Here is a 65,186-nt window from a genome sequence, read left to right as displayed (position 1 = left end):
TGCTGTGCTGCAAGTGTAGTGAGCTGCAATCCTCTAAATTCTTCTCCACTATTTCACAGGTAGACATTCATTGGCTTCACCACCTTACATAATGAAAACCAGCTCTCAGATTCACTAGTCATTATTAGATCTTACTATCATGTGTAGACTCAGCCTTACAGGCCTTGACTTTATAAGTTTTCCACCCACTTCCATTGGAGTTCCTTCCTCATTCCTCTACAACACCTGCCTGCTCTGCAGTTCCAACATCTTGTGATAATTGTCTAAGGAAGAATCTACTTTCAGTGCTTTCACAATCCTTGAGAGTTACTGGAATGTTGGGCTGCTAACATCACCAATTGCAAGTCCCAAGTGTCTTTTGACACTTGTTTTCAGTCGCCTTCCCTTGATTTGTTATCGGTAGTTCTACAACACACAAAGACACATAATGTTTCCGTTTTGATACACATTAGCTGATCCATAACATCATGACATTGGGCTGAATGTTGGTTCTAGTATTTATTGCAATCTTTCAACAGGCAAAACACAGCTTACCTTCTTCCACCCCAAATCTCACAGGTCATGCTTATAGAATGGTGTACTTCTTGAACATATACTATGGCCATGGCCATATCAGCAACTATGAACTTACAACTGGTGTAACGAGATGCAATTGTCTTTACCTTCACCTTTCTTACAGGCCATCTTATTTTTAATTATAAGGCAGATGAAAGGATACCTTCTTCTCTTCCCTCACAGTTTCAGCTACAGAGGAGGGATTTGCAAGGCAGTCAAAAAAAGATCGCAGGGACATCCACAGGGCATAGGCCACTGGGGAGCAGACCTACCAAATTTACAACTGTAGAAAACCTCAATTCTACCGAACTAAAGTGGACAAGAGGCAAAGGAAAGGCAATTGTATTTGCCAGCACTTTCTTCTATGAGACCCTCCCTATTCTCAAATGACATCACTTTCATTCACCCCTCAAATGACATCCATTGGGGAGATTACATTTTTAATTTGGACTTGCATGAGGAATGGCTTCATGTCCCAACTCACATGGCTTCTAAAAGTTCCTGTGAGTTGCCTAGAAAAGCTACAGACTATAAAACTTCAGGTTAGTTATATTTTGGAGCATGACATGATATCACTTTTTACCCTCCTTCTCATTCTCTGTCTCCTTGTTAGCAAGCACCTAACCATTTTAAGGTTTTGGTCATCGACGTCTGGAACTCAGCATTCAAATAAACAAAGTATTCTCCCTCCAGAACAAGAATTGAATTAGTACCATGGCTGATTCCTTGCCTATATGGAACAATCCACCTGCTAGAGATTTCCTTTGCTTGCTGTGTTTCCTCAATGCTGCAGTGAACATCCTAGTCCTAAATAGCCTTCTTAGACTCCCATTACAATGATTCTGTGGTCCAAATTATTTCATCATTAGACCAACTTTCACATTCTGCACATTATGAAGTTCATTCTTGAAGCCTACAATCAATACAGGATAGTAGTGTATTGTGGCTCCCTCATATTCATTATTTACATATCAACAGTCTCATGGTGAACACTATTCAGAGAGCTTTCATTGGTGGCTGAAGAACATACATGGGAATGGAGTTGTCATTCTGTCCAACAACTCCACTGTGGTGACTTATCTCAAACAGCAAGGAAGAACCAAGTCTAATTGTCCTCCAAGAATTAATACAAATGGAAGGTCTCTTCATTCCTGTTTTCTCTTAGCATGTGCCAATAGGATTGACCTATGGTGGAACTATCGGCTACAAGGTGAAATGCCCAATTCCCAACTGTTGTCTCACCAGTCCCTGATCCAAAGGCTGGATAGTCAATGTCCTTTCTATAGACTGGATTGGTCAAATGTACACACTTCTCTTAGAACACCTCAGGTTCCGGAGGTAATACAGGAAGCAAAAGAATTAGAGTGTCACCTCATCCTGATTACTCCCTCAAATGGGAAATCTTGGATTAATGACCTCATCAATCTCACAACAGAATCACCAGGAATTCTAGATATTCCCTTGTCTGTTCAAGCAACCATGATGGCAGGTGCTCCATCCCAGCCCAGAATTCCTAAACCTGCACATCTCGATTAAATTCAGATATGCTTTCAGGGACAAACAGTTCTCAACCAGTGGTGGAGAAATCCCTCAAGTGAGATGGCCCTTTTCCTTAAAGTCATTTAAAGGGAATGTAATACATTCTCAGAGTGGTGACCACAAGAACAATTCATACCACTGCATGCATCCATACCTCAACAGTCAACTTCCTGTGGCTCTTAAATGAGAAACAGCACCAATCACAATTATAACCCACCATTCCATGGCCACTGGTACACTGTTATCACTGAAGAGAGGTGTAGCGTCCCAACCTTTACTTCTGCACAAGGTCAGCTTTGACTAGATGTCAACTTGGGATTTTAATCACATGACAGGAAAGCTATTTAAGTTTCATCAATTTAATAAACGCTAGTAATGGTAAATACTAACTGTGCCATATGTATGAACGGATCAAGAATGAAATTGTAATGTTTCAGTCAGAACTCTGAAATAGGTCCAAATGAGTCGATAATACCTAAATTTCTTCCATTACATAATAAAACAATCACTGAAAACGATTAATGTATTTCTCAGGGAAGAGTACAACCTAAAACAAATTGAATTATAGAACACATGAAAAACGATGCCACTCGAATGTGTTTCCCAGTGAGTTTAGTCCAGAATGCACTAACACTATGAAATATACATTTAGAATTGTTTTTCTTCTTTATAGCCAACTGTCATTTTAATGTAATATGGAAATAATGAATACTCCCTGTAGGAATATTACAATGAATGCTCCCTTCTATACCTGTTTAGTTATTTACCGTAGCAATGGTACTGATATTTTAATATATTATCTACTTGAATTTCCATATGCAGCAATTATATAACAGTAGAATAGATTATTGTTTTATCACTCAAGTCGGGGGCCCCGAGTGTCCGAGTGGTCTAAAGCGCTCGCCGTTCCAGATCACTGCTATCTCACCTCTGTCTGCGTGGGTTCAAGTCCAAGGCTCGGCTAGCGTGGGTACGTGGGAAGACCTGTGAGTAGCTTCTCGTGGGTTAGTGGTTCTTCCCTGGGTTTTCCAGGGTTCTTCCTCCACCTGTTATACTGGCCGCCATGTATAGCCCATCTTGTGCTGAAAAATGGCATTAAACCCTAGAACAACAATAACAACAATCACTCGAGTCAATATAGATGTAGGCCATCGGTTAAACCAATGTTACTGTTGTATAGCACTGTTAAGTCTATGGGGACATTAATCTTCACCATTGAAGAATATATTGTAGGTTTATTTCATATAATTTGGAACATTATATCATCTGAAATGTGATCTCTATAGTAAGCATACTGCGGTTGTATTAGCTCTCTTATTTCACTGTTCTCTTATTGCATATAAATAGTCTCTGCCAGTCGGTTTGCGTATGCCAGAATATGGCACACGACTGGTATTTATACTCTTGAGACCCATTGGTCTTTCGCAGAGATTGATGGGAAAAATCTTGGTTGTAAGTGTGCAAGGGAAACACGAGTAGTTTGAATGATAATTAACAACACCTTAGAAATGCTCAAAAGTATGATGGTGGATGAATTGCAATTCAAACTTACACAAGTACTTTGGCAGTGGAGTTATTCTATATTTGGACACTTGATATTGAAGATATTCACATCAGAACTTAACTCTTTAACCCAGAAAATGAATATATTATGCTAAATAGTGTTAGAGGATTTAAAAGAGGCAAAAACACAACAACCAAAAAGACTGATTTGGACCAACATTGACAACGGGGTACAAACCCGTACGAAGTAAGTGCCAATCACAATCATCCAAATTAACAATATATTAATAATCCAAAAATCACTAAACGTGATATTAAAACATTTTTACAGTTATTTATTGTGCCTAGCAACCCTACAAGTCCTTTATGTCTTCATGTATGTATTAAAATATATCCCATTTTGTTGACCATGGATATAGACAGGAATCACTGAAATGTAATATTTAATGCTGAGTAGTGTGAAAATTATGTTTAAATGAGCCACACACTACTTATATTTTATAACACCAGAATTTATCAAAATAGGATATTGGACAAACCAAAGACCTATCCAATCCTCTGTCAATTTTTATTATTATTACACATGTCCAATGATGTTCGATCCTTGTCAACTGGAATCTGTTGTGTACTAACCTGGCTGAACAAGATACCCTCTGAAAATTCTCAATATCTTCATTGGCACACCTCTCATATATGACCTGTCCCCTCAATGCATTGGCAAAAGGCAGGCAGAATCAGTGAATACAATCCCATTTGTGCATCTGTCTTCCATGCATTTCAGCATCACTCGTGACAGCCCCTGCTTTCACTGCAAATAATGGGCTACCATTCATGGGAAAGCCAACTTTGGTATTATAACATTAAACTTGTTGCATTATCTTGATGATAAAAGCCTATCTAAATCTATACAAATTCAGATTTAATATAATCACTAAAGCATTCTAAAGCTATGTTAATCAGATGCAAGATGACTTCATTAATATATGCTGAGATGGCTCACAATTCAGGGTTCAATCTTTTCTGAAAAAGTAGGGATCAAGTGGGTCATTTAAAAGACATCTAAAGATTATTGTTTTTTTTTAGTGATAGTGTCTATATTTGATGGCAGATCATCATATTTACAAAGACCATTAAAGATACTAACAATAGTGACAATTTAGGAATTAGTCCCTTCAAAATTTATTACAGGCAAGCTATAAAAATAAACATCCTTTTATGTTGTTCAGAAAAATGGAATATAAATGGGACCACTACTGCAATGAGCAACTAAGGCAGCCCTATTGTAAAGATCAACTTATTATAAAATTCTTTGAAAAGCACGATGTATCAATCACTTGAATAATTAAATTAAAAATTAGAATATAAAATTTAAGCATGTCATATATTTTAAAGTGAATAAGCCACATAGCTTTCACAGATCAACATTTAAGCTATTGACAAAATGGGTCTTATTGCTTTTAAAATGGATTCAAAACTATTTTCATTTCTTCTCCCTGATATGTTGATCTGACTTGACATCTGATCTGATAATTTTAGAATATTACTTTTCTAAGTAATTTTATTTTTCTAAATTGTGATGGTCAGGACAAGATCATTTTCAGAGCCAAGAGACTATCTAAGATTGGTGCCAAGCTATCAGTACAATGCAAAACTATTATGAGATGAGAGAAACAGACAACAGTACCAGGTAGTATATAGTTACAGATTTATTGCAATTATGGTCCATATATCAGGCAGAAATAATGCTTCATAGCATAAACTTCCTATGATTTCTTCACATTAATCATATTCATTATTACTCAACACTGTTGAATTTAAGAATATCTGGTGCAACAAAATAAAACATTTTCAGATAGGATAAATAGGGTAACTAATTCTCTACAGATGGTAAAATGTGTACTTGTAATGATGATAATCCTTGCAAGCCACAATTCTGATCTGACTAACTCTTAAACTGAGCCATGAGAAAATTATGATAGTGAATTCTTAGCTGCCCACAATTATTTGTGATCACAGCATTCTTCACAATGAACATTATTACATCCAACCTGAAAGAAATGTACCATGAAACCATGAATGTTACTGATAAAAGCATTAAGAACCCACTTTGATGAGACATATAAACACAGGTGTAAACTAAGTAGGACTCGTGCTTGCTTTTTTTTGCAAGAAATTTAGTCTTACAGAGTTGACTGTAAAATACATTCTTTTGCAAAAGACAAATCTTACTGCAAACTGTACTTTTCTGTTAAAGCTAGGATCGCATGAATGTGGTAGAAGGTGTCCATGCAGGCAGAGTCATGTACTTTGATTGGTTATTTTGGATAACAATGAGTTTAAAGCATATCGTGTCTAGCATGTAGGCTGAAAATGCATATTTGTTTAAAAGTATTTCACTCTTCAAAGAATGCATGTGACCTACTTTTAGCACAGCAATTACAACACAGTAACATTGCTTACCCTACAAAGTTTCAAAAGCCTAGAACTGACAAGCTGTATATAAGGTCAATCAAGTGTAAAAACTAGTCCATAATTATATCACTCTGGAATATTACAGGAGTACTGAAGAGCACACATATACCAAGTCTGATGATTGTTAAAAAATTTTTTTTTATGAAGTACAGGGATAAAATCATTTTTATAGACAAAGTCACCCCAGCACAAAATGATGGTCATGGGGACCGTTTGTAAAATGCAGGTACTGAGGAGTTTGTGCATGTGTAGAGCTTCTAGTGTCAAAAGATACGATGGAATGTATGACAAATTAACCAAACACAAGAAAGCCAAGGAACTGCATATGGATTCCATGATCATAGTATTGCTGTAAAACAAGTGATCTTAAGTGAAATGCATGGATCTTTCTTATTACTGAATCCACAGAAGATAGTGATAAAATAAAGTCCATATTTCAAGTCTCATCAAAACCAGCCCAGAAATATGACTTCCAGAGGTGTAACAAGCTCAACCAATCAGATGCAAGATCATCTAATTAGTATGCAAGGAACTTGCTTAGTATTAAACTCATCTGAGATGTTACTAATAGCACATGAACTAGATCATGAATGTGACCTCCAGAGTGGCAACAAGGTCACCAAATTAAATGCACGTTCACCTCATCAGTATGCGTAGATCTTGTTCATTATCAAATTTGTTCGAGACCTTAATAAAAGATGTATATTATTCAAAACCAACTATATAAAAAATTGACCGTCATAGTGGCAACAAGGCTAACCAACCAGATGCAAGATCACCTCATTAATATGCATTGCTCTCATTAATTACTGAACACAAAAGATTCTGATGATGTAAACCCATATTCGAGTTTTACTGAAAGTGAATCAGAAATATGGACTCTACAGTGGTAACAAATAATTGCTGATGGAAGGGCACACCATACATGATTGACACATGCCCATACCTGAGGTCAACTTGGTCTTATGGCCATGGAAGCTAATAATGACTGAATATTATTCTAAGTCATGAGCATATATTTTGACAGGACAAGAAAGCTGATATTAGATGGGCACCATCTTTTCTTCACTATCCAGTAATTACAGCCATACTTTTGTAAAACATACAACCTCCCTGTACATGTATGCAATTTCTAATATATACTTTTTTTGTAGTTAAAATGAGATTATATATCATTGTTGGGAAATTAAACTCCTCATCGATGGAACACATTTGATAAATGAGAACCCTTGTCTGCATCAGAGAGATGAGGAAAATGACAAGTGGAATGATGCAAAATTCTTCAAGTGACAATGTGTAGGTCAGAAAATTTAAGTGGTTCCATTTCAAAATCAATACTTCTATTTTATTGAAAAGATATCTTGTAAGTTTTCAAGAAAATGAAACAATTCAGCCATCATCATCTTTAATTATTTCACATAATTAATCATTTGATTTTGTTCTAGTTTAAATACTGGGTATATTGAACATTTCCAAGGTATGCAGAAAAAACTAAACTTTCAGTTTCATAACAAATAGAATGTTTCCTGATTTTATTCTGCTGGACCAGTATTATAGTCTTGAAAACTAATCTTTGGATGCCAATATTTTGTCCATCAAGACAACAGTGCAATCCAAAAACTTCAAGTTGTTTGTTAATTCTTTTTGTTTTCTTAATTGAATTTTCAAAGATCCAAGAACAGAAAAAAGCTATGTCAAATGTTGACTTCATAGTTGTAACACACAAACAACAAAACTGGCATTGTTTTCCAAATACACATGTATGGAAATGATAATTAAGCAAGGCAAGTAAATTTTACAACTTTTATTGGCCTCATCAATATCAAACTGCATATAAAGTTTGACTGGAATCCAATAAAATTTAAGGTAATCATTTTGTGGAAAAGAAAATAGTTGAGCACAACAATCAACAGTTTTAACTCTGCAAAGCACTGCAGAATGCTGGCAACTGAACTTAGCAAATGACATTAAACATTTGGATGAAATTCAATAATATTTAAGGGATTTGTTGTATGTTAATGAGATGGACCTGTCAAACAGGTTACAAATCATAAATATATGGATGACAATTTAACTCATCCAAGGCCTCATCAATATCAAGCTGAATGCTAAATTTAATTGAAATCCAATAATAATTATGAACTTTGCTGTGAGGAAACAAAATTATGTGAGTGTAACAATCAGGAACTATAACTCAGTAAACAATGACACAGAAGACTGATAATCAGGAGCTGTAATTCTGTTAAACAGTGCTGAGAAAACTAACAACACTGCCAAGGTCTACAATAATATTAAGTATCACTGACCTGAAACAAAAGTGTGACCAACATATGTAAAAATAGAGAGCAGGACAGATGGATGGACAGGCCAAATTTAATAGTGTCTACTTGTTTCCAAATTAAGTTTACTGAAGAGACCAGATGGCCACACTTTCTTGTAAAATCGTCCAAGCATCCATTTTTTGGTATGTATTTCTATTATTTCCAAAATTGGGCCGTTGTGAGTATTGTGCAAAGTCTATATGAAGTAGTTTCCCTGGATGCAAGACTTCCTTCACATGTTACATTTAACTATGGTGGATGGGTGATCAAAGATTAGTAGAGTCTGATGGATCTGATGTTACTATGTACATAGTGAAGGCCATCCTCCTACGCCTCTTCATTCAGGGCAGAAATACAATTCTTTAATAACTGCACCTGAGCCTGGAAAAACAAGAATAGGAAAACTGTAATAGGCATCTGAGTGAAAAGCAGGAGTCTATGACCTGCAGTTTTGTGCTGATAATTGTTCATTAAGGCAGTCAATATTTTTTGGTAAGTTATACCAATTTTCAGTAAGGTGTAATGAAATATAAGTAACTCCTATTATCAACCTGGAAGACATGCATTTGAAAAGTTCTTAAGTATAATCTGATGCAATGAAAGTAACACCATGCTCAACTCAGTGTTACTAAATTGCACTTGGACATTAATAACCTTCAGTTCAGTTTCAGCAACTGCAGTTCCGGAGGTCAATGGCTCCTTGCCAGATATATTTGTTCCCATTCCTGTTTTTTCTCCAGGCAAGAATCTAAATATATTCCTCTTGATACTTCAGTACTGACTGTTTGGTCATTTTAAGAAGCTGGATGTCCCTTTAATCTTCGACATACTGTTGTCTGTTGGACAACATCTCTAAATAATGTAGCTGGGGATAATTTCATAAATTGGCCCCTGTCAAATTCCTACACTTTGAGCTATCATGTAACCTTTCTCAACATTAACTGTTTAATAACTTAATATATGGATTTTATCTGTGAACTGGATACTTCAGGCTTGTAATGTTTCTTTCTGAACTGATGTGAGGCATATAAACCTCCCTAGCTATTTCACATTATCTAGGCACTGAATTACCAGAGTCAGAAAACTAAGCAAGCCACCGTAGCAGTCTACACAATAGGTTTAAGTTGCATATCTAAAAAAATGGCAACTATTTTGAATTCCTTAAAGTTGCTTAGCACACAATGCTTTAAAAAATTATCACAGAAGCAAAGGAGTTGTATTTTCCTTGTAAGTATCACTCTGAGTCACAAAAGACCTTCATATATGAAAAATGCACACAAATTTTGTGTTGGGGTACATAAACGTCTGTTGTTATGAGCCTCCATTGACTTAACAGGTTAAATGAATTATATTCTTATGTTCTGATTTATTATTATAGCTATCCAAAAATATGGCATTCGGTATCAATGGTGTACTGTTTATGTTGATACTCCATCAAATTTGTGCATAAAACTGTCCTTGGCACCCAAATGATATAGCTTGATTATGCAGATGATTTGCATGAAAAATGTGAGCATATTAAAATTTCAGATATTCAAGAAAATTTAGTCTTGTTCTCTGAACAACTCCAATGAATCTAAAATGAAAATCTGACCAAACCCAAAGGTGCCAATATTTGGATTGATCAAAAGAATCATATTTTCATAGCTTTTGCTATTATTCCATTATTCCATCATTTAATAGTCTTTTCAAATCATATGGCTTGGCAGGTCTGTTAAGTACTGGATCAGACAAAATGATCATTTGTTGTCAAGTCTTAAAAAGCAGGCATGTTCAACTCTTTAATGTGTGGGCCAGATAAGCAATTTTTAAGGCCACATCCTATGATGTAAATAAGCAAATAAAACCAGGCTGCATGTCAAATATGGCCAGTGTGCCAAAGCCTGCACAAGCCTGTCTAAAAGCAAGTAATTAAAAATGAATGAGCATGAAAAATACTAAGATTTATTTCTGGAATGATGAAATCCCAAGCAACTTTCCATAGAAAGACTAACTGCAGACTACTTTATGAATAAGAATGAATGAACTGGAGCACCACAAGTGGTACATGAAATGCCAGTCTTTAAAAATCTGAGAACATACTGGGTGAAGCAGTGTGTGTGTGTTTTAAGAGATGGCAAAAACTGCTAATCCTAAAAGTGGCTAGGAAAATATACTTTGCACAAAGTCATTCACAACACTTGGGTAAATTAGGAAACCATTGTATGAATGAGAGACAAAACTGGTCAACAAAGAAGCCTTTCATTAGTGAAACCCAATAAATGTCTGTGACCTTGACTTTGAAACAGGCTGTGTGACTGGTATGCAACACACCATTTAAAGATGACTTTTACAGTTCTAAAATTTTACTGAAACATACTCTTTGCTTAAAAACTTATATCAAAACAAGGATGCAAGTCAGTATTTACATTTTCTTTCATCATGACCTTAACATTAAGGCAGGTGTGAGGTTGTGGTGTGTGTCACACCATCTATACATAAAATATACCTAGTTAAAATTGCAATTAAATGCGTGTAGCATTTCAATGTCACAGTCAAGACAAGGATTCAAGTAAACAAGTTTTATTTCCTTATCATGACTAGACCCATTTACCTGGGACCTTAATATGACATGCAACACACAGGCAATCTAAGAACTACAAACTGATGGGGCTAACAAGAGTTTTAACAGACAGATGTGTGTGCACATGGCCAGAAAATGCCATTATGTAATGGACCAAAGCTGAAATATGTAATTAAAAAGTAACAGGAAGATCTCTTATCAAAAATGTTCTTTCATACCTACCCTGGCATGTTTTAACTCTAATTCCACTAAATCTACCAAGTTCTTCTTGAAATATGCTATTCTCCTCTGTTTAAATTCTGTTAGTTCTGCAAAAAGAAAAATAAATGATAAGGAAACATTATTTAAAACAATATTTACACCTGGTACACAAAAATGACACATTATTACTGTGTTTACCTGTTGTCTTTCCTTTCATGTGATCCAGGGCCTTGCATCACAACCACATGACACAAACTAAACAAGAGTACTATCAATCTAACATTACACATCTGTACCAAGTTCAACAGTCCTATATATAGTAAAGCTGTACCAAGTTCAACAGTCCTATATATAGTAAAGCTGTACCAATTAATTGGCCATACTCATAATTGGACCGATTATTGGCTGTTGTTGTTGTTATATGGTTTAATGCCATTTTTTTAGCATAAGATAGGCTATACATGGTGGCCAGTATTAATGATGGAGGAAGAACCTGGGAAAACCCCAGAAAGAACCATTGACCCACGAGAAACTACCGGCAAGCTTTCTCACATACTCACATTAGAAGAGCCTGAGACTCGAACACATGCAGACAGAGGTGAGATGGCAGTGATCCGTAACGGTGAGTGCTTTAGACCACTCGACAACCCTGGGCCCTGGACCGATTATTGGAACAATCAGTATAATTGGTATCGGCAGAAATAATCAGTGCTGATGTAAACAAATTTCCAAAACATAAATTTAATCATAACATTCATCTTGACATGGCTTGAATTTAAATCAGAATTAAATAGTGGAAATTAAGGAATAAATGTTTGATTTGGGGGTTAATTGAAAGATAGTATATTCTTAAAAGTAAAGACTTTTTATCATGCTTGCTGTAAACTACCGCTGATTGTCTGCTCACAACAAATTATCATCCCAATCACAGCAGCCAACCAGGCACTGAGGCCTCATGTGGCCATTGAACTTCCAGCATACACATTACAGGGATGGTCCTGGCTTTTAAAAAGTTGTCGCTCAAAAAACTGCCAATCTCAATATTTTGTTGCCAATTTTCAAAAAATATTGTCAGAATAAGTAGTGAATATTTTTCCAAGACTATTAATGTAATAGGCAATGAAAATTGAAAAAGATGGGATAGCTATTACTTTAGTGACAACAAGCAATACATCCATAATATTACAACACAAATCATTACATGACTGTTTTGCACTACTTCCATGGTCTTTGCATTGTGCATCACCGTTAGTGTATAGGTCTAACTGTTATCACCTAAAATAAATGCATTATCAAATGAAAAATATCTACTTCCTACAGTCTCTCTTTTTTTAATAGAAACATCAGGTATTAAGCAAATCTATATTATGTATATTATTTTCCAAATAGTAGTTTTGTAAGAAACTTTATTTAGATAATGACATTTTAATACTAAAACCCTATGATCATACTTTGCAACGTAAGATAAGTGACATATAATGCGACCGTCAATTTCACGCATTCAGGAATTAAATCCCAACTCCTTCTGGCTAGCTTCACAAACTACATCTCCATCAACCAGGAGTTCAGAAATTTATTTTTGCCGCGCTTTACATGCTTTGCTTGTTAGTGAACTGCTTCTTAAATCCCAGGAATGATCACTGAATGCTACAGATTTTTTCTTGACATGCAAATTATGATCTCCATTCCCACCAATGAAACTTACATGAGTCAACTTGACCTGGCATTACTGTACCTTATATATAAGCATTGATTACCATCATTAAATTAAAAGAAGGAATGAAGAAACATATCACAGAGCATGTACTACCCAAAAACTATGTTGGAATAAATATGTTATTTAGTAAGGAGTTTTATTTGAATATACGAGTTAACAATAAGAAATAAGGTGGGATATAAAATGTGGAAAATAGTTATCACATGTATGGTAGCCTGAGACCACATTTTAACTGTTAACATAAATCAGAACCCATTTTAGGCATTGATAGTTATAACAAAAATAGAGCATGATTTACTTGTCAATCAAATGCTAGTGCTTTCACTAACTGTAGAACAGGCAGTTTCTTGAAATAATCGGTCTCATAATCAGTATCATCAATTTTAATAATTGGCTATATGCGATATCGGCATAATCGGCAAAAAGTAACATTGGTACAGCTTTAGTATATAGGCACTAGTACAGCATGGTTGACTATTATTGAGATCATGGATCAAAGGGTCTCAATGACCATGACCATGACCTTTTGCCAAAGCGTGTAGTCTAGAACCAAACTTACTGGACAGAAATCATTTTCTTTCAGGCCTACCATGACCTTTGGCCAAAGCATGTAGTCTAGAAACAAACTTACTGGACAGAAATCATTTTCTTTCAGGCCTACCATGACCTTTTGCCAAAGCATGTAGTCTAGAACCAAACTTACTGGACAGAAATAATTTTCTTTCAGGCTTACCATGACTTTGAACTTCAACCCCAAAACCTAAAGGTTCATTTCTTACCATAACTGCATACCATCCAAAGTCTGGGCAAGGAGATTATTAAAGAACAAAAGTTTCTGCTCAAAACCCAATATCATGTAAGCATGTCAAACATAAATTGGATTTTGCATGATAACTTTAGATGTAAACCACATACTTTGTCAACTCAACAGACCACTTCCTCATCTTAAATTCATGCCCTCCACAAATATGGTTCAATGTTGTTGTTGCTGGATGATTGTAATGGCACTTTCAGTATTTTACGGGCTTAATTATGCTAAGGAATGGGAATTAAATGCATTTTTCCATGAATACACCAAGGCAGCCAAACTGGGATGTCCTAGGTAAATATTCAAAGATGTCAACACATGAATCTGATAATCAGAAATCCTAGCATCAACCTTTTTCCAGAAGTTGGATAACACATTTATTCAAAGTGATAAACTTCTACACAGTCGTATTGCATCTTTCAAAGAGTCTATTACACAGTCAGTCACAACTAGGATCCAATATCTATTCCCCCAATTCCAGAACCTTTAATTTCTTGAATATATATGACCTAAACAATAATCATAAATACTAGTTTTCTGAGAGAATTATCCATATCTTCACTTTCTCTTCATTTCTGCAGACATTCTTTACCTTTATACCATCTAGTTGACTAGCTTACAGTTTTCTACGTTTTTTCACTGACAAACCAGTTGATCATACTGGCACTAAGGCACTTTACTTTCTAATAGTCCACACATAACAAAATCCATGTCCTGAACATTTTTTTCTTGAATTTCATGAGTATAATTCAGAATGCAGAAGTCTGACTAAACACGAGTAATTCCACAAAATTTGGAATAGTCATATCTGAATATGGAACCCAAATACAATTTTGACAAAGTATGTGGTCTACATCTAAAGTTATCATGCAAAATCCAATTTATGTTTGACAGTTTGCCACAAATCAATAGTCTTCTTCCTTATTCCAAATGCAAGACATCCACACAAATTTAGTCTAGGTCTATGAAATAGTTATTGTAATAAACTATTTTTCTTCTTTCAATAACTGACCTCTGAGTCAACCACTTCACCCTCAAAATCAACAGACTCCGTCCTTACACTAAATGCAAGACATTCAGAAAGTCTGAAGTCTGGGATGGAGAACTTAATCTATCTTGCAGAAACCATTTTTCTTCTTTTTGTAAGTGTGACCTTGACCTCTGACCCCAAAATATCAATAGATTCCTTAATGAAAGTGCAAGCCATCCATAAGTTGGTCATGGTCGATAGGCTTAAAACTAAAGTTAGTGAACAGAAATGAAAAAAGAAACAGATGGACAAATGTATGGATGGAAAGATAAGCATCAAGAGATTAATCAATCCATATCTTAGCAGGCATACAGCAAAAAAAAATGCTGCCCGCAAATACATTACAATGTAAGCACAATTTACTTAATTGTGTCATCAGACCTAAATTGGGTCATTTATAGGCTGAGGACTTCCCATGCCTCATACATGTCATCATTTACTTGTGAGCCAGAAGAAACTGTGTTTTGGCTCAAGCAGAGCAAGAACTGGGGGAATAGTTGTCCATTCCATCACTCTCATGTTAGGTAGAATGCAAAATGGGCAACAGCAAAAACTGCAGCAAAAATGTGATTTGTTGACATGTGCATCTTCAGGTGATGAACATAATATTTAACAAGTATTATGACAATCCACCAAATTTTTAAGATGGTCACCATAATGGGATTTGAAATAGGAATCATTTTTATTTATAATTAAGAAGGGTAGAATAAGAAGTCTTCTGATGAAAATTCCAGGTCACTATGACTTTCCATTTAATAGGAATAGCAATAACAATCAGATTGGCATGATGACCATATGGGACATAAGATCAGCACCATTTTCAACAGATGTAGACTTTATTGGGGAACCTCCACTGGAGGAACTCAACACGAATGAACAAGATCCCCTCAATTTAAACACAGGTCTACTCAAGGGAGAAGACAACCAAGCTTCCCTCACACTGGGAAGATGGTTGTTGCTACTGGGTGTGCACAACTCCACTCCTTCTTTCCTCAAGGTGGCTGACAACTGCCTTCCATGTGTTAGTGAGCCCACACTTGAGGATTCTGTACCCCAGAAAGAGACACCAAATGCTACCTTACAGAAGCTTGTGACTTCCCTAATTATGGAAGTGCCATAGATCCCTAAATGGATTGAAAATGGTGTTCCAGTGACACAGATGAAGAATCAGGTTCGATCTTTCTGACCCTACAGACAAGGGGACTTTCTACTAAGTCCTACATCTCATCAGGCCAAAATCAACAAATGCGAGAACCATCAATGTATTCATAAGCAGTGCTTGCTAATACAGTGGGGGGTGTACCATACAGGCATTTTATGAAAACATTTATCCACCCTTCAAGTATGCTTAATGCTGAAGGTAAATACAAGAAATAAGCAACCTGAACAAGAATTAAAAGGGTAACAGTTACAAAAACACTACTTACTTATAGAGGGATAAAAAACCTAGCACCACTAGCAAACAAAAACAGACATATGTACATGAAAATAATGCAAGGACTGGGATTAAATAACATAACACAAAATGGGGTTATGATTGACAAACATATCAAAAGAGGACTGAGAAAGAGAAAACACTGAACACCCATGAGACCTGAAATCTTCAAAGTCCCAGAAAAAGATCAATGAGATTCCAATTGTATGAAAATTTATCACTGTATCAAACTCTGATTATGCTGCTTTATTATTCTAGACTTTCAATTACTAATTTGAAGAAGGAATCTTTCTTTGGCTGGTGGACTTGTGCCATGGAAAGACAAATAAACACAATAGGAAATTAATATGTTCTGTTAATGTGGGTCACAGTGACCTACTTTTGTGATCAGGATGTGGAACTCATCAAGATGCATCTGTTCACTAACTTTTACGATTCCCGTAATAACACTATATGTACAAGATGCATACAAATGTGCTTTGCTCTGATCTAAACACAAAGACCTGACCAAAGTCAGTAAAATGTGAAATGAGTGCAAGTATTTCTTTGGCTGTAGCAGTGATGCATACTATCATCTTGCCTGAAGATTTCAGCCTGAACAGAGCTTGTGAAATAACTTAAAACAACGAAAATTTACCAAAAGTTAGTGAAGCATCAACAGAAGATAATTAAAACCTAAAAATTATAATTTTAAAACAGCCCCATCCTTACTTACAACATCCTCCCCAAAACAATGTCAAATATAACTTGATGGTTGAAGATGCCATTGTCACGGCCATAAAAATGATCCTAATTTTCATTATGCTTTAGCAGGTGAGACTTAAATTTTGTATATAACAAAGGCTAAGGTCATGCCTTACTATTTAATACCAGGCAACAAAGGATACATAACATGCGCTGGCTTCTATAATCTATTTGAGGTTATCTCACATCTAACTTAACTGTCTTTCTATACAACTTGTGTTTAGTACTATGCATGCTGCCCCCCAAAAGAGCTACTTAAAAGACTAAAATTAAGTATCAATGCATACCTTTTTTTGCTGTCTCGGAAATCTTTTCAAACTTCTCACATGCTGCTTGCTGAACCTTTTCTGCCTGTAAACAGACAATACGAAAACTGTTGGTCTTCCAAGACCAATTGTAAGCAAGAGTCCCTCAAAAGGAACTGGTGCTCTACTGACCAAAAAGAAATATCCAGATCTCCAAGAGAAAACCATTTTTCATCTACTGCTAGATGATGGAAATATCACTAAATAAATATTCCTGAGCAATACAGAGGTTTTCAAGATGTCCACCGTCATGTCTACAATGAACATAACATCAGCATTATTTTCATTTAAGATCAACAAGACATTAGAAGAAATGTTATTTTTGTTCAGAAAACCCAATGCTGATATGACCGTCGAATCAGGAAAAGTAGCATAAATTGATTTTGAAGATGGCCATTATGATTGTTTTAATTTACAACCCACTGGACACCATAATAAATCTTTGTGTGAAAATTCCCATGTTAATGTCACCATCCATTCGTTAGATATAGCTAAAAGAATTTCAAGATGACCACAATTGCATTAACCAGATTATATGTCAGATAGGCATAATTTTCATTTAATAACAACTAGACAATGTAAGATGTTTTTGATGAAAACCCCATGCCAATAAGAGTTTCAAGATGACCATACTGAACATCAGAATGACACTATGTTCGTTTACGCCCAAAATGGACATCACATGCAACCTGTTGGTAAAAAAATAACAAGACTGTCAAGTTGACCACTATAATGGCCATCCTGGATGTCACATTGGCATCATTTTCAAACATGGAAACAAATTCAGCCAATCAGATGACTGATCACCTCATTATTATCATAGCTGCCAACCCTCCAGGCTCGCAATCAGTGAAAATAGGGATACAAATTACTGAATTTTGACATGAGTTCGTGAAGCGATCTTCGAGTCTGGGAATATTTGTCATAACAAATGTTTAGCATGGTCTCCAGCTGATAAAGGTAGATTGAGTTCAACAAGAAAACTCACAAACAATGCTTCAGCATTGGTAGCTTGCATTGCTGAAATCTGCTGTTCTTAAGTTCTTAATTTTCCCAACCTCTATGTGCTTTTTGCTACCAATGTATTTCCTCACATCATCTCTGCCATGATGCCCAATGCTAAAATTTGAGGCACACTGTGTGCAAAAAGCATTATGTATATTGGTGATTGATGGCTGAATGCACGGCCAATTTTTGGTATATTCCAAACTAAACTTCACTTTTTGTGCAATACACTTCTTTTTCCTTGTTAGTGTAGACATTTTCAAGATGTGGTGCCGAAACGTAATTCAAATCAGTGTCTGTGGTGCATGCACAGAGCAAAAATCCGGTTAGGTCCCAGTTTCTTTTAAAAGCATTTGTAAAACTACTCTTATACATACAGAGTAAAATATGCTAAAATGCTTGCTACCAGGCCAACTGTATCAATCAGTATAGTTCCACTTATATAGCAACTAGCAGTAGCAGACGGTTTTGGCAACTGCCGATATCACAACTAGCACTTAACGGGAAATATGTTATTTTATTAAAGATTTAAAATAATTGAGAACTGGGGAATTCTTGATATTTTTGCATGTGGCATGAATTCATGAATCGTTGAAAAAGTAATGAAATTCATGCCAAAATCGTGAGGTTGGCAGCTATGTATTATGTTCATTATCAAACTCATTTGTGACTCTGATGACAAAAGCCAATATTCCAAGTCTGATCAAAATCAGATCAGAAATATTGATTACAGATTGGCAATAATCAATTGCTGCTGGATGGACAATGCATTACAGGCAATGAATAATGTACTCAAGACTATACTACATGCACACTTGACAACTGGGCCAGGTGAAATAAAAACAGAAATGTGCTTATCAAATTGAATGTGTCTACTTAAAGAGCTTTTTCCCTAATCATACTAGCAAAGTTTTTCTCCTTGTCCAAAGAGTTAACAAAATCAATAAGAAAACTGATATAAAAAGGACCTCAAAAACTTAAAAGGTCAACTACATGACATGGGGCTGATGTAGGCCTCAATGCATTCACCCAGCAGTCTGTTGCCCAAAATGCATGAAAAGTTGACCAAGAAATATATTTATATAACCATAAATCCTGGATAAGTGGTGATAAGATTGTCATTATTTTCATTCAGAAACAAGAGACACCATAAGAATTCTCCTCTTGAAAACATGATGTTGATATGACTTTCCATTAGGGAGTACTGACCGAATTTTCAAGATGGCAGTTGTGGCAGCCTTACTGGATATAAGATCAATACAGTTTTGATTTAAGACCAATTATACACCATAAGAAGTCTTCTCGTGAAAACTCCATGCTGATATGATCTTCTGTTCAGGAGCAGCAATAACAGGAATTTCAAGATGGCTGCTACAGTGGACATACCGGCTCTCAGATCAGCACCATCTTCATTTAAGACTAACTTGACATCATAAGAAGTCTTTCAGCAAGAACTCCCCGTTTGAAATAACTATCCATTCATGTTGAGTAGCTATAACAAGGTTTTCAAGATGACCAGTCTGATGACCATACTGGATGTCCAGGCAGCACCATTTTCATTTCAGACCAACTAAACATTCTAAGAGGTCTTCAAATGAAAACCTCATGCTAAGTGACTTTGAGTTCATCCAGAGCAGCTGTAACAAGATTTTGAAGGTGGTTGCCATGACAGCCATTTCAGACATCAGATCAGCACCATTTCATTTAGGAGCAACATCAGAAGAAAAAAATCTTTTGTAGAAAAACCCCATGTTTATATGACTGTCCATTCAGGAGGAGTAGCAATAACAAGATTTTCAAGATGGCCACTGTGGTTATAATAGTGGATGTCCAAGCAGAATCAGTTCTATTCTGAACCAACTAGCCATCACAGGAATTGTTCTAACGAAAAACCTACATCAATATGGCTTTCCATTCAGGAGGAGAAACCATAAGAATATTCCATGATGACTGCCTTGGTGGCCGTACTGGACATCAGATTGACAACATTTTCAAGTAGTACTAACTTTACACTGCAAGAAGTATTTTAGTGAAACCCTTATGTTGATATGACTATCAATTCAGAAGGAATAACAATAAAACGATTTGCAAGATGGTAGCTGTGGTGGTCATATTGGACAACTTAGCGGAACCATTTTCATTTAGGACCAATCAGACATAATATGAAGTCTTTTAGTGAAAACCCATACTGATATAACCATCCATTCAGGAGAAGCAACAATAACAAGATTTCAAGATAAGTGCCACACCAAATGTCTAAGAAACACCATTTTCATTCAGGACCAACAAAATCTTGGGACAAAAATGTATGTTCATTACAACCTTCCAAGTTGTTTGGGGACATATGTGATAACAAACTTGTGCTAACAGATGGACAAATGTCAGATGATGTCAGATAAAAGGCAATTCAGTAAGTTCTTTGGTATATGACCAGCAGGGCTAAAAACTGCAAGACTACTTGCATTCACACGACTGCATGATGGACCTAAGAATGAATGAACATCAGGATTCCTGTAAACTCCTGCCTTGAGGTATATGAAGAATCATTTCTGCTTCCTGCATCTCATTTCACTAACTTACATGTTAACTGCACACAGCTCTAAACCTAGACATGGTCTGATTTCTAAAGCACTTGTCTTCTCAATACTGAAATAAATAAAAATTACCTGAGCTACTTCTTTGTTCTTCGTCCTTGCTTTCTCCAAGGCCTTGTTGGCATTTTCAAAATCTGTAAGGGAACGTACTCTTCTATACAACAAATCTAGGCCTGCAGAAGAATCTCGCATGTAGTATCGCAAGGAATCACTCAATTTCAAGTCTTCATCTGAGGCAACACGCCCTTCCAATTTCTGAAGTAGGAAGGAAACAACTAAAGTTCCATAATGGACAAGGATTTCTCAAAGGTTTTCATGCAGAGGGGGAAATGCCCCTCTATATTTTCATATGTGGTGTGGGGGGAGGAAATTTAATGTGAGCAGTTTTCATACAAGAACATTATCTATGAAAAGGATGTTTATAGCATTCTTCAACAAATGGGTAATAGATAAATTGCAAGTCATAAGATAACATTTACAGTTGTTTATCTGCAACAACTGGAAGGATCATATGCTTTGACAAAGACAGTCATATGCATCAGAACTGCATGTAACAGCAGAGACATTACAGTGAATACCTAAAAGCACTTTTAATAACCAGATAATAATGAAAGCATCTCAGAGCTCAATTGGAAAATGTCACTTAGTAAATGCTTCAATATATAAGTTTACCTAGAAGTCAAGTGCTTATATGATCCAAATAAGCTTTGTTAAAATTAATAAATGTTACAGATTTTGTTAAACTCACAACAAATCAAATGTGAGTTTCACGTGATGACTTGTTTGTTTAAATTTATAGTATAACTCAAGCAATTTTACATTTGTCCACCCATTGCAATGGGGAAGTTAAACTACTCCATGCTCATTCCTTGCTGAAGCAATGTGGTGGAGAGGTAAGTATGTAGCAAATCATAGCTGTGGATTGGCGTGAACATGTTGTGCACATCAAACGTAGAAGGGACTGGGAGGCATTAGGCGACTGACACCTTAACAGCCAATACATGAAGACAACGTATGTAAAGACCAAAAAATCAGAGTGACTAATCAGCAAGTATTGATTAATTGGTTTGGTGCTTTATTGCATGGCAACAAAAGTTGGTTACTGAACAGTGAGACAACTGGAGTTGAGTGCCGTGCCCAAGCACATACCACAGTTGCTGAGCCAGTTCTATGGTAGGATTCAAACCAGCGCCCTTTTGGTATTCAGCCCAGCACAATAACCACAGATCCTAACTATCAGGTATCAAATGAAGAATCATCAATCAATGAAAATCTGTGAAAGTATGGACAATTTGTGTTGCCTGTAGTAAACAATGAACCTACCCTTGCTTTTTCAAGTGCCTCTGCCACCTTTGTGAATGCTCTGAAATGAAAACCAATCAGCTCAGTGTTCAATACATCTTTGTTAATACCTGCATAAAAATACAACATTTATATTCTAAAGATTGCTGATATGTTCCCCTTTTGACAGTAAAAGATAATCTGACAAAAGACTGGCACTAGTAGAACTGAAATAAATCTAAAAATAATCTTAATTTGTAATTATCAGCACTGAGTGTCTAAACATAAGGAGAGGGATGAAGATTTCATCTGTAGATAGGCATAATTTGATTATTTTGACCACTAACATGGCATTTTATTGCCTGAAATTCAGACTTTTTTGGAAAGGAAACAGAACTGTCTTATGTTATGTGTTTAGGCTCAAATAAACAGTAATACAAGAGTGAAAACAACAAGCTTTGAAAAAATATAATTTATTTCCCTGTAAAATTCTGTAAAAATGGAGAAAAAAATATGAACTTACGGTTTTAAGAATCAAATCCAAAAATAATCCAAATTTAATCCACAAATAAAATGTTTGAAGTCCTAATAACAAAATGTTCTACTGATTTCAAGTTCAAATCCCAATGAAGATCGAAGATGGAAGACGATGACCTATGCTGTAATCTGTAGTGTTGAAGTCTACAGTTCCTTGTAGAAACAAGAATTATCACTCCATTTTGGAAACCTGAATAAATGTTTATAAAAACTTTCCTTGTTCAGCAATTTCACATGAGCACACATATTGTCCATGAAAAAAGAATGATTCCTTTTGAATCCAAGTAATTTGAAATAACTCCAATCCAAGTAGCTTTAAATGTCTCCAAACAGCACAACATACAACTTCCACTGTAAAGAAAAAGCCCAGCTTCTACCGAGAATCTCTTCAAAACAAAGATTATATCGTATTCTAAAATGCAGAAAGGGGGTCATGCGATCATGTTCCATAACCTCGTAGAAATTATGTACCTGTTAAAGATCATGTACATCCAGTGTGGCCCTGATGAAAACCAATCATTTTACTCTAAGATTTTTTTAAATTTAAAACTTGTTTACATCTTAAACACGTAGTCCCATCATGACCTTGACAACAACCAATCATTTTAAAATAAAAATAGAACTTATTTACGTGGCTGCCTCTAATTTTGAATCAAGGTCAGGATCTAGATCAACACCTGGTTGTTTACAAAATGAACAGTCAAGGTCAAATTATTTTCTGGAAAAAGTATCATTTCTAGTGAATAAATTTACATTACAATAGCATGTAATGAAAAATTATTTAAAATACAACAACCTGACAAACAATTAAATTGAAATAAATATATATTAAAACAGATATAATTAAATCAAATATACATAACTGTAAGCCTTAGATATCTGAGTCACATTTATATTAACACAAAAACAGTGATCTAAATAAATTCTCAGGCAGTTGAAGATCTGTTTACAAGTGGTCCTTTCTTTACCTGAATGGGAATGTTTAAAATTTTTTACTCGGATCGCTCACCAGACATCTGCCTAAAAGTGAATCAGTTGAACATTACATGTAGGTTAGGAGGAGGTTCTGTTGAAAGTTTTTCTAATTCTGTTGATTAAAAATGTTACGAAAACAACTGCTGCAAAGGTTTCCATGGTTTTTACATTGTCATCCATATTTGATGGCATATCAATATCATTTATTCAATGCTGAAAGGACTCTATTGCAGGATACTTTCTGTCCAAGTTGGACAAATTCTTATGAGCCATATTTTTAAATAAAGTTTTGTAACTAATTTTTTTATCAACAGTGTCCTAATCTAATAGTGAGTCATCATCATTTCAATAAATGCCAATGCTGTTAAATGACCTTTTGCAAGAAGTTTTCAAAAGAATTTTGACTTTCAATAGCAGTAGCCATATTTGATGACAAGTTCTTTATCCCAAGATGCATTGTTTTGAATCAGGTATGTTCTGTTGAGATGTTATTTTTCTTTTACAAGAAAATGTTTAAAGGATTTTGAATTTTTTAAGAAATGTCAGTCATATTCATGGCTAGACAGCATTATCTGAAGGTCTTCCAGTTATGCCAAACTGACCAATTAGATCTCAAAGTGTATCAGATGAACTTGCCTTTCAGGCTGAACAAAAGTTCATTTTGTGGGCACAAACAAAAGTGTAATCTAAATGTGTGCTAGTGCCCTGGATCAGGGACCTAAATATGTAGAGGTACTGATGCAAAACCAAAAGCGAAAACAAGACAATTGAGGGAAACTGAAAATAATAATTATTATTTTCCACAAGAACACAAATTCTCACATTACTGATGTAATTATGAGACCTAAATTTATGCTGGGATGCTTTCTGTTAAATTTGGTCCATTCTGTTGTGTGGTTTCTTGGAAGAGGTTGATTAATGACTTCTAATTTTTGAAACCGAATGATTCCTGTCAAATCTGGTTAAATCTACTGTGTGGTTTCTTGTAGGTTGTTTAAAGACTTCTAATTTTATAAACTGGATGCTTCCTGTCAAATTCTGCTGTGCAGTTTTTGAGAGCAGGTCATAAGGTCTAATTCTGTTGAGCCATTTTCAAGATGAGATTTTTTTTATCTTTAGAAATATACTACAAATTTCACTGCTGATAAGCAACATTTGTAAACAAGAAACCCAAGTGAGATTGATACCACTGACCTGACATGTCAGTTTATGAATGTAAATTCACATACATATTGAACATGTAGACTGTAGAGGGGGAAAAGAAAAGCTTGGCTCATATAGTTGCAACACTGTCTCTTAATACTGGTGTGGATGAGCCTTTCTTCTAGACCATATAATAGGATCGTTTATTTACCTTAAGAAAGAAGTTTTTTATACCAATTTTTACCCCTGAATCTCTCCAGACCCTCAGGATTCACTTTAATATGACAACACTGCAACTGTTAAATTCTATTTAATAAAATTTATCTAGCTAGCCTTCAAGAATTTTAAATGTGGGGAAAAAAAACTGACAATATTTTTCTGCAAATGATTCTGAACATGGCTTTTACAATATTTTTTAAAGCAAAATCTTTTTCTTTCACAAAATCAAAATGTGAAATTCTGCTGCTTATATATACAGTTTTGTTGTAAATCTGAGATGTGTTTAGGTCTTCAGCCAAGATGTGATTTGATGTGATTTTGATTTTTAACGTAGCTTTAACAATTTTTCAGTCATATCGCTACGATGTCTGCAATGTGGCAGTTTATAGTGATGTACCACCCAGTCACATTATCCTGACACCAGGCCGACCAGTCCTAACACTAACCTCTTAATGCTGAACGCCAAGCGAGGTAACTGTTAGTACCATTTTTTAAGTCTGGTATGACTCGGCCGGGGATCGAACCAACGACCTCCCACATCCGAGGCGGGCGCTCTAACCACTAGGCCAACGGAGTGGTTCTTCAGCCAAGAGGCTACAATGCATTATTTGAAAATTCACACAGCTTTTATTCCGAGTAAAATAATTATTGGGAGGCATCATAACGGTAAAATAAATATTTCTGATTTGGTTGGGTTGTTTAGCTTTATGGTGGTTAGCCAAGCAGCTTTAGTTTGGTTTTGTTAGAAAATGAGAATAAATTGTCTTGCCAAAGGACACAAAATTGCAGCCAACCATGCATGGTCTTGAAATAATAAATCATTGGCATACATCAAAGACACGAAAGAAGTTCTGGTTTGGTTGGTCCAAACCTGTAATAAAATCTTTGCCTAGTAGCAAAGTATAGTTTTTATTGGGCAATGGCAGTGAAAGATCTTCCCTAAGGACACAACATAAAAACTGACCCTGCCTAGTCTGGGAATCCAACCCTGGTATGTCTGCTTAGGAATAGTAGGAAATTATGCCAGAGGCAAATCAAAGGTAATTAACTGAAACCAACAATCATCATAAAAACACATAGGTTGCTATTTCCATTCATCAAAAATGGGTCAAATTTAAATTCCTCATATCAAAACCAGAGCATACATGTCTAGTGAGAATTCTGTTTAATGTTGGTACAATTTTTGGTAATTGCAGCCATATTTGATAGTGGATTTGTATTGTCTGAACAATTCCGAAAGATCTTCAAGACAAGATGCTTCTGAAACATTTTGTTAAAAGCCATTCATCAGTTATTGAGAAGCCATTTCAAGTTTTAGTAAAAGTGGCCAAAATTGATGGCAGATTGGTATTATTTCCAAAAACTAAGAAAACCCTCAAGCCAGGATGCAATCTGTCAAATTTGGTCAAAGTTTCAAGAGTGCTTTCTGAGAAGAATTCATTTTAATGTTGTTCTATATTTACTGTTGTTGTTGTTGTGGGGTTTAACGCCATTTTTCAACACACGATAGGCTACGCATGGCGGCCAGTATTAATGGTGGAGGAAGAACCCAGGAAAACCCAGGGAAGAACCAGAGACCCACGAGAAGCTACTGACAAGCTTTCTCACATACCCACATTGGTCAAATCCTAGACTCGAACCCACACAGACAGAGGTGAGATGGCGGTGATCCGTAACAGAGAGCGCTTTAGACCACTCGGTCACTCGGGGCCCCTACTACATTTAGCAATGGTGGCCAAATGTGAAGGTTGATAAGTATCATTTGAACAAATTTGAAAAAGCTTTCATAACTGACTGTTTCCAGTCAAATTTCATCAAATTCTGTTATGTAGTTGTTGAAGAGAAGTTATTTAATGCTTTTTTTCTATTTTGATAATAGTGGCCATATCTGACAGTAGACTGGAATAATCTGAACAAACTGAAAGACCTTCATGCCAAGATACTTTCCATCTGGTCAAATTCTGTCAAGTGTGTTTTTAGGAACTTGTAAACAGTCAATGTTAACAGACAATGCTCAATGCATGATATACTATGAGTGATGAACAAAAAGACCATACCACAAGCTCACTTGATGTTGTGGCCTGGTGAGCTAAAGTTTTAAAGTCCTCTATGCTGAGTTGCATTGTATACAATTAGTATATGATGTATGAACTAGATATGCTATGAGCCTTTACACTTAAATTATGTCAACTGTGTAGTATCCAGCCCAATGTGCAATTAAAAAAAAACCACAAAAAACAACATGTTTCTAAAGCACAGTATATGCATCCAGCCAATGTCAAGAATAACTCACAGACTTATACACACACAAAAAATACAAAGATGTAGAAATATGCAGTAGCCAACAATGACTCCAATGCAGAACCTTGTCAATTTATGCACTATACATATCCCCTGAAGTTAACATAAACTCAGCTAAATACTTTAATTCTTGTGTTAGACTGTCATATTTTTTATTCCTTACTTGTCAAGTTCTGTGTTTTCTATTGTAGCCAACTGCATTAGGCCTGAGGATATCTGAATGTAATTGTCAGCAACATCTGAAAGACAAATGGAATCTTTCATGTAAATATTTATGTTTAATGAAGATCATAGCTGCAGTGGTTGTTACACTGAATGATCCAAAATTTATCATATGCTGACTTAAAACAGAATCCAATCCAATGCTCAGATTTAGCACAAAACTGATCCTGCACTATTTAGAATAAAAGCTATTCAATTATGTACAATGGTCCACCTTAAACTGATTGAATAGACAAACAGCAGATCTTGATACTATGTTGATTGAATAGACAAACAGCAGGTCTTGATACTATGTTGACTGAATAGAAAAACAGCAGATCTTGATACTACTTTGATTGAACAAACAGCAGATCCTGATACTACTTTGATTGAATAGACAAACAGCAGATCTTGATACTACGTTGATTGAATAGACAAACAGCAGATCTTGATACTACTTTGATTGAATAGATCTTGATACTACATTGATTGAATAGACAAACAGCAGATCTTGATACTATGTGATTGAATAGACAAACAGCAGATCTTCATACTACTTTGATTGAATAGACAAACAGCAGATCTTGATACTACTTTGACTGAATAGACAAACAGCAGATCCTGATACTACTTTGATTGAATAGACAAAATGCAGATCTTGATACTACGTTGATTGAATAGACAAACAGCAGATCTTGATACTACTTTGATTGAATAGATCTTGATACTATGTTGATTGAATAGACAAACAGCAGATCTTGATACTACTTTGAATAGATCTTGATACTACGTTGATTGAATAGACAAACAGCAGATCTTGATACTACTTTGACTGAATAGACAAACAGCAGATCTTGATACTATGTTGATTGAATAGACAAACAGCAGATCTTGATACTACTTTGATTGAATAGATCTTGATACTACATTGATTGAATAGACAAACAGCAGATCTTGATACTATGTTGATTGAATAGACAAACAGCAGGTCTTGATACTATGCTGACTGAATAGACAAACAGCAGATCCTGATACTACATTGATTGAATAGACAAACAGCAGATCTTGATACTATGTTGATTGAACAGACAAACAGCAGATCTTGATACTACTTTGAATAGATCTTGATACTACGCTGATTGAATAGACAAACAGCAGATCTTGATACTACTTTGACTGAATAGACAAAATGCAGATCTTGATACTACGTTGATTGAATAGACAAACAGCAGATCTTGATACTACTTTGATTGAATAGATCTTGATACTACATTGATTGAATAGACAAACAGCAGATCTTGATACTATGTTGATTGAATAGACCAACAGCAGATCTTGATACTACTTTGACTGAATAGATCTTGATACTACATTGATTGAATAGACAAACAGCAGATCTTGATACTATGTTGATTGAATAGACCAACAGCAGATCTTGATACTACTTTGAATAGATCTTGATACTACATTGATTGAACAGACAAACAGCAGATCTTGATACTACGTTGATTGAATAGACAAACAGCAGATCTTGATACTATGTTGATTGAATAGACCAACAGCAGATCCTGATACTACTTTGATTGAATAGATCTTGATACTACACTGATTGAATAGACAAAATGCAGATCTTGATACTACTTTGACTGAATAGACAAACAGCAGATCTTGATACTATGTTGATTGAATAGACAAACAGCAGGTCTTGATACTATGTTGATTGAATAGACCAACAGCAGATCTTGATACTACTTTGACTGAATAGATCTTGATACTACATTGATTGAATAGACAAAATGCAGATCTTGATACTACGTTGATCGAATAGACAAACAGCAGATCTTAATACTATGTTGATTGAATAGACCAACAGCAGATCTTGATACTACTTTGATTGAATAGATCTTGATACTACACTGATTGAATAGACAAATGGCAGATCTTGATACTACGTTGATTGAATAGACAAACAGCAGATCTTGATACTATGTTGATTGAATAGACCAACAGCAGATCTTGATACTACTTTGATTGAATGGACCAACAGCAGATCTTGATACTACTTTGATTATCCTTATTATATCCAGAGTTCCATAAGCCTTGAAGCATTTATGTATTTTTCAAATGGATGAGATTTATTTTTCCAAGGCATCACGCTATTTTTCCAACCTGCTGCCTAAGTTACACTATTCCCACTCAAAAAATAGTATGCAGAGAAGGTTAAATTTTTTTAATACTTTTAATATATTAGAATATTGCGGTAGATCTAGTTCAAGTGGAGAGAAATTATATAACACTAGTTACTGATAAAGAAAATATGCCATAATCAAAGATCAATCATCAACCTAAACTAGATAGTCAAGTTATATAGACATGGTCCAACTGCTTTCAAAATTCTTGGACTTCTCAAGGACCACAGACTTGGTATCACATGGACAGCTGTCAAGTACCATAGCAAACAGTGCCAGACAGCACTATCAACACACTTTTACCACCTTACAGAATTGCATACTATCCAGTGTACTGCTCAAAATAATCAAATCATTCAAGATGTATCGAGTAATGGTGCTTTTTCAGTACAGTTGTCAAATGGGCTCTGACTGTATTCGGCACTTACAAAAGCAATGCCATTGTGAAACAATTCATGTTGTGCACAGTTTGCCAATACACAACTGAGATAGTGCCAACTAATTAGAGACATCAGTAAGTTGAAGCATAAAGAATTCTGAAGTCTTCTCACAACAAATGATGCACATGAAGTAAATCTGACCCTAGCTATTTGGATTAGTTCACAAGTTCCTGTTTCTATTGCTAATTTTTCTTTTATGAGAATCAAACAACTGAATAGACTGTGGATTGTACAGTATGGTCCAATAAAATGGTATTGCCATAATGAATTAAAAACACTGTCCACTTAACCTCAACAATTTGTTATCATCAGTATAATGGCAAAGAAAATAAACCTGTAGAAAAGCTGCTATTGTGTTTTTTATGTTATCAGATCACACAAGAAAATAACATGTTAGTGACAAAGGAAATGAACAATGTTGATGGTTTCTGTTGTGCAAGGTTCATTGTTTGCACATGCGCATCTATCTTCAAAAAGTACTTTTGAACATTCACGTAGCTATAATGACTTGTGACCATTTGGTAATTAACACAAAATATGGAAATTCAGGATGAGAGTGAAGTTAACTTCATCATCGTCTATATACTGCTGAACAGTATATGGTCAGTTAGGTTTTAGGAATAATTTTTGTTTAGGTATGTTTATGCAACAATTGCAAGAATTATACTTTCTCACGTTTTAATTACCCCTCTATTAGTCCTGTGATTTGATGTCAGAAGAAATAATACATAATGTTAATGAGAACTCATGCACAGAGTAACTATTGGAACTTGTGAGATATTATTTCTCTTCAATGCAATATGTTAATGAGAACTCATGCACAGAGTAACTATTGGAACTTATGAGATATTATTTCTCTTCAATGCATTATGTTAATGAGAACTCAAGCATGTAATAACTATTGGAACTTATGCAATATTATTTCTCTTCAGTCAGGTGTGAATACGATTTTTTTTGTAAATATTTTTGACATTACTCTTTCATTATTGTTCTTTACATGCAAAGAGTGCAATATCACTGACTTATAATATAAAATAGTACAGTCTGAATTAAATTAAGGATAAAAATTCTTAATAATGCTCTTTCTCTCTCACTCACTCACACATACACACAGCAAATAACATACGTCTATGGACTGAACCTTCCCAAATGTTTTTAAGAAAACGAATTAATGTCAACTCTTGCAACTGGTTACTACTGGAACTTTCTGTGCAATTCTGTTTTACTTTATTCAGGTAGGAATGCAATTTTGTTGTAAAAATTTTGACATTTATCTTTCATTATCATTCTTTTCACTGTTGGGAGTGCAATATCAATGACAGTCATATGATAATAAACAAAGTTTTTTGTGTGAACTGCAACAGAAAGAAGGAAATGAATGTATCTGTACATTTTGAAAACACAGCAAAGAGAGAAAAGGTCATAAGATTCCCTCTGTAAAAGTGGTATTAATACAGTTTGCACGGCACTGTCATCATGCTAATATTATCTGAAATTTGATTTAGTATCATGTCCGTTACTTTTTATCTTCATTAGAACTAGGAAATGTAGATAACCAACTGAATTACAAAGTTTTTTCAATATCAGAAGGTAAGCAAAATGCTCCCAAAAAAGACAATAATGTAGATAAATTCCTGCATCTCTAACACTTACTATGAACTTCTTTAGAGCATGCTTGCAGGGATCATACACTTTAAACCATGCCCATTTTATGAATACCATATTGTGGTCATCTGTAATGATTCCACACAGTCACAGGTACTTCTGAACAAATCCTTGAAACAAAAACATAAATCCTACAAGATTATTATGGTCCCTAGAAATGCAAGCCTTAATACCAAAATAAATACTCTAAAACAAAGAAAGAAATAAGATAATGAATCTCTTAAATACTCTTCAAACTTACTCTTACTTACTCTTATGAGCTTTAGTCATTTTATCTGCCTTAGTTGTGGCATCTTTGATCTTTGCATGATACTCCACTAAAAACTGTTTCTCATCTTCAAAAAAAGAATCTATGTCCTGAAAAAAAAGTTTAAAAAATAAGAAAATTATGAATATAATGAACTCCCTTAAATAAATCAACAAGTTACTAAAGTGGGCCTGATATTGCTCATCTGCATGACATCTGCCTAACAGTCAAATGCAAGATCAGCTGACCAAGATATGTAGGTCAAAAATATGCTGTTAAAATTTCATCAAATACTATTAATAGCATGTATTATAAAAATTGTTACAATGTTTCAAGGTAAGGCACTCTCTCGATAACACTCACAAAATTGTTTAAACAACAATGCACTATAAGCAAGGTTGTGAGTTACCAATGGACCTATACAAAACTAATAAAGGGACTGAAATCGATGGAAGGAGGCAAAAGTATGGGGGTGGGGTGGCAAGTTACATTGTTGAAGATTTGTTTTTCTTGATAAATTACTGTTACTTTCAGTTTAAACTATAATGAAGAGATCATTAAACACATTATTCCACATGGTCTCTGTACACTTAACATACATACCGCTAACACAATGTGTATTATGTCCCAGTTTTCTGTGTTGAACTGGATACATTCTAATTTTATTTTAAAAAGCAGTAGTCAATAATGATTGTGAACAGACAAGGAAAGAAGCATGGTGACAAATGACCATAATACAAGATCACTTGGCCTTACACAGATATACTAAAACTAGATGTACCCCACCCTGTGCAAAACCTTCAGAATTCACTATTATTTTTTATGTACACATTTTTACAGATTTCTGGTTGGTACAAAAAATTTAATGACCCAGTAATTAACTGTCCTTTCATGAAAACAGTTCATCCACCCTTCCTGATGATAGAAATTAAGTGCTGATGAAATTGTTAATTTTGGCAAAAAAAACCCCCAAAAACTGAAAAATAAGAGGACTAGAATTTTGTTGTTGCAGAGACTGAAAATACAACCATTCTTTTTAACTGCTGATTGTTGAAATCCATCTCTATTCAAGATTTTCAAATTAGCTGCTGTGGTGGCTTAACTGGATGCAAGATTGTTAACATTTTCATTTTGGACCAACTAGTCATCAGAAGAAGTTCTGGAGTCAAAACCTCATGTCAATATGATTTTCCAGTCATCAGTGATAACAAGATTTTCAAGATTTGGAAGCCAAAATCGATGACTAAGCTGTGATGAATGTGTGTGTTAATGGCAATCCCTGAAGCAAGTTAGGAGGAGCTCTGATAACAACCTGGTGCTAACAGACAGACAGGCAACAGACAATAAATAGGCTATTCCATTAAGTTTTTCTAGTATCGAAAGCTAAGTGATCCTGTGGCAATAATAACTGACTCATGGAAAGGAAAACCTATCAAATCAAAATAGTTGTAACCATGTGACAAAGAAATTCTTAAAATGTAAAGGCTCCATGACAAGATATTTCCTCACAGCTAAGATTAACTTCTAGGGGAATAAGAAACCACCTTTTTGTTTAGACTCATTAAGAAATGGAGGCTGAAGTGGGCCTATGATCACTAACCTAGCTGACATCTGTCCAACAGCCAAATGCAGGAGTAGTTGGACAAGAAGTCTGGGTCACTATGATTCTTTCTGTAGAAAATTTTTCGAATGTTGTTAATTGCATGTATTAAGAAAATGGTTTCACTAGCTTTTATATCTCATGGCAATCTTGTTTACACAATATGGAAAGTCCTCTATGTGATGATGCATATTGTCAATACTGGTTAAATATTTTGAGTAACTGTGGCCATACCTGATGGCTAATTTGTTAAATATGAAAGGCCTTCAAGCTTGTCTCCTTTCTACCAAATTTTGTTCAGTTCTGCTAGGTGAGCTAAAACCTTTAAGACCGAGATAAATCTAGGGTGCAGATGTATGTGCACATAGACACATTGACGCCAAAGCGACCACTTGTCAAGCTTCTGCCAAGGCTTGACAAAAGTATCCTATGACCTTAAAAATTGGACCATGGTCACTAGAACCTAATCACTGCCGCCTACTGACCACAACAGACATTTTGAAGGAGTTCAAAACTGTTCCAATCATGGACATACAATGAAAGACATAAATGTAACCATTACATCTTGCAGTTATAATTCATTTTTACATATTCACTTCCTTTTAACACAGAAAACAGCAGTAACTCAATGAACAATTTCTGACAAAATTTCAAATCCAACTCACCTTGTGCCCTGATAATAATACTTCATCTGCCGTTTTTGTAAGGGATTTGAAAAATCCACCTAATTTTTCTTTCTTGTTTTTCCCCCTCACACTCATCTGAAATGAAACAATCTCAATATTAAACTAATATATTGTCTAATCTTAAACCTAACACATTCCCCATCAAAGGCTGAATTCACCCAATTCCACACTGACAGACTGTCATTATGACTGACATACATTAAAGTAGAAGTCAGCACAAATTATTTACCTTTCTGAAACTGTTCAAACTGGAATACTGCTGATCACAAAATATTAGCAACTCATTGAATTTTGCAAATTGAGCTGGATAACTTAAAAACTCACTAAAATTTTATTCATGTTCTAAATTATATGACAAAACTAGATATCTGTTCATGGAACATGGCTGCCCCACCACAGTGCATTAAATGACCTAGATGCAAACCTTAACTTGGTGTGACAACTGATGGGCATATAGACTGATTGATTTGGGTAATATTACATACACCTACCAATGGCATAGTGGGACATATAAATCATAATGGACATGACATATATACTGATGCGTACTCAAAGGTTTGTAACCCAAGTAAGATATCAGTAGTTGAAATTATATCAAAATTGTCAAACCAATAAAAGGAGTAGGAGATGGACACATACATTACTCTTTTGTCTGCAATTTACTTAAACAGCTGTTTTTTGACTTCTTTGCAATTTTGTAATCTCTTTGCTGCTAAAGAGACCTCTCTTCATTTCATGTGTTCATAATGTATTCACTTGTAAACTTATGAACAATTATATATGGTATTATATGCAGAAGAAGCAACTCTTACAGGACAACTACCCACCATGTTGTTACCATTTTACCAACATATACCAATTTTTGAGTGAAAACTTAAAGGATACTTGTATTGTGAGGAAGGGTGGGAGGGATTATTTGTAATGTGATTGGGTAAGTATTATGAGAGAAACATAATTTACACACAAAATTATTTGTCTCCTTCAAATACATTACCTAATCAAATTACTCCACGTCCTGAATTGAGACATTATTTTGAAGTTGCCTGCATTTCAAGAACTGAAATCTTCAGTGGTAAACTAATCTTGTGACAGTTCAGAGTACACTAATTTAATAACTCACATTCGCAAAGCAGTGCATTTCTGTCTTCAGGGGCAGGAATAGTGTTTAACTTAACAGCCAATGGAGATATTATCCATAGGTCATAGACTTGACTTGAAAAAGCTGCTCAGTGGAACCGATTAACTGCAGACCAATTCTTAGAATAGTCTTTACTATACTGTAACATGAATATTTTCCTGCTCAGGGTGGGCTTACAATCACTGTCCGACATTGTAAAGTCAAGACACACATAAGTTTATGGAAATACTGCTGATTATAGTTCACAAATAGAAACAAATGTTGTAGAAATCTAATTTTTAAAAAAACAACCAAATAACACATTAATCATAAACAAAACACAATAATGTGAAATGAAGTGTTCTGGATGATGGTTCTAATCTATCATATGACATGAATTACCGGAAATGACTGGGTAGGACTGAAACTGTTGTGAATAATAGCATGTCATATGTCAGAAACTGTGTGTGTACATGTTTTGGATTTTTAACACTGCCTCAACAACTGTAGTCATATTGTTACAATGTCTGCAGTGTGGCAGTTTTTATTGATATCATTCACTGGGGCATCAAGCCGTAGATATGTAGCATCATATCTCACCTAGTCACATTCATTCTGACACCAGGCAGACCATTAACCTCTTAATACTGAGTACTAGGTGAGGCAGCTGCAATTACCATTTTTATAAGTGTCCAAAACTGATCTTACATCACAAATTATCAGAAAATACTGGAAATGACCAAAACTGACTAAAGTTATATGCAGGAGACTGATAATACATTACAATTTATCAGAAAAGATTTGAATACTCTCTTACAGCTTCAAATTCCATAAGTTTCTTCTGAGAGGGAGGGTGGTTTTACAAAAAAGTGTGATTTTTCTTATATGGTAACATGATTCGTGAACAGGCCTGATAATTCAAGACATTCACACCAAATTCAGAACTATGACATTTCTGATTAAAGTGCAGCCACTCCAATCTCACTTGACTGATGATATCTGGCACTAATCCTCTATCCAAGCACAACCCACTCTAGTCTGACTTTACATTGGATAGGGCAATCATTTTTTTAAGCTTCGAACATCATCTAATCAACTCTGTGTTGACTAGATGTACTTGTAATACATTATTGCATAACTTCTCCGAAGAAAGCAAATTTTTAGTAAATTGTGTTTCTCCGAGAATACTTACCCAATCACATTAACGTTAGGGATATAAGCCTGCTACCTCTCGAATCCAGCCCTACTAAAAGACGAAAATTTGTCTTTTCGGTCTATCTCATATAGACCAAAGGGCAATAACTCTTGCCCCTTACCTCCCCTTGCCACCGCCAGGTGTCACTAGTTTTTTAAGCTGAGCAATATATATTATACGAGGATGCTCGCATAGTGGGGTGGTTGGGAGGGTTTTTAAGTAATGTGATCGGGTAAGTATTCTCGGAGAAACACAATTTACTAAAAATTTGCTTTCTCCTTCAAATACGTTCCCCGATCACATTAACGTTAGGAGAATAAGTAATAGGAGGAGGGAATGCTGAGCATCCTACCTCCACCCCGGGTACCTTCTAGGGAATGATGGCTGGATTCCCCATTTGAACGATAAAACGTTCTCCTAATTTCATCAGCAACACAGCCTAGAGTCACGTGATATGTGACCCCTATATACGGTTAAGAAGATAGTTACTGAAATCTTCTTACCTAAGAAATTTCACTGGCGAATCCAGTGAAGCTGATCGGCTGTGCTGATTGTTTTAAATGGGTCTGGTGGTCATCTGGGCTGCTGACACTGGACCTACCAGATTCAAGGTTTGCCTCTGAGAAGCCAAATCTCTGAGATAAAAACTGGAGAAGGTTGACTCTGCATGCCAGCCAACAGCTTCTATTATATCTCGGATCGAAACATTGCGTTTGAATGCCAGGCTCGCCGAGATTGCTCTAATCTCATGAGCCATAATCTTCATGAGGCGACTCTGATCTTGTGAGACCTCAGAGTACGCTAAGCGTATAACCCACTTCAGCCATGAAGCAAGGGCTTGAGGGGTGATATCCCGTTTACCAGCTTTGACCAGAAGAAAGAGGCGCTTACGTGTGTCCCGACATACCTCTGTACGTTTTAAATAGTGCTTGAGTGCACGAACAGGATCTTGCATGACTGTTGCTCTTGACTTATCTATGGAAGAGACCGAGCTAATGACGATTCTTTGATTGCCAATGGATGATAACCTATTTTTGGCTACAAAGCCTGGTTGCGTCAGGAGGACCACCGAACCATCTGATCTGAACTGAAGAAAGTTCGGGTCACTGGAAAGGGCATGTAACTCACTCACCCTGCATGCTGAAGCTAAGGCTATCAAGAAACATGTTTTGTATGATAGCAGCTTTAACGAAGTGTGGGCTAAAGGTTCAAATTTTTGTCTGAATTGAGCCATGTTAAAACCCAGGACAGATTCCATTTTGGAAACAGGGTGAGGGATTTTGGTCGATTGAAATCAAAATTGGCTAAAAGATCTGATAGATCTCTGTTATGCCCAATATCACATCTACCATGATGGCGGAATGTGTCTGATATCATGGAGCGGTAGCCTTTGATAGTAATTTGGGGCCAACTGTTTCTCCTCGAAAAGCCAGGGAAAAAAGTCGGCCAGTTGAGGGATTGAGACAGTTAAGGGACGATGTTATTGATATGGCACGAGTCCCTGAAAACACGCCACTTTCCCTTGTAAGCCTTCAGAGTGGAGGGCCTTCTTGCTCTTGAGATTCTCTCCACAATCGAAGGTTTAAATTGTTTGTCTCGCAAGGCTGCCCAGACAAGAGCCAAGCGTGAAGAAGAAGACGGTCCGGAGAGGGGTGGAACACCTGTGACTGCGGTTGTTTGAGAAGATTTGGGCTGGTTGGAATCTTCCTCGGTAGATCTATCGCTAGATTGAGTAGATCGGTGACCCAGGACTTGTTCCATCTGAGAAGGGCAATCAGAATCATCTGACAGTTCTGACCCCTTAACCTCTGGATTATTTTCGGTACCAAAACCGTGGGAGGGTAGGCGAATGCCCACAACCCCTCCCAGCTGATTGACAGAGCGTCCACGGCCCAAGCCTCTGGGTCTGGAACCGGAGAGACGAAGGTGGGCAACTTGCGATTCCACCTTGTCGCAAAACGATCGATCATCGGACGCCCCCAAAGTGTGCAAATCAGAAGAAAGACTGATTGATGGAGTGACCATTCCGTGTGAATGACTTGACCTTTCCTTGATAGAATGTCGGCCAAGACATTGAGACTGCCGGGAATGTGTCTGATTTGTACGTTGATGTGGAGGTTGTCGCACCAACGTAGAAACTGCCAGATCAGAATGCACAGGTCTGGTAATTTGGTGCCCCCTTGTTTGAGGAGGTAAGTCACCACCACAGAGTTGTCTGACATAATGAGTACAGTTTTTCCTGAGAGTTGATCCTTCCAGAAATGAAAGGCATTGATGACAGCCCTCATTTCTAAAAGGTTGATGTGGAGAGGCCTCTCCCCTGGCTCCCACATGCCGCTGACTGTAGCGAATTCTGGCAACAGGTGGGCACCCCAATTGTAGGTACTGGCGTCGGTACATACCGTTATCTCCGCTTGGGGCATCTCCAGAGGAATCCCTGTGGACAGTCAACCGGGGTTGTGCCACTGACGCAGGAACGATCGTATCTCAGGCATGATCATTATTGTTTGATTGAGGGGACTTGAAAAGAGGCGCCATTGTGCCAGTAACGTCATTTGTAAGGGACGCATAAAAGGACGACCAAGCGGGATCAAGTCCGCCACCGCATTGAATAATCTGAGGAGTTGCAAGAATTCTCTCACTGAAACCCACGTCCTGTTGGAAACGGACTCGACGAGTTCGACGATCCGGATTATGCGAGTGCGAGAAAGCCGTACCAGATTCAGATCGGTGAGAAACTCCATACCCAGATGGACAAAACGCTGGGATGGACAAAGGTCGGACTTTTTCCAGTTCACGAGAAAGCCTAGATGATCTAAAAGCGCTAAAAGATCGTTTCTGCCTTTGAGCAGAACAGAACTTACCATATGTTTCTGGAGGATGTCGTCCAAGTACACTGCCATCCCTGTAGATGAAGTCGAGCGGAACAGGGTGACGACGCAATCCATAACCTTGGTAAAAGCCCAAGGGCCGATGTTGAGGCCAAAGGGTAGGACCTGGAACTGATAAACCGCGTCGCGGTAAGCGAATCGGAGAAATTTCCGTGATGCGGGGTGGATAGGAACATGAAAATATGCGTCGGTCATATCTAGACTGATGGCATACTTGTCCCGCCGGATGGAAAGACGGATTGATCTCACCGTTTCCATCTTGAATTTCGGTGGTAAAATGTATTGGTTCAGGTCGATGATCAGCCTCAACTTGCCGTTTGCCTTCTGGATAAGAAACAGCCTGGAATAAAACCCCGGCGATTGTGGTTTTTTTCACAATCTCCACCGCCCATTTTTCTATGAGTGACCGTATCTCCTGTTGTAGAAAGGTATCCTTCTCCCGATCGGACGGTACGTCCGTGAAGAGGGGAGAGGAGGACAGGGGAGGGGGTTGGATAAATGAAATCCGAAGTCCCTCCGAAATGACCTGGATCACCCAATTGTTCTAAGGAAAAAAGGTGGTTCAGTGGTCCTGTAGGCTGTCCGCGGGTGGTGGAGAGGGTATGTCAATTTTTAGAGTTAGGAGGCTTGAAGACGGAGAAACTTTGTTTCTTACCGCCTCTGTATGGTTGCCTCCTAGCTTGATTAGACTGTTGTCTCCTGGCATTGGGTTGGGATCTATACTGCACATTTGATTGTAAGGATCCCTTGTCCCTGGTCCGCCAATCATCCCTCCGCTGTGGCAGGGGCTGATTTTTTCTGAACGCCTGCGAGGGTTGGGCGGCGAGTTGGAGGTGCAGTTCCTGAGCTGCCTGCTTCCGAACTTCTTCAATTTTTCCTCCAAAGAGTAAAGGTGACCCAAACGGAGTCATCCGTAAAGCCAGAGTATGATGGGGCTTGAGCGACGTGGACCGCAGACATGCGTCACGTCGTATCAGGTCTAAGTTGGCAGAAGCAGTCAACGCATTAGCCATGGAATGGTGAGCTGCCTTGTTAATAACTCTAGCAATCCGGGCCGTCGCTTCCCAAGCATGGTCATTGTCGGATTTTTCTGCGAGTCGGAAAATGGCTAATGAAGCCAAATCTAACATTGAAGACGTAGCGACTACGTTCCGGACTAGCTTTGACGTGGCATGGAACACATTTTTGTCCACTTTGCAAAACAGTGGAGCGGACTTGTCAACTGCTGCCATATTTTTGTCCAGGGCCAGAAGATCCGTCCTGAAGGCGTCTGAATGAGTTTTGTACCAGCGACACGAGAATGTCGCTGGTACTTGGCTTTCTGAAAAGAACGCCTTAGCATTCCCCGGATCACCTATTTGTCCTGATAGACGATCATTGATCTCCTTAATTTTTGTCGACTGGGGAAGGAGCCGGAAGGACGGCGTCTCTTCCTCCCCGTCATGATCTACAGACGCCTTAACTTTGTAGTCTTGAGTGGTGGTAGGAGGTGGAGGGCATTCTGAAGTTGCCAACACCCTATAAATTTCTTCCACTGCCGCCTTGAAGCCAAACTCAGTCCGTTCCATGGTTGGATCTGTGTACGGCTGATTTGCAGGAGTTTCGTCACCCTCACTATGTGCCGAGTCGTGTTCTGTAATAGCTTGCATTTCTGGATAGAGCATACCAGGTGGCATAGATGACGCGATTCCGTCATCATTAACACTGTCACTAACTCTCCCTTGTGGATAAGCCGTGAACATATGGAAGGCCGGTCCTGGTGGCTGGTTTGTCTGGCTTGTGGTCGGTCTGAATGTTGGCGACGGTCCTGCTATCACCAGTGCCGGCTGCTCCAATGGCCTGGCTGGACGGACAGATTTCTCACTAAAATCTCCGCCATAGTAATGGTATGTTGCCGGTGGTACAGCTTGACGGACGGATTTATCACTAAAATCCCCGCAAGTCATGTATGGTCGGACCGTTTTAGCAATAGGGTCCCCATGTTGGGACAGTTGGACGGCCGGTGACATAGAGGTTGTATAAAGATATGGATCCGATAAAAACCCCATGTGTCCTGACTTACAGGCCCGAAGGCCATGCTCGGACATGCGGGGGGACTTACGCCCACTGGGCAGCCTAAAATTGGGGGAACATTCCCACAAAGAGTCAGAAAAAGCAGTGGAAGCGAGCAAGGGAAATAAGGGTAATATCTGGCCTGATGTCAATAGCTGCGTCATCGTTTCCTGGACCAAACGACGCATCTGTTCAAAGTTGGACTGTTGTACCCTGTCAACATTATTTTCCTCCATTGCCGCTGATGTTACTGTGGCTGACGGTTGCAAATGACAAACTTTAGGTGGAGGGGAGACCCCAACGTCCCCCACAAGGCTCGCAATGGAGACTGTCTTCGGATGTATACTGAGGACATCAATGCTATCTTTCTTCGACTTATTCCGTCTATCCCTCCCTTTTGCTGCCTTCTGCACTACATCAGCCCACGTTTGCTCTGTCCAAGTATTACACACGCTGCATGGTATAGATGATGTACACTTGGTACATACAATACAAGAGTCATGGTTGTCTTCTTTTGCTTTGAACTTTTTGCATTTCATGCATTTGGTTGACATTTCTACTGAAACGACACAAGAAAAAAAAACAAAGCACAAATTAGCAATTCAGCATGTTATTAATTCGATACCACAACCGTCACTAACGGAGTAAGCGAAATTAGTCAGTGTCGCGTTAACTCTTAATTGACAACACGAGTTCCGCGATAGCATGTGTAACATGGTCTTCAGTAAACGAAATCCGTAAGGGTGACAAAGTCACTAAATTTTGAAAAAAATTGTTAAAATAATGTATACAACCTGTAGAAGAATGATTGTCCAACGCAATAAATCCAAATTTAACTTCGGATGGTCCAATTTAACGCTAAGATGGCTTGGATTGTTTGGAGGTATAATGTACGTGTTATCCGTACAAGCGAAGCTTAAAAACTAGTGACACCTGGCGGTGGCAAGGGGAGGTAAGGGGCAAGAGTTATTGCCCTTTGGTCTATATAAGATAGACCGAAAAGACGAAAATTTTCGTCTTTTAGTAGGGCTGGATTCGAGAGGTAGCAGGCTTATATCCCTAACGTTAATGTGATCGGGGAACGTATTTGAAGGAGAAATAAAGGAACAGTATAATTGTGAAAACACATTCTTCTTGCTATTCTCAATTTTGCATTAGAATAATACAGACAATGCAGATTTTTGATGCTTTAGTGCAGGTACATAAAATTTTCCATGCATATTTTTGTCCTATACTTCTTAATCTAATGACTGAAAAGGACAAACTGTGACTGAACTTACATCCTGCTCATATTCTAAGAACACTTCAAAGTTCATATCGTGCCGCAAGACGGGGTGAGCTGCCAACCTTTGCAGGAAAACTTCATGCATTGCAACGGTCTTCTTGAAAGTTGCAAGATATTCCCTGGAAATTAAAGTTAGTAATACAAAGTACTTGTAATTCAAATGTAGCACACAGGCTGACATGGCTATCCATGTTTACATAAACAGATCAGTTCTAAAACAACATACTATTTGCAACATTTTTGGGGACATTTTGTTCTGCAGAAATGAAGGTCAAATCAACTCTTAGGAGCAATGAATTTCACTTGCAACTGATAGACTTACAAGTCAAAGCACTCAAAAATATACATTTTCCAAGAGATCCTTCCATTAGAACAATGATGCAGATAGTAATCTCAACCTTCAACATACAGCTTACACACATTAAAATCCCAGCATCCATCTAAAAACACAATTTACATTACAATACAAATGGTGATATGTGGGGTTCTGACCACTCATTCTAAGAGGAAAGATTGATATATATGGTAGATATTCTCAAGTCCATATATTAACTTTCACAGTAAAAGTTGCAAGAATACTTGTATTTAAAAAAATCTGTCAAATACTGCATCCCACTGATGAGTCAAAATGTGCAATATTTGTCACAAAATTCAAGGGTACAATTTTTTTTGGTCAATATGTGCATCTTTAAATCATGACCATACTATGTACCAAGAAACACAACAATCCCAACACAACAAAAAATGAAAGACAAGTTGCATTCACAAGTTATGTTTTACAATGCTTTCAGCTGCTGGACAAAACAAAAACTGTCAAAGCAAAGTCATTTGTCGCTATATGCATCTTCTGGTGATGAATGTAATATTTACCAACTTCCATGGTAGTCCATCAAAAACTGCAGAACTAGTTGTGCTGATGAGATTGCATTCATACATTGCTACAACACAAAATAGGCATTAATACTAACAAAAATTGCAGGAGCTAAGTTGTTGAAATATGCAGCTTCCAGTGATGAGAATAATATTTACCATGTATCATAGCAATATACAAAAAACCATGAGACATTTGCACTAATCAGCTACCATGTTTCTCCTAACTGCACATCAGACAAAAAAAATTCAAGACAAATTAACAGTTTATCCAATACTCATATACTCTGCTTGTAAGTTAAAATTAGAAACTGCTTATGCGAATAAAACAAACTTTACAAGCAGTGCTTGTGGAAAGCTACCTCATACAACTAGGATCACTAACAGCTCTTGCAATAGGTATGTATATCTAGCACTACCTGAAACTTGCCTTGCAAAGAGCAACCCAATCACTTTTCAATATCAAGATTTTTCTTGAAATATAACTAAACTTACGCTTCTAATTCTTGTTTCATTTTACCAAACTCCTCTTTGGTCATTGTTCCCTCCCCTTCTCCCAGCCGCTGCAACTTCTCACGCGAGGCATCAAAATCTGGGCGGGGAGGGGCGGGGGGAATCTACAATTAGTAATAATACTGATTCAATCAAGCATCTACATGAACATAAATGTATCAAAGACTTATTTGTTTACAAATATTACTCAAAATTAATGTCAATTATACAATTTTTCTGTTATTCTTTGAAATTAACCACATTTATTATCAATGATCAAGTTGTGCTAAACAAATGAAACAAGATCTTGTTTTCTTCTTGAAAAAATATGAATATATATTTTGTAAAACTATTGCAAACATCAAAACTGGGTTCCTTTTTTTCTGTTCCATTAGCAGAATATTGGTTCCTTGATTTTACTGCACGTAATAGTGAAACTTCTCATTAGGAAGTTTAAGTTCATTATAAAATCTGGAGCTTTGGAGGTTTTTATATAATGAACCATATTTGTGAAACAAAGATTTTTTTTGACAAGTACTCACATTGCTTGGTTGACTAGCTATCTTTCATCACATTTGCGAATGAATAGGCTATTTAAGGTAGTTTAGGTAACTTACTTACATAAATTATACCACTGTTCGAATGATCAACTAAAATGGTTTGACCTGACAAATGACCATTACCAATAGCTATTATGCAAATGGGAGTTGCATGCCTTTTAGTCTTTCTTTTATTCCACCCCTTTAGCTGACTGGATATATAATACAAACCATGTCTGCTTTTAACTGAGTGCACCTATACAACAAAATATTTCTGCAAGTCAGATCCTTTAGATTATTGGTTTTTTCTCTCTCAACATTAAGCTTGCGTCAAGCACCTGTGAGTCATATATCAAAAGTCTCCACTTAATTAGGTTTTCACAGAAATACTTGTGGACATTGCTGTGATGGTAGATTTACATTTTTCACATCTGAATTCAAGAGGGTACATTGTATTTTATAATGATTACACTGAGCCTAATAAAATAAAATATGAATTTTACTTGATAAAACTAAATTGGTATTTATTTTGTTATGTATATATAATCTGTACTATTTCTTGGTTTTTCTTAATGATTACATGTTATATGCATTTGTATTTTGTGCCGGACCTTCAAAATCATGTTCACCATGTACCTAACCAGGGACATTTACTTTGTAAACAACACAATACATAGCTAATATTTCTCGAAGAGTATGGATTAAATATTCAAATCATTATTAATGTAAACATGCTTATCTGAATTTGAGTTAAAAGATAGTCCTGATTTTGACCTCAGAATCTTCTAGAATGGACAATTCCATTAAGCAACAGAGTACTTTTAGGATTATTTGGAGTTTAATTCACAAAACTATTTAACTTTTCACTTTATATTACAGGGAAATAAAATATTTGTTGAATTTTACAAAACCTGTTGGTTTTAGCTCTTCTCTGTTATTTAATTTATGCAACAGAGTCATATCAATTTATTAAAGTGTTGCCTCCTGTAGGCATTAACAACATTTTCATTTACTAAATGTTTGCATAACAGCGATTCTCAAACTTTTTTTTAGACCACTTGAACAATGGTAAGGCAGACCTCTTAACGACTATAAAAGGTCTTAGTGGACCACTTAATAATATCTCCTAATGTTGATCTTACTGTTACCTAAATACTGTAAAGCACTTTGCATAATAATGCTTAAAGAAAAATACAAATAAAAACACATAGCTTATATTTTAATATTAGTAGTCACTCAACAAAGTTCAAGTTCTTGATTGTTCTGTAACCTTTCCATGTACCATCTAATGCAGCTCACTAACCACCACTGGTTGGTGTACCAAAGTTTGAGAAGCTGTCATTGAATATTGATATTTACAGAGAAAACTTAACAAAATATATGACTTCCTAATAAAAGCTGTTAATTTCATGTTTACAGTTATGGGTATTAACGACCATTTTCAAAGATAAAACAAGCAATATATCACTGTTTCTTTACCAATTTCAACTGTAACTGTTATGTTCAACAAAAGGGGCCAATTCTTTTGGCATTTTCTAGTTTCAAAAAATGGGATCCATGCCTGACCCTACATTTCAAGCAGGTTTGCAAGTTATCTAGGCACGAGTTATTGAGGGTATTGTATATTATCAGGGATCAAAACACTGTGGTAATTAATGTTACTATCAAAGATTAGGATCTGCTAATTCACCTTATTATGAAAGATTAAGATTTCCTAGATCACCTTTATATTATCAACACTCAAGATGATGTGCTAATTAACCACTCTTACTATCAATAATAAATTAATTTCAAAATTGTGTAAAAAGCAAATTATACCTTCTTTTTTGTTCTTTTGATCTGACATCTGGAGCCAATAACTATAATAAATAGGTTCCCATACCAGAACAACAAATTACAATGATACCAAAATGAATATGATAGGGTTGTACTTCAAAATCCTGGCACTTACAATAATACCAGCATAATCTTCATTTTCCACATATCTGTCATGAAGCCAGATAAACTCCTCATGCTGCCGCACAACAGAAAAATCTGACTTCTTAAACTGAGAAAGGGTGGTCTGAAATAAAATAACTCAGACATGAATTTACTGTATTTATCCATATAATGTGCCCAAATGCAACTAGCATAAACCCAGATATCTCATCACACAATACACCAGCAGATCTGCCACAGGGTTAACACAACAGTTTGTTCTAGTACTAATCTGCTGACCTGAACATTAGACCAGATCAAAGCTGGCTGTATGTTATTTGCAGCTAAACATGTGTTATATACAGTAAAAATGGTACTAAAATTAGCATCATGTCATACATAGGTCAATGAAGTAAGACTTGATAATCCTGACTTACTGAAGATAAGAATTATTCATTTTTTATTACTAAAATGTGAGTCTTTTATATAATTCAAAAGTGATCAAAAGCAACAAACGTGTCAGTGTAAATCAACCATAATCTCTAAAAACAAGAATTTTTGAGAAAGTCAGCGAATGTATCATGGGAAATTTCTTCCTAAGGGAGAAGTTTTCTTGATCTGGAAACAAATATGGCACTGGCAATTTGAAAACAGTGTTTCCTCCAGAATAAAAAAAAAAAGGTCATTATAATTATCTGCAAAAAAGGGCAGTGTTACATTGTATCTTAATTTCAAAAGGGCAACTTCTTTCAAAGTGATTTGTTCTTGTCATTATTAAATAAGGAAATTATGAGAGTAATTGACCTACACCATTAAAAATGCAATGTTTCACAAGTATCCCACCCAGAAAGCTGTTGGACAAAATCCTTTATATGTTCTTATACTGTGTCGTTTTCTTCTCTTTTTGATCCATGTTTGATTGACCATAATGCTTTGACAAGAAATTTAATGCATGGCTAAATACATGTACCAATGTCAAATCTTACCAGCGGTAATGTAGCTGACAGGCAAGAATTTGCTTAATTTTACTAGACCTTATACGTCTTCTTTTTGCATCCACACTTCAAATTCCAAAGATGACCAATGACTTAATTTTGAAGGGCAGGATCTGTATATTTACTAGTTCATTAGGCATATGCTATAACTAGTCTGTATATTTACTAGTTCATTAGGCATATGCTATAAATAGTCAGTATATTTACTAGTTCATTAGGCATATGCTATAAATAGTCAGTATATTTACTAGTTCATTAGGCATATGCTATAACTAGTCAGTATATTTACTAGTTCATTAGGCATATGCTATAAATAGTCAGTATATTTACTAGTTCATTAGGCATATGCTATAACTAGTCTGTATATTTACTAGTACATTAGGCATATGCAATAGTCAGTATATTTACTAGTTCATTAGGCATATGCTATAAATAGTCAGTATATTTACTAGTTCATTAGGCATATGCTATAAATAGTCAGTAGTGTACACATTTCTTCTTTCATCCTTTCAAGAACAAAGTCTACAGATAAAATGTCAGTAGGCATTTTCTATTCAACTAATAACTTTAATTTGGAGCAATAATCAGTTAGAAACTTATAAGAAGACAATTCATTCTGGAGAAGATAATCCCCTTTATCATATCTACTCAGCTGTGTGTGAAAACAATATCCCTTGAATGTACATACTACGGTGAGTAGTTCAGTTACAATAAACAAATGCTTTCTTTATGCATCACCACTACAAAGTGTGTACTGCATATTGCTGCTTGTGATCATCAGTATTAAAACTGAAATTAAATCAAGTATATACATGACTTTTTACATTCCCTTCAAGCAAAATGAGGCATTTTGCAACTTCAAAAAGGCACAATGGAAAAAGACATTGCACTATGAAATGAACAACTTCATGACAAAGTAAAGATGTTATATAGGGAATGAATGGCCTAGTTTGGTGCCTTGTAAAAAAACCTTGAGAGAAATGCTTGGTCAGTGACAATACTGTTGTAAGCAGTTCAAATACACAAAACTCCTTTATGCATTACCATTACCTTTGTGCATTATCAGCAGACAAAATTAATAGCCTAAACTTTGGGCACATATGTACTGCTGCTTACGACTCAATAAACTAAATCAAACTATATTGGTTAGCAAAACATGAACTGCAACTCAAAAAAGGGACAGTTGTCAGGGAAAAGGCCTGGCACTTAAAGGAAAACAGCATGGCACAGTAAATATAACAGAATGATGCAACACCATCCTAAAATAGAACAGATCTACACAGACTCATTGTAAAGCATGAAAAAAGCTGATGACAATACCTTTTTAATGCTGTAACACTAAGAAAGCTTTAAACAAGCTAAAGGTTTATGGCTGAACCTGCTATGAGGCAGATATACTATTAGGCCAATAGGATGTACTGTAACAAGTGCTTGGATAACACTGCCAAGTTTCACAATTCTCTTGTTAATGATGGCTGGTCTGATAAAATTTTTTAACACAACCATTTATTTATATCTTAAAATTGCACATCTATTCTATGCCAATTACTAGAACATGTAAGAACACTTTCTTTGCACTAAACATTTGACTAAAATATCATACCACGAAATCCCATCCTGCTAGCCCAGTTCAATTTCACTAGGTTTCTGACTTGAAGACTGAACATGGTACTGATTACACCCAATGATGTAGATCAGAGCAGTATACCTCAAATAAATTTATACCACAGTATTTCAGAACATACCATAATATATACCATGGTATACCTCAATTATATTAGAGATGAAAAATTTCATGTTGTAGGGAAAAGTTCTGACAGGTTTTTCTTAATTTCCATCTATCAATAGCCAAAAATTATTTTGCTCTGATGTATACCAAAATAACACCATATCTTATGTCAATGATATTATTTAAAGAAAACAACAAAAAAAAAGATTATCTCAAATCAGAATAAAATCTGTCAGCTCAAAAAGAAAATTGCAACCCACCCCTCCAAAAATTTTAAATGTTCAGTACCTAAGAATAGATGTATTAGATACGTTAATGTTAAATCTTCCATAAGCTGTAATGTAATTGATAAGCTATACCACTGACATAATAGGCAGGTAAAATTTGAGTGGGATGCCAACACTTGGGCAAGATATTTAATCAGAGAGGACCAGTAAACATAAAACACATACTCAACAAATGAGAGAATACTTACTGTACCTAAGAAATTGTGTACAACTTTGCTAAAAATGTTAGTATAATTCTCTATCCATGCTGGCATTAGTGACACACATCAAACATGTGATTAGAGGATCATAAACAGAATTATATTTGTCATATTTATGATTAATTTGTGAAAAATACAAGTACACCTCTCCCTCGATAACTTGCACACAACGGGGTCCACAAACATAGACCGCACCATAAGCAAGGTGCGAGTTACCGAGGGACCTCCAAAACTTGAAAAAAATTGCTTTGACATCGAGAAAACCGTGGGGTGGGGAGCAGCATTAGGGAACTGGGCTGTTTAATGACTGAATCCTCATTTTACAATAACGTCGATAATAATTTTTAATAATGCGCTTTTTCTAATGAAGCTGTTCATTATTCTGTTTAAATAACATTTATTTCTCTCAAAATATCCAACATATGAAAGATCGTTCCAAATGGTTTGAACAACCATCACATGTATGCGAAAAATCTGTATTATGTCACTGCTTTTTGTTTCCTCGATGAGTCTGGTTCCCGTAGTGGTGTTTAATAGAAACTTGCCAAATTGGTAGTCCATAATTTGGGAACTAGACTAACTGTTGATACACCACCAAACAAGATTCCTTTTTTTTCCTCAAAAACATGCGACATTTATTTTGTGACACATCAAAGTCGAAACTCAATTTTTTATTGTTCAATTAGTACAATGTTAATGTCGTGATTTCAATGGAATTAATAATGAAATTTCTTATCATCCCTGAGGATATCTCTAAATGCCAGTTCAAGAATTCTCTGAAAGTCGCTTGCCCACAATGATCCGTATCTGTGAAATCAAGCTCTATATTTTACAAAGTATTCATTTCACTTGGCTACCTTGTTATCTTTGATCACAGTTATGAAAGAGTCGGTCAATTTAAGGTAATTTCTGTTACATACACAATAAGGTTTATTACAGTGTTCGATTGATCAAATGAAGTGAGTTCATGTGACATACAAACGAGACCACTAGATTTTAAGTTAGTCCAATTTTTGTGTCTTTTAACTTTTCTTTTATTCCACCTCCTTTCTTTATTTAAAAGACATAATTAACATGATAATACAAAGGAGGCCAGCTTTTAATTCAGTGCAACAATACAACCAATACTTCTGCAAGTCAGTTATCAGGTTCTCAGAGAAACGCTCGCGGACATGGCTGTTGCGGTAGATTGACTCATTTTACGTTTAATTACAAGAGGACATACTGCATTTATGACAACTACACTTAAAAGGAACTAACTAGAACACAAATTTCAATTGATAAAAAAATTATTTAATTTGTATTTATTTATTAAAGTACTGCCTCCACTCGGCGTAAGTGACATTTTCATTGATCAAAATTTCCTTACATATACTTAATTGCGGTGTACTAGGAAGGTCCTATCTACCGTTTTAAACTATAAAACGAGTGATACATCAAAGTTTCCGTTACCAATTTTGATCGCGATTTACTTCAAGTTCAACAAACAGGGATACATGTTTGGGGTATTTTCAGGCTTAAAAAATGGGATCCACGCCTGACACCGTGTTACAAGTGGGTTCGCAAGTTATCGAGGGAGTGGTGTAGTCTGTAAATGATAATTTTTTAATTTATTCTGTCCTGAAAAATCAAAACATACAGTTAATATCATTTAATTTGAACAAGATTACATGGCATCTTCAGCATATTCCTTAGTGAAAGAAGTACCAGTACAATGAAAAATTACCATGGTACACAACACCAGAAAATATTATCATGGGAAACAGGTATGCCAGTAAAACCATGCACCTCAAATGCAGATATTTTAAAAATAAGACTTGCTTTCTCCAAGTTGAAAACCTGCATAGTGTTTCAAAAAAGTGTTGGGTTTATATTCCATACAACACACTTTTTGAGAAAGAACTAACACAAATCATCTGGTAGTAACACTGAGACATTATGTATAATGCTCTGCTCTTGGTTTTGCTAATTCTTCAATTCATGAAGGTGAGCAGTTTATAATTGCATGCATGATGCTGATCATTGTTTCAACCTGTTTAAGTGTGTTTTAAAAAATAACCTCACTCGAATTTTCTTGACTCTGATTACAAACACAATGCACTGGAAAAACAATTATCATTAGAAGAGAGAGACAACAAAACATGCCCCAAAAACTTTCACTAAAGAGTACATTATAAAATTATGCCCAAAATTTCAGAACCTCAATGCAACCACACCAGGGTTCCATCAACCAGGTTTCTTCAAAAGATTGTGAAAGTTGCAGTCCAGGACTGCTCCATTTAAAACAAATGTTGCAGTGCCAAACTCTGACAATTGCAGTCCCAATAACAATACCTTTTCCCCCTTTGCAATGAGTGTAATATTGTTCACAAATATGTCACCAGATTGATAAAATGCTCATTGATTGTGAAACAGTATTATAATAATGAAAAATAAAGAAAGTGATTACAGTTTCTTTGGTATATTAATTTTTCAATTACCTTAATTCCATTTCAAATCAATCAATTTTCCAAGACAATGGAATAAGAAACAACTGATCATATGCCATTCATTTTTTTCACTTCATCTTAAAGCAAAACACCACGCTACATTAACTTTTTTCTTAAACAAACCACAACAAAATTTATCCAAAACAGGTCTTGGATCTAAGTCCTTAACTTTGGACAGTCTTCAATTACCCTAATAAAGTTTTTGTCACAAGTTTCCTGTCTGAAACATCAACAGCCCACTGTATTTATTAAATTATGTTGAACTTTACAAGTGTTACTGAAGTTGCCACTGCATTACTGATTTTTACATTTTTACACCATATGCATTAAGTTAATAGTGTTCTATTATTTTATTGTTTTTGGCCCAATAAAACATCATGTTCCAAGAATCTGTTTCTCTGATATTCTGTTTTCTTTGTCAAAACTATATGCATCTACTAATTTCTATCAGCCAGTCTCACAAGAAAAAAACTCATATGCAGTACTGTACTTGCCACAAAAGAAATTAAGAACAGTTGTCATATGATAATCACTTGATTTTATGAAGTGGAATTTTTATTACTCCAACATAAAATAAATCCTAAAATATTGGCTATATCTGTCTAAATACCATATATGATAATTTGCAAGTGTTCCAGAATTTGTGTAATGATTTTTTAATTTGATGGATTAAAACTGAGCATAGAAAAATTTGAGTTCAAAATGTCCAAATACATAAAAATGAATACCCTGGTTGTTGGAAAGGAACCTATCTAAAGCAACCCTTCTGTTGGCCTTGAAGGTAAATCTTGGCAGCAGTGTTGAATAAAAGGACCAACCAGACCGTCTGTAGCATGTGTTGTATATGACACTTCCAATTCACATTGGTGCTAAAGCCCCAAACAAGATTTATTTAACTGTAAGTGGCAGAAATGCACTGTCAGGTGCCTCCTGTTCACAAATTTGTAACATACCAGTATAACATGAAATCTTCCCCACGAAAAAATTACCAAGGAAATATGCCCCCATCCCACAGACGGTGTTGGCATTAACTCGTTTAACCCCAATCCCGCCTGTAGATGTGAAAAGGCTGTACCCTACTTCTGAGCTTTGCAGCATCAAGGTCATTTATGATACACCAAAGCGGGTGGCATTACAAAAAATGTATATAGCTCTACATTGATGCCAAATAATCTGGATGTTCTAGTTGTACTACAAAATACAGAGTGAAAAACCTAATTTTTTTAACCCGTTTTTTTTCCACACAAAATTTGCTTGTGGTCGGAATCTGATTTTGTGTTTGGATTTTAGACCTTTTGGCCTCAGATCTAAGGCAGACTGGTCTGAGCTGCACACAGACAGGTGAACCTTTGCAAAAACTAGGATAAGGTGGGTGTTTGGAATAAATAGTGGTCTCCATACGTAAATGATGGGTCCATTAAGGAAAAAAAAAAGAAAAAGAACTCCAACTTTTACCTTCTGCTCATACGCAAGCAAAATAACCAATGGAAAACAATGTTTCTAATACATCTAGGCATTAGGCTAATGGAAAATCAGTTGAAAGTCAATGTGTTAGGATGTATTTAGAAATAGCTCCCAAAATGTCTTTCCTACTCGCATTTAGGCGAAAACGACAAAAACCTCCAGGGCCGAATGAGTTATTAAAGTTGTTGCAAAACAAAAATCAACAACCTCAACATTTTGTAGCCAATTTTCCATAAATGTCACCATTTTCATAATACAATACTACCTGTTTATCTCGATACCCCTGTTACCAAGGTAATATTGTCAACTTAAGTGTAATTTGTATGATTAATTGAAGACAAAACTAAACTGAAATACACATCTGTTTTGACAACTTACAACTGTGTACCAGAATCCATAATCTGTAAAGTACTGTACATGAAAAATTGAGTAATGATCACATGCTAGAAACTTTATATATCATTCACATTACCTTAGAAAGCACAAATAACTATGTAAAAAAAATGTTAGTCCTCCTTTGATCTATATCCCACTGTCAACAAACATGTGTCATTAAACAATTCAATGAAATATCGTTGCCAGTAGCATGTGGCTTTATAGTTGTTTACATGCCACATGTACATTGCCTAGATTTTGGTCAGCTGGAGACTATCATGTTGCCAAGGCTACCAAGGGGATGAGGCTGTTAATAAGGAAATGAAAACATGTGAACAAAATGAAAGTTTAACAAACACCTTTGCGACCTAATATATATGGTTTCAAAAGATTTGAAATTTAATTTGTGTTTTATGCAGCACAGGTAGTGATTGCAAGCCTAGACATTTTCTTGCAAAGACAAAACTTTCAATACACAATAAATCACTTTGGAAAATGAAACAATCAGTCTGATTCCATTGCTTTAATTTAAGTTTGGTGCTGAATTCCTCTGGTGAAAGGTGCTTTATTTATATCAAAGATTGTAGTCGGCATGCTTTGATGAAGGGCGCATGTATTATTAAAGTCACCGCTAAATGCAAACTTTGCATGACCTAACAAGTGCTGGTTTGTTATTGCAGCAGTAACATCAAATAACTGTAGTAAAGCATTGATTGAGACCTATTTTGTTTCCATTTGCTAAGTATTTATAGAGAACAATCAGTGCTTCAAAGGTAATTAGTTTTCTTTGTAGTTTCAGTCACCAAAAAAGTCACTTGGTCAATTGCAGCTGTTTATATTGTTGCCTTAGGAGGTTAATCGATTGTAGCTAATCCGGAAGCATGACTATCAGAATGTATCAGAGCATACAGTACCCAGGCCAGGTGACTGCATAATCGGAATATGGTGCAAAAACATGCTGTTTAGACACATTTTTCAATATGAACAAAGGATTTTGTTTATGTAACAAAAGATAGCTCCCACGGCATTTTATATCCAATTTTGCAGCTTCCTTTCATGGTGCCTTTGAATTTCAACACCCCAAACCCAAGATTGTATAAACAAGTTTAAACAGCCATAAAGTACATTTTGTTGCCAATAAGAAAAAATCATGATTTATAATATTGGCAAAGGCCATTGACAGCACTGTGATCCTGAAAAGTCAGTCCTCAACCTATACCCAGCCTTTAACTTGTCATTGCAAGTCTTTCAAATAATAATAATAATAATAATGACTTTGTATAGTGCCTAATCTTTAGAAGCTCTAAGCGCTTTACAACATCAGACAACACCTATAAGATAAAAAACATATAATAATATTATTACAAAAAACAAACACCATGAAATTAGAAAAACATAAAAAAATAAAAAAACATGCTGAGAATATTTCAGGAAGGAAACATTATTAGGTCTTTATTCAATACAATAACTGTCATATCTGAAAGGAAAATAGATATGTGACGCAGTCACAAACTCGGGGCCCCGAGTGGCCGAGTGGTCTAAAGCGCTCTCCGTTACGGATCACTGCCATCTCGCCTCTGTCTGCTTGGGTTCGAGTCTAGGGCTCGGCCAGTGTGGATATGTGAGAAAGCTTGCCAGTAGCTTCTCGCGGGTCGGTGGTTCTTTCCAGGGTTTTCCTGGGTTCTTCCTCCACCATTAATATTGGCCGCCATGTATAGCCTATCTTGTGCTGAAAAATGGTGTTAAACCCTATAACAACAACAACAACAAGTCACAAACTCAAACAAAGGGACTAGTTTTGCAAGAAGAAATAATGTGAAGTCAAATAGTGGCAAGATTATACTACATGAATAATCAAAAGTTTACAATATGGTCTTTGCCGACATAATGGACGTTACCTTGGTGTGTACAGTGAATTTTACTTTGTCCCTCTCGCTCAGAGCATCAGAGATATCAACCTGTAGTGAGGTGTCTGTGTTAAGATCTACAGTATCTGATCTGCTCTGCAAAACAGAAAACAAAGATTTTATTATCAAGGCATGTATTATATTAATTTCAGAAGGAATATCAGCCATTTATTTTGTGTGCAAATTCACCTGAAATCCAGAGAAAGCACACCTGACTGGTCAACTAACTGGTGCAACACAAAATTACTGACTACTACTGGTATAAGCAGCATGTGGAGGCTTTTTTGTTAAAATAATCTCAGGTCACCAAGGTGCCAGCTGTTAGCCAATACAGAATCAGGTCACCAAGGTATCAGCTGTTAGCCAATACAGAATTAGATCACCAAGGTGTCAGCTGTTAGCCAATACAGAATCAGGTCACCAAGGTGTCAGCTGTTAACCAATACAGAATTAAAGGAAAAAAAATTAAACACACAAATAGGGTTTATAAGCAGGCATGCATATTTGCAACTCCATGTGATGCCAATCTTGCTTGCATTCAAAAATATCAACAAGAGGCCCACTATGGCCCGAGACCAATCACTTGAATGAATCTGTTTTGTAGAAACAAACAAAATGTTCTCAGCAATAATATAACACCATTAATACAAAGTATGACTGAAAGTTCTCTTCAAATAAGAAATAAAAAGCAAATAAGCAAAATATGATTTTAATGAGTTTTGACCACACTTCTCTACCAATACCGCTAAAGATGCACATCTTGCACAGGGGTTTGTATAGATACTTATAATTTACCTGTATGCATACACTGTGACCCGCTATAACACAGTAGTTGGGAGCCATAGAACCCAACTGTGTTACAAGCGACCAGGTCAGTTAGCTAAAGAAAATTATGCTTGTACGCAAAAAAAATTAAGGGGGTGGGGAAGAGAAATAAATGTGGGCGGTAAAATACATGCTTCATTGGCACAGTTACCATCTTAAATGGGAAATACACCTGTAGTGAAAACAGATAAGGCATATATAATTTACTTCATTTAGAGAACCACAGATTGGTACACATATGTGTATACTGTTTATATATACAAATCTTATTTATAGCATGAATAGAGTATCAACACTGTGTACTCACCTGCGAACTTCATCACATACATTGAATCCACAATACAAGTAATTCCATCCAGAAAATGGGTACATTTAAAAAAAATAATTTGCTCTCGTTTGTAGTTACCAACAAGATTATTTTTTTTACATTTGTGGTAGCAGAGTGATGCTACCTTCCACCGGTGCGTCAAAAATTTAACAAAGAGTCAATGGACGGTACACATGCAAGTGTTCTGGTCTGATGACAAGGATTCATACAAAAACTGTTGTGTGTTCTGAAGGATTTAATTATGAGTAGAAAGAAGAGGAATTTTACATACCATCCATACACAAATGTCAGTCTATGTAAATATATTAATTACTAACAAGCGACCAAATATCTGACAAGAGATAGAATACGAGATAATGCCTTATCTGGTTGATCTCCACTACCAGAAATGTCAACAACAAAAAGCATATATATCACAATATACAGTACTCACGCTCGATGTCAACATAAGCAGATTATGATAAAACAATGCACTGTTAACCCTTTACCTCATAGAGCATAGTGACAAAGTGCAGTGCACTATAAATAAAACACGTTACCTAGCCAACTGCATATGCATAGCCTGCCTGTGAATTGTTAAGCAATGTAGTGTATGTTACGTTTAACAGCAATTGTAACCATTTTACATTTTTGGTACACATTATATGTGGAAAAATTTAAGAGTAAATTCCGACTGTTATAACTGTGTAATTATTTTTCACAGAAGAATTTTGTATGTGCTTTAAGATCTTGAGAGAACTCGTTCACCGTCATGTCAGTGAGGCCGCATGACCAACCGAAGCTGCAATTTCCCATACTCGAAATGTTTTTCGTCTGCGTCTACATCACTAAGTCATCTAAATTTGATAATTTATAAAAATTAATTGCTGTCTACATCAATATCAGAGCCTTTACCTAAGTTATTTAATCTTGCATAGTTGTGATTCTAATCGCGACAACTTCGTAAGTACTGAATGAAATCCGTGACCACAATTTTGGAGAGTGGAGATTACGACCCAGTTACTTTAAATAGAAGATATCTACATGTGCATAAACAGCGACCACATGATCTGATGTAATTGTCATTCGCAGAAATGAATGTAGTATCTAATGGGGGGGGGGTCCCTGAAGGTGGCGCAACGAAAACCAGCTCAAAATGGCTATGTTTACAGCAGGCATCAAAAGGCGCTTCCAAGTGAATGGAGTAGATACGTCCAAAGACGCTTGTATGAGGTAAAGGGTTAAGATGGTTTGTCTATATGGTCAAAGGAATTGTTTATGTAACAGTAGATAAATTTCATTGCATTTTATATCAGGTTTGTCGCTTCCTTTCATGGGGCCTCTGAATTTCTCCACTCCAAAACAATGGCTGTATATACAAGTTTAAACAGACAACAATGTTGCCAATACAAAAAATCACTAGATGTTATATTTTGCCGCCAATAAGGAAAATAAAGTCATTGTTTGCGACACTGGCGAAGCCCTATGCAATCCTATAATAAACATTTTACATTTTATTTTTCGTACTTTAAAGAAGAAAATATTTTTTTGTGTACAAGAAAAATGCATATAAAATTGCAGGAGTCACTCCACAAACGTCTTGTATAATTCATGAGCGATCTCTTCCCCAAAATGATAATAATCTTTTTATGGGTATTTCTGCGTACTTTTCAGAAAGAATTTTTTTTCATGTGTGAGAAAAACACATGTATATAAAATTTTGGGAGCCACACCGTAACCGTGTTATATCTAAATTTGTGTTATAACAGAGTGCGATATAGCAGGGTCACACTTTGTGTGTGTGTATATATATATATATATATATATATATATATATATATATATATATATATATATATACTAACAAGGGGATATACTTCCTCACACAATCTATTTAAGAATCAATGCTGTTATTGAATACCAGAACATTTTCCCATAATAATGATTAACATGTTCATGCCCACTTAATATCCAAGTACAACTGCCTGAATGGAATACTACCCCATTCTCACTGACTGAAAATCAGTTTATCAGTAATCACAACATGTCATTTTTGGTTGACCAATGACAGGGTAGTTTTCTACTGAGCTCATCACACATCGGTATCAAGCAGTCATGATCAAGACCATGTTAACCAGTACTAGTAGTGTGGGAAAATGGTCTGGGGAATATATTTGACATTCGTAACAGTGTGGCAGTAAGTCAAACTTTGTATGGGTATAAAAAGTTGAATGCTTGAGCTAAACAATGGTACCAAATTTATTATACGTGAAGTGAAGCTTGAAATAGCTGTGTTAATTTGTAAATAGGTCGCTCGATAATGTAGAAGTAAAATCCCTTGTTAGTGATACATGTATAGCACATGTGCATAAGCAAATTGCAAGTAATTATAAGAGCCCCAGTGATATTAAACTATCCCACACCACACCCTACCCACTATTCCTACAATGTAAGACGTATTACCTGCTATTTATGTTTTGGTGTAGCACCAAAACAAAAATGTAATACATCTTACGTCGTTGGAACTGCCCACCCCCCACTCCCAACCATCACAAATTATTGCTGGTTCACTGCAAGACAAGCATATGACATCTGAGAAGCTATACAAACCGTTCAAATTTAAACCTACGATGGTTACAAGTAAGCCACTGGAAAGTAGCATTACTGAATTAGACACCAAGTGCTAATGTTCGGTTCCAAGTCTTGGGTACGTAGGACTGCTAATAGTAATACTATAGTCGGTCGAGAGATTTGCAACACCTACCTTGCCCTGCTCCTCCTCCATGAGGTCGGGACTCTCTTCCAATCCGTCCTGCAAAAGAGAACACAAAGCTCGATGTATTACAGAAATATGATACAGAAAAACAAGCTATATGGTTACAGGATATAGGAAGTACACCCACCATCATGGCTGCAACTGTTATCACGTGACTAAGAAGTAAAGCTAGTTAGTCAGCATACGAACTACTGGCCAGACTATCCACTAATCGGAATAATCGGCTATTTTTGCGAGACTATACACCAACACCGTTTTAATTAACGGTTCCCACGTAACCGTTAATGTTGCTGATTTCACATTTAACACGATGAAAAAAATTGTTAAATGCCCTGCTTTTATGTATTCTACTTCCAAGGAGCAAGTTCATGTCGGTGGTGGATGATTTAAAAAAAAAAAAAACCAGGAAAAAGTGGCGAGAATTGGTCTCCAACCAGTACTGTTATTTGTAGTATTCCCAGTTTGGAGGACAATTCTACTGATCATACTTTGAATGTATAAATAGATCTGTCATTGGGACACTTTGGCTATTATTAAACAAGGATTGACAAAGACGGTGCAAATCATCTATAGTCTGATAATACAAATCCGTTTGTTTGTACCCCCCTACCGATTTAAATAACGGAAAATTTAATGTGATAAAAAGTGCAAGGAACTTAGTCAATTCATTCATTGATTTATAGTTTCTAAGCTGACTCTGAGTAGATTGGCCCTAACCCTCATCTTGAATGCATTTCATGCTTAACGGAAGTTTTCAGTGCAATAGACGGACCTGCTCGGATCCATTTCCAGTTTCTGGAAAAGTCCATTTTTAGCAAAGGGGTGTATCATGAGCACAAATGTACATACGTAAGTCGCCTGCTTCCGATATTAACAATGTCGAATCAAGCAAAGGAAAATGACAACTACGCTTTTCGTGTGGATTTAACAAGCGGTTTAATTTCTATGTTCATGTATGCAGACGGATATAATTCCATACTCTCAACGGTATGTAATTTACGCAATTATTCAGCTTTTGCCGAATAGGATGAACTACGTCATTATGTCGTCTGATGGAAATAAACTAGCCTATAGTGTACGCAATATGACGCCGTGTTAGTATGGAAAGTCCGTTAAGCATGAAATGGTGCAGGGATGCCATAATAGTGCCATCTTCGTCAAATTAATTAGAAATTTAAATCAGTGATTCAATTGACTTAGCTCTCTGCACTTTTTATCACTTTAAACGTTCTCGTTTTTTAAATTGTTAGGGGATTACAAACAAACCAGGATGTAGAGTCAGACTATAGTCTGGTTCGCCGTCCTCTCTTTACTCCATAACTCTGCGTTATGAGGATCAGGCTACGACCTCATCAACGTTGAAATTGCGCAATATATATGGTAGGTAAGCACGCTGTTTGATCAGTATGACTCACAACATGAAATATGCTCGCACAGATGTGTTAAAAAGTGTGACCTATGTGGGGAAATGATGCACTACGATGATTTCTACTTGTTAGTATTCCTAAGATCTGTGTTAAATCGTCTTAGAACTTTGTGCAGCGTTTTAATTTACGAATCACGCGTATGTGGGAAGGTGTAATTACCATTTTGCTCGACCCTGTATATAACTAGGAGCGGCTTAGTCTTTTTATACTGATATTTTTGGGGCAACCGTAAAGTTGGATAGTTTGAAATAGGGCCAGGCCTTAAGACATTCGTGATTCTTAAAGTACCAAGGTTTTGATAAACAACATGCACACTTCCAGGACAATTTTTGACAAATGCATGATTAATATGTTGTGTTGTTATGTAGAACGATGTTGAGCTTTTAAGTTCTATAAACTGAATGCGTGTTAAAATATATTTTAGACCTCTTCTTTAATATTTACAGCAAAATTTCTGCAAACTGCATTTCCTTGATTTCATCCTCTGTCCCCACCCACCCACCCATTTAAGTTTCTTGTACATATATTCATATTTTGCTTATTTTGTTATACTTATAATACACACACACACACACACACACAGATACCCCTGTATAAATGCAGGTGGCCTGAAGATGGAGAGAATCCCAACATTCTCCCACATTTGTTCAAAGACGTCTACTGTTGCAAATGGAAAAAGAGGAAGAGATCACTCATCGTCAACTGGAAAGACCCCTCAACAAGAGTCAAAGAAACAATTACTAGAGGTACCCAGTTCTTAAGATCATGTGATAGGTATATAAGCAACTTTTGACATCAAGATATACATAAAATAATTATAAAGCAGCAGAGAGGGCGAACAGACTCTAATTGGTCCACCCGTATTTCGTCAAAATAGACCTTCCTGGAAAATCGTAAAAAAAAACATATCGAGTGTAAGACAACTTTGTCAGCGACAAATTGGTTTAGCCACTTATCGCTGATCGCGATACATCGAAGATCGTGTCTGTGCCAAAGTTGGAGTCGCGCCCTCTCTGCTGCTATGAATTAAAAAATTATTATATCAGTAATGGCAAACATCGGAGAAGCACATTCCGCTAGATTAGCTCGAGAGCGAGTAGAAGCAATCAAAAAAATTTCTTCCTGTTCGTGATTCTGTAAGATAAGAACTTAAAGAACGTCAGCATGCACAAGTTGAATTTGCTACGGGTACAGAACAGTTATTTAAACCCATTACAGCGGTTACTGAAAAAGCTGTATGCGGAGATATTAAGGATGAGGAGGAGGAAGAAGGGTATTATTTCAGTATTAAAACAAACCGCTGAACAGACTGAAAAAATAGCAGCGAGAACTAAAAAAAAACAAACAAGATTTTACGAGATCTTCCAACTGATATAGCTGCAGCTCAACCTCCTCCCGTCGGCGAAGAAATACTTGAAGGCATCGGCGAAATTCATACTAAAATCGGTGATATAAAAGATCGTATATCAGAAACAGAAACAGAACACGCCAGGGCTAAGGTTGATATAAACGATAAATTTACCGAAACTGGTATTCAATCCATAAAGGCAAATAAAGACAAATAAATTAGCTGTATTTGCCGCGCGAAGTTTTGATGAACTAGGCAGACTTTTAAAATCCGAGTATACCGGTAATGCTATAAGTCGTGAAAATTGGTACAAGTGGATATTTCGTACATACTACGATGCTGATCAGGCTAGAAGCACTGATACTAGATATATTTAATTTTCTAATACAATAGATATTTATTTTGCAACGAATACAACAACCACAGCCTCCTCCCCAGCAACAGTAAAAACAACAACCACAACCTCCTCCCCAGCAACAGAAAAAAAACAACCACAATCTCCTCCACCGCAGCAACAGAAAAAACAACAGCCACAATCTCCAGAAGAAGACTTTTACGATATACCTGACACCGGTGCTACTGGTAGTGGTTTGGGAAGTGGTCTTATTGCCTGTCCTACTAATATTCTCGATGACGTGCAACGGTTAGAAGTTCTCATAGGAGGAAAACGAGCTGGAAATAATTCTCCGGAAATAGCCAATGAAGCAGCTGATATCTGTCGACGATTATTTCAAGGCGGTATCATGGATATTAATGTTTATCGGGGGCTCATTGATGAAATCGTTGATGATTATCATAGTGACTAGTTGTTCGATAAATGAATAACAAATAAGATGATTAGACATAATGCTCACCGTGGACCGACCGCGGTCAGGGTGATAAACTCGCGATTACCAATTTATAAAGCAACTTACGGAGATGGACTCGGTGATGTTGTTCAGGGTTTATTCAGAAGGATAGCTCCCAAAGCAGTACCGATCGCAAAACAATTATCAGTGAAAGCTATTGACTTTGTTCGTGATAAAGCTCCTGGTGTTATTGGTAACGTTGCCATTAAAGTGTTTCTGGTAATCAAGGACAGACTAGAACGATTAATACGTAAACCTCAAGGAGGTTCACCAAAAGCGGTCCAACCAGTAAAATTACCAAGCACTGAAGTGATGCCCGCGGATGTCAGTAAAGTAATAAATCAGGCCGCAAATCAAAAACTAGCAGCGCTGATGAATCAAGGGGCTGAACAAATAAATACGAGTCTGATATCAGGAAGTGGTCTTCGTTTTAGAAGATGACAAATTATAATAAAATGTTTATACGTACATCTGACCCAGCGTTTGACATGGATGCACCAGTACTCAAGGATGAGTCCGTGCGTGATTATCAATATTATTCTTATGAAGCAGTATCGCCAAATCAACCTGGACGAATTGAATTACGAGTTCAGGATACAAGTAGGTATTTCTTGCCCGCTGAAGCATTTATTGAAGTCACAGGTGAACATGGCATTATTCAAAAGTGCTATATATATGAATGATGGAAAAGAAATTGAGACAATCCAGGATAATCAGATGATTATGCTAGATCAGCTGGTCCGACTATGATGTTCGCTAACGATAACTCTGAACATCCCGATGGGAGGCATGATATTGTAAGACGACCAAGAAACTTTGCCTATAACGCAGACGCTGATGTATGGCCGGTGGTTCATAGCAATCCAAATTAAAACTTAGGATTTAGAGCGCGTCAGTTAATGTTAAAAGGTGTTAGTAGAAGATTTTCATGTGCAATCCCACTGTCCCACATCTTTGGATTTTGCAGAAATTTCAGAAAGGTTATTTTTGGAGCTAAACATGCAGTTGTACTCGTGAGAAAAGGCGATGATAATATGCTATCTGGCGAGAAAATGGTGCCGCTGATGGTAAAGTAGTATTATTTAAACTCTTATTGTGGATGCCGGTAATGACTTCATCGCTCGCTGAAGAACAGCGGCTACTTTCTTTTATGGATCAAGGCGGTAAATCAATATTATCATGGTTAACAACAACTACCGATAGTAATCAAAATCCCGTCAATGGTGTAGGTGAATTTACTTGTCATATATCATCACATCAGGGTGTTTCTGTACCAAGACATATCTTTCTTGCTCTTCAAGATACTGCACGATTAAACAATCAAGAAAGAAATCCAATGGTATTTGATCAACTTGGTGTCTCTAATGTATCTCTAAGAATAAACGGACATCAAGAACCATCCGAGGATATGTTATTGGATTTTAACGATAATAAGGTAGCGCGTGCATATCATCGCTTGATGACATTTATGGGACGTGATCAAAATATTGATACTGGTTTGCAAATATCACATTTAGATTTTACATCATTGTTTCCGATTTATTACTTTTCGCTGGAACATCTTGATTTAGTTAA

General features: G+C 36.3%; 1 protein-coding gene across 1 annotated transcript; it reads right to left on the bottom strand.

Annotated features, from left to right (window-relative positions):
* Nucleotides 1–5,288: 5,288 nt before the first annotated feature.
* LOC149805375 (sorting nexin-6-like) lies at nt 5,289–60,197 on the bottom strand. Its single transcript, XM_089949780.1, has 14 exons — nt 60,116–60,197; nt 59,977–60,024; nt 56,072–56,176; nt 46,669–46,779; nt 44,182–44,303; nt 42,812–42,935; nt 34,256–34,351; nt 31,995–32,100; nt 27,412–27,487; nt 22,116–22,155; nt 20,865–21,047; nt 17,176–17,239; nt 11,176–11,261; nt 5,289–8,771 (listed from the first exon to the last, which is right to left on the bottom strand). Exons 1-14 carry the CDS (start codon nt 60,119–60,121, stop codon nt 8,718–8,720), a joined length of 1,221 nt encoding a protein of 406 aa, XP_089805906.1. The 5' UTR covers nt 60,122–60,197; the 3' UTR covers nt 5,289–8,717.
* Between the last annotated feature and the right edge of the window lie 4,989 nt (nt 60,198–65,186).

This window comes from Sinohyriopsis cumingii, chromosome 2 (genome assembly GCF_028554795.1).
Source record: "Sinohyriopsis cumingii isolate HCF-2022 chromosome 2, ASM2855479v2, whole genome shotgun sequence".
NCBI lineage: Eukaryota > Metazoa > Mollusca > Bivalvia > Unionida > Unionidae > Sinohyriopsis > Sinohyriopsis cumingii.
Note: the sequence above shows the minus strand (reverse complement) of the source record. Positions and strands in the feature narration are given on the sequence as shown.

Coding starts and splice junctions, on each gene's coding strand:
- LOC149805375 (XM_089949780.1), bottom strand. Junction 44,304..46,668: donor AAGATTATGCTGGTATTATT/GTAAGTGCCAGG, acceptor TACTAATTGTAG/ATTCCCCCCGCCCCTCCCCG. Junction 11,262..17,175: donor TTCCGAGACAGCAAAAAAAG/GTATGCATTGAT, acceptor TTCTTTTTGCAG/AACTAACAGAATTTAAACAG.